Here is a 71,355-nt window from a genome sequence, read left to right on the forward strand (position 1 = left end):
CAGAAGTGGCTGACTGGGCTGAAAAAGAACTGTGAATATGAAAAATTCTTACTAACATGTAAAGTGATGGATTCATGTTGAGACTAGAGAAGGAGGTAGTCATAGGAGTGTTTCCTTGAGCTTTGGGGACTGACAGATCCAGGACAAAACCGACTGGGTCCTCAGGTGAGTAGTTTAACCTCTCTGAACCTCGATATATATAATACCTACATATTTATATATATAATACTCATATTTCAGAATGATTTGTTCAGTTATTAATTGCTTCCTTGAGGGGACACCTGGGTGGCTCAGTGGGTTAAGCATCTGCCTTCGGCTCAGGTCATGACCCCGGGTTCCTAGGATTGAGCCCCATGTCGGGCTCCCTACTGGGTAGAGTCTGCTTCTCCCTCTGCCTATCCCCCTGCTTGTGCTCTCTCTCTCTCTGTTTCTATCTCTTGCTCTCTCAAATAAATAAATAAAATCTTAAAAATAAAAAAAACCTTTTTTTTAATTGCTTCCTTGAGGCATAGTTGACCCTTGCAGCCATGCAGGTTTTGAAGATGTGCAGCGGAAAAGACAAATGGTAATTGAAATCTGACCTGAACTCTAATTACCCAGCCTTACCTTTGGCATAGAGCTACAACAGGCCAGAGGAAGGGTCACTTTTTTTTTTCTGATATGCACAAAGGAACCAAGGCAGCACAAAGCAGCAGCCCTGCCTTCAAGAAGAAGACCCTAAGCTGAGTGCAGTGAAACTGGGGCTGAAGCAGGTACAAATTCCATAAAGAGGAGCCTGTAGTCTGAAGCTATAATTGCTAAATAAGATGATAGCATATGGAGGGTGCTCAATGAATGGTACATACAGTCAGGACAACAGATACTGCAAAAAACAATGATACCCCAAGAGTTGCTCACAGAAGGGCTTCTGCAGAAGGGGTTTTTTTAAACTGGACCTTGAAGTGTGGAGAGGATTGGGATAGGCACAATGGGGGGAACTACATGAGCAAAGACTTGGGAGAGGAGGTTCTTTTCTTAGGTCAGACTGGTTAAATCAAAAGCCTCCTCTAGGAAAGAAGAGGCAGGTATAGTTGGAGAGTTAGGGAGAGTTCAGATTTTAGTGGTAAAACTGGAATCACTGGGGCCATTTCAACAGCTCAGGACAAGCCTTCAGAAAAATCTCTGTTGATGAGTGTGTGGTGGAAAATAATCAAGTGCAGGAAAAAAAAGAGAAAGAATTGCACAATCTGTCTCAAAACTCAAAAGAAAAAAATTTTGACATTATACTAGAGATCCTAGACAATGTAATAAAACAAGAAAAAAACTAAAAGGCATAAACTGGAAAGGAAAAGTAAAACATTATGTTGTCTGTGAATAAATTACACTTTTATGTGAACATAAAAAATCTTATGGTAGTCTACAAAAAAGCTACCAGAACTAATAAGTGAATTTAATAAGTTCTCAGAATACAAGGTGAATACACAAAAATAAATTGTATTTCTACATACTAGCAACAAACAATTGGACAATCACATTAAAAATGTCATTCACAATAGTATCAAAAACAGAGAAAAGGGACAAGTTTTACAAAATATGTACAAGACTTGTACATAAGAGTACAAACCATTGCTGAAAGAAATTATAGAAGAACTAAATAAATGAAGAGATATACCATGTGTATGGATGGGAAAACTAAATATTAAGATGTTAATTCTCGGGCGCCTGGGTGGCTCAGTTGGTTAAGCAACTGCCTTCGGCTCAGGTCATGATCCTGGAGTCCCGGGATCGAGTCCCGCATCGGGCTCCCTGCTCGGCAGGGAGTCTGCTTCTCCCCCTGACCCCCCTCCCTCTCATGCTCTCTGTCTCTCATTCTCTCTCTCGCAAATAAATAAAATCTTTAAAAAAAAAAAAAAAAAGAACCCAGCAAGCACAATCTTAACAGAAAAAAAGTGATAAATTGGACTATTAAAATTTTTAATTTCTGCTTTTTTAAAAAAAGATTTATTGATTTATTTGAGAGAGAGAGAGTGCACGAGCACGAGGGGGAGAGGGAGAGGGAGAGAGAAATTCTGAAGCAGACTCCGTGCTAAGTGTGGAGCCCTATGGGGTCAAACTCACCCTGAGATCAGACCCGAGCCGAAAACAAGAGTTGGAATTTTAACCGACTGGGCCACCCAGGCACCCCTAATTTCTGCTTTGGGAAACCACCTTTAAGAAAATGAGAAGGCAGAGGTGTGTGGCTGGCTCCATCCATCTAGCATGTGACTCTTGGTTTCCAGGTTGTGAGTTCAAGCCCCACCTGGGTGTAGAGATTACTTTAAAAAAAATAAAATTTTTAAAAATAAAATAGGAAGGCAAATCACAGACTGAAAAAATATATAGCAATATATTTGATAAAAGGTTTTGTGTCTAGGATATATAAGAACTGTTACAATTCAATATGAATATAATGCAATTTAAAAATAGGCATAACAGACATTTTGCCAAAGAGGTTATCTGAATGATTAATGAGCACATTAAAAGATGTTCATCATTAGCCATTAGGAAAAAGCAAATTAAAGCCACAGTGAGATACTACTTCGTATCTATAAGAATGGTCAAAATAAAAAATACTGACAAAACCAAGTGCTGGGGTGGATGTGGAACCCTGCCTCTTTTTTTTTTTTTTAAGATTTTATTTATTTGAGAAAGAGAGAGAGCCTGGGTGAGCAGGGACAAGAACAGAGCAGGAGGGAGAGAGATGAGCAGACTCTACACTGAGCACGGAGCCCAGTGTGGGACTGAATCCCAGGATCATGACCTGAGCTGAAACCAAGAGTCAGATGCTTAATTGACATAGCCACCCAGGTGCCCCTGGAGCCCTGCCTCTTATACATTGTTGGTGAGGATACAAAATGGTACAGCCACTCTGAAAAACAGTTTGGTAACTTCTTATAAAGTTAAACATACGTCTACCCCATTACCCAGAAATTCCACTCCTAAGTATTCACCCAAGAGAAATGTAAATATATGCATACACATGGGTGCACACACACACACACACACAAAAGCATACATGTAAAAATGTGTATAGCAACTTTATTCATAATAGTCCCAAACTGGAAACAATCCAAATGCCTATTAATGTTGAGTGGATCAACAAATTGTAGTATTTCCATATAATGAGTATATTTCCACGTATTCAGCAATAAAAAGGAAGAACTATCTGTACACACAACAATCTCTGAGTATCTCAAAGGCAGTATGGTGAGGAAAAGAAGTCAGACACAAAAGACTTACTATCCAATTCCATTAGCAAAGTTCAAGAACAGGCAGAACTTATCTACAGGGACAGAGAGCAGAGCAGTGGTGTCTAAGGCAAAGCTGGGGGTGCAAAGGGGCACAAGGGATGGCAATGGGAGATGGAAATGTGTCGTATGTCAACTGTGGTGGGGGTAAAATGAATGTATATATTTGTCAAACTCACCAAGCTATACACTTAAAATGGGTATGTTTTATTGTTTATAAAATATACCTCAATAAAATTGATTTTAAAAAAAGGAAAAAAACCTCAAGAGAAGCATCACTGTATAGCAATAAAAGAAACTGAAAGGAACCTAAATGGAAAACTACAAGGCAGCAAACATGGATGAATGAGATTGAGCATACACATCAGTACAGACAAAGCTCACTAACATAAGATTGAGTGAAAAAAAAATAGGTTCCAGAAGAATACATGCAGTATAATGATTTCTATTTAAAATTTTATCACATGTAGGGGTGTCTGGGTGGCTCCACTGGTTGAGCTTCAGACTCTTGATTTTGGCTCAGGTCATGATATCAGGGTCCTGGGTTCAGCCCCTCCTCAGGCTCTGCTCTCAGCGAGGGGTCTGTTTGAGGATTCTCTCCCTCTCCCTCTGCCCCTCCCCCTGTGTGTGCTCTCTCTCTCAAATAAATAAATAAATCTTTTTAAAAAAGCAGGGAGAGGGGCGCCTGGGTGGCTCAGTTGGTTAAGCGACTGCCTTCGGCTCAGGTCATGATCCTGGAGTCCCGGGATTGAGTCCCGCATCGGGCTCCCTGCTCGGCAGGGAGTCTGCTTCGTCCTCTGACCCTATCCCCTCTCATGTGTTCTCTCTCTCTCATATAAATAAATAAAATCTTTAAAAAAAAAAAAAAAAGCAGGGAGAGTAATACTGCACAGGGTTGTAGTGGGTTTTAAAAAGAGTGGATGAAAAGCACAGAACACAATCTTGAGATTACAGTGTTATCCATAAATGTGAGTTCTCCCTGCTCACCCCTCCCTCCTATAGTTTCTTTCCCTTGTGGTATTGGAGACTCTGGTCCCCGGACCTCAGTTGGGGAGGAAGGAGTTGGTGGTACAGGACTCTGATCAGTTACTGGCTGTGTGGGTTTGGGTAAATCACTTAACCTACCTGAGTCTCAGTTACTTTGCAAGATGGGAAGAATAACACCTATCTCAAAGTAAGTTTTCAAGGACTATGACATACAAGATGGGAAACTACCAGGTATTTAGTAGGGTTACAATAAGTGCCTGCAAGAAGAACAAGCATTAGAGTAGGATTTAGGCCAAAAGAGCTAGAGGATTTTAGCATAGGCTCCACAGAGCTCAAGGGCTCCACGGTTAGAGTTCAGGGGGGTGGTCCATAAACTTGTAATGGGTAAAAATTACATCCTGTTTTCACTAACCTGTAATTGGAATTTAGTATTTCTTTGTCATGCAGGTAAGCAACAAATCACAGTACTATTCAGCAGTACCTGTGACTCTGTCACCAATAGAAATCATAGTTTCGTATTATATTACAATAGCAATATCTTGAAGATACTGTTTACACTCATTCACCACCTCAAAATTACAATAGCTAATAGACCAATCTCTAGATCTTGCTATTTAATGTTTAAGAAACAACATTCATAAAATAAATATACTTTTAAAGATTTTATTTATTTATTTGACAGAGAGAGCACACAAGCAGGGTGAGCAGCAGAGGGAGAGGGAGACACAGGCTCTCCGCTGAGCAAGGAGCCCAATGTGGGGCTCGATCCCAGGACCCTGGGATCACGACCTGAGCTGAAGGCAGACACTTAACCGACTGAGTCACCCAGGCGTCCCATAAAATAAGTATTTTTTAAAAAATATTTTGAGGGGTGCCTGGGTGGCTCAGTCGGTTAAATGCCTGACTTCAGCTCAGGTCATAATTTTGGGGTCCTGGGATCAAGCCCCACATCAGGCTGCGTGCTCAGCAAGGAGTCTGATTGCCCTCTCTCTGCCTCTGCCCCTCCCTCTGCTTGTGCTCTCTCTCCCTCTCTCTCTCAAATAAATAAATAAAATCTTTTAAAATATTTTGATAATGATTCTATATAACTGGTATTCTTGTTATCCTAAGTAATTTACTTTTTGTGGTTAAAAGTACTCTTCTGAATAGGGGTCCATAAGTCTTCATCAGACCGCCAAGGAACCCTTGGCTATACAGACCTGGGTGCTTCCTGCCTGGGCCATCGACTGTTGTGTGACACTGGGTTTGTTATTTTTCAGGGGCACAATCATCCCTGCTTGGCTCACCCCACAGGGTTGTTGGGAGGAACAAATTAATTCTTGGCTGGGAAAGGGTTCTGGAAACTGCTGGCAGCTTCACAATTTTCCCAAAAGTCAGAGCGGAGTGCTTTCTACCTCCCAGCTAAACCCTGTCTCCAGGAGACCTCTCTCCTTTCCACAGGATTTCCACTCCGCCCCCTTTACTTTCCATCTGGTAAAGAGGCCAAAGTGCACCTTCATTAGGGTATGCCATCCAGCCTCCAGGTGCACAGCTCAGTAGAAAGGTTTTCTGGGGGACAGTAACAATTCCCTCCAATTTTCATATTTGACCTTATAGTGACCCTTGAGGACACTACCCCCTCAAAATTCTTCCTCTCTCCTTCAGACAGTGACCACTCTGCAGCCATCGTCCCCACATTTCCCCTTTCACTGCCCTGTCCTATGATCATCTGTGTGACTCCTCCACCATACTGTGTGTTTCTCAAGGGCAGACCCAGATCTGACCCCTCTCAGGGACTCCAGTGCTCAGCTAAAAGCATGGCACACATTAGCATCTTAGAAGCTGGCCAAATGATGAAAGGTAACCTGAAACAGAGAGAAAAATCGGGGAAGGGGGAGAGCTAGGGTTTGAGCCCAGATTGCCTGATGCCCATGTTTATGCCACACACACCCAAAGCAAAGAATGGAGAAACTGGGGAGTCCCAAGGCATCACAATAACTATTTCCTACTCTACCTACTCCTGTGAAAAATTAGAAGAGCTAAAGATCTTGTCATCCTAAGCTAGCCCCTGCCCATCTGTCCAATGAGAAATTCAGTGGCTTTCAAACCTTTTTGACCTGACTCAAAAGAAATGCACTTTACATTGTGATCTGGTCCATAGTACATACATACATATGTAACTGAAATAAGCATTTTATGAAAGAATACTTAGCTTTACTATCCTCAGTGCACTTTTTCTGTTCCATTTAATTATTCTTATTTATTTATTTATTTATTTAAAGTAGGCTCCACGCCCATCATGGAGCCCAACACGGGGCTTGAACTCACCACCCTGAGATCAAAACCTGAGCTGAGATCAAGAGTCTGACAACGGACTGAGACACCCTGGCATTCCTAATTACTATTTTTTAGAGCTAGCTGTGACTGATTAATTGGTTACATGTCCCACAGGTCTTTTTCAGTCCCAATACCCTGTGACTAGCTGAATGGGATATAAAATGGGACAACTAGGGGCACCTGGGTGGCTCAGATGGTTATGCATCTGCCTTCAGCTCAGGTCATGATCTCTGGTTCCTGGGATGGAGCCCCACCTTGGATTAGCAGGGAGTCTGCTTCTACCTTTGCCTCTCCCCCTGCTCACACACTCTCTCTCTCACAAATGAATAAATAAAATCTTTAAAAATTTTTTTTAAAAATGGGATAACTAAAGCTCAGGAGTCTCTAGTCCTGGATCAGTGCAATTGCGGAAAGCTGTGTACCTCTCAAAGCCTCAGTTTCCCCACTGTACCCTGAGAGGACAGGCAATTTCTAAGGGCCACATATGGCCCCTTCAGACTGTGATCCCCTAACCCTAGTGAGAACACTGCTCTTGTGATCTGAAAATAATTTCTGAGAGTGGAAAGGTGTGCCGGCTTTGCTTCCTGGGGGGTGGGGTTCCATTTGGGACATCATGTAGCCCCCTTGTCCTAGGCCAGGGTGGCAGGGAGTCTGAACAAAAGAGTGTGAATATGTCAGTACGAGTTAGCTGCTCAGGGAAGGAAGAGACAGACAGGCCAGGAAGCCAAAGGTTTAAAACTCCACTGGAGGGATGCCTGGCTGGCTCAGTTGGTGGAGGGAACGACTCTTGATCTCAGGGTTGTGGGTTGGAGGTTACTTAAAAATAAAATCTTAGGACGCCTGGGTGGCTCAGTCGGTTCAGCACCTGCCTCCCTCTCAGGTCATGATCCCAGTGTCCTGGGGTCCAGCCCTTCCTCCCGTCTGCTTCTCCCCCCCCCCCCCCCCCCCCACACAACGGTGAGGCTCCTCTCCCCCCTGCCCCCCTTCCCCCCCTCCCCCCCCCGGCTCGTGTGTGTGCGCGCGCACGCCGCGCGCTCTCTCTCTCAAATAAATAAAATCTTAAAAAAAAAAAAAAGTCCACTGGAAAAGAGGCACAGTGAGAACCCCAGAAAGAACAAGGGCTTGGGGACTAGACAGACCCAGGTTAAAATCCCACGGACTTGAGGACTGGGGGAAATGACCTCTCTGGCACTTAGCTCTCATTTATAAAATGGGTTTGAAAATCCCTGGCCCTCTGGGTTGGTGTGAAGGCTAAGTGAAGTAGTGTACTAATCATCCCATACCTGACCCTGCGGTGTGGTCGCCGGCTGGCCGCTTGTGTCCGCACTAGCCTGGGCCGGCCCTGAGACTGCCGGCGTCGAGCACAGCGCCGAGCACCAGGAGGGTGCTCAAGGGCAGCTGTGGAATCCGCGGCTGTGGCTTCGATTCCCGCCCTGCCACCTCGGACATGTCTTGTAGTCTCTCTGCGCACTCAGCACCCTAGTGCATAAACTGGGAACGCGGTGAGACGGGTGAGGGAAGCGCAGGACAGACTAGCGCCCAGGAGGCTCTGCCGGGTAGCTCCCTCCTTTCGGCTCCGCGGGTCGCCCTCCCATCCGGTCCCCCCCCCCCGCGCCCGCGCTCCGGCGCCCCCCCCCCCCCCCGCCTTCCCGCCACTCTCCACTCCCACCGCTCCTCCGCTCTCCTCCTCCTCTCTTTCCTCATCCTCCTCCACATGCCCTCCCGCCGCGCCCGGTCCGCGTACCTGGTCGCCTTTCCCGGTCCTCAGGGACTCTAGGTCTCTAACTGCTGCGTCTCCGCGCCTCTCGCCGCGTCCCTCTGTCGCGCTGCTTCTCTCTGCTTTTTCTCTCCCTCAGTCCCTGTCTTTCTCCGGCTTAGTTCTGTCTCCGTCCGTTCCTCGCTCGCCCGGCCGTCTGGTGGCCCGAGGTGGCGGCGGGCCCGGCGCGGGGCGCGATGAGCGACGCTTGCACGAGCTACGTGAGCGCAGAGCAGGAGGTGGTGCGTGGCTTCAGCTGCCCGCGGCCCGGGGGCGAGGCGGCCGCCGTCTTCTGCTGCGGCTTCCGCGACCACAAGTACTGCTGCGACGACCCGCACAGCTTCTTCCCCTACGAGCACAGCTACATGTGGTGGCTCAGGTACCGGCCGTGGCGCTAACCCTAGCTAGAACCCCACTCCAGTCTTAGCCCCTCACCGCACCCTCAGTCCAGCGCGTACTAAACCCTCAGTCCTCACCCACGTGCCCACCCCAGCATCAGCATCGACCCGCACCCGCCCTTTAGCCCTTCAGGCCCAATACTGACCTTTGCTCTCACCAAGCCAACTCCCTCTGTAACCCCTTCCCCCATCCTGACCTGAACCATTATTCAGATCCAAACTTGAACCTCACCCCCAACTCCACTGGAGAAACTTCAGTCCATCCCTACTCCCAGTGCCATCCTCTGCCACCCTGAACCCAGCCCCACATTACACACCAACCCTCTCCCTGACACAATACTCCCATCTCCCACATTACAGGAAACCCAAACTCTACCCTAATCCAAGAGCTCACCAGGGTCCCCATCCTAATATTAGCCTGACCTCATCCCTGACTTTACTCACTCCCCAGTCAATATCGATCACCAGCCCCAACCTTCCCGAGTCCTCAAGGCGACCCACCTTGACTCCAAACATGGTCTATCCCTACACCCAGACCTCAGCCCCAGGTCTTACTCCTCACCTCATGCTACACCCCAAGTCAATCCCAGCCTAGCTGAGGCTCAACCCTTTCTTCCTCCTCATATTTAGTCATTCTTTCAGCTACCCCTTACTGAGCACTTAGCTGTGCCAGGCTGGGGGTGGGTACTGGGGATCTACTCTACTCCCGAGCTAAAGCAGAGGACCAAGGAATCAGAGCTGCATGCAATGTCATAATGCCACAGCAGAAGCCAGCTCAGTATAGATTAATAGAAGTGTAATTTGGGTGAATCCCCACCCAAAGGACCTCAGTTTCCCTGCCTGTTCAAGAAAGGGGGTGGACAGGCCAGTGTTGACATTCCTGGAACCAAGAATGGTGCTGAGAGGGCAGTGCGTCTCAGTTCCTAGCCGTCTCCAAAGGCCTCACCCAGAAAATAGGACCCGAGCCTGTGCCTGCTCTGGGAAATAGGTATCGGCAAAAATGGAGTGGGCCATCTCAGTAGACAGTGATTTTCCTGTTCCTGGAGGTATATGACCAGAGGCTGCATACCCTCTGGGTGGGAAAGGACATTCTGCCAAAGAAACCTCTCTGAGCCTGTCTTTATAACTGTCAAATGAAGAGGATGATAAATGATTGCCCTGATTTCTGACTAGGACCAAAGAGATAAAGAGGTGAAATCAACTTGACATATGCCACTGACAATTATAATCACTTTTTCTAGACTGCTCAACCTGTAATTCTTTTTTTTTTTTTTTTTAATTTACTTATTTGACAGAGAGAAACACGGCGAGAGAGGGAACCACAAGCAGGGGGAGTGGGAGAGGGAGAAGCAGGCTTCCCGCTGAGCAGGGAGCCTGATCCGGGCGCTCGATCCCAGGACCCCAGGACCATGACCTGAGCCTAAGGCAGACGCTTAACGACTGAGCCACCCAGGCGCCCCTCAACCTGTAATTCTAAAACTATTTTCAGATGGCCAGGTTTTCCAGTCCTGCACATTCGGCTGCTATCTGTAACTGAGGATTTAATTTATTCTCTATTCAACCATATATTCATTCATTCCTTATAGCCTTTGCTTTGTGCCAGGTGCTATGCTCAGCAATAGGGAGACAAAAATTAATTATTCCCTGTCCCTGAGGAGCTCATCATCCATTCAGAGAGATATGACATGTACCTAGAGTATAACAATGGAGTATTTGCTGAAGACTCACTGTGTACTTAACACTGAGCTAGGTGCTGAAATATGGTAGCACTGACCTCCCTTAGAGGTATAGAGACAGTGTAGAACTTTGGGGCTGATTAGAACCCAGTCAGTCCAAACCGTGGCTCTGTCACTTAATAGCTATGTGAATTCGGCCAAATTATCTCCAAGGCTCTTTTCTCATCTTCAAAATGGCAATCGTACTACCTGTCTCGTGGAATTGTTGTGAGGATTAAGTGAAATAATGCATGTGAAAGTGACTAGTACATACTATATGTCCTCAGTAGAAGGGAGTTTCTTTCCCTGCTTCACAGGTGGGAAAGTGAATCTGGCAGTACAAAAGTGAATTGTCCAAGATCTTCTAGCGATGCCTTTATAGACTGAGATTTAAAGAACATCACCTTGGACGAACCAAGAGTTAGATGTATTCACACGTTCACAACCCTGGCATGTCTTCTGTCCATTTTACAGATGAGAAACCTTGAAAGCAGTTAAGTTAATCTCTGGTAAGTCCCTGCTGAGAGCAAGTGGCAGAGCTGGGATGAAAACTCAGGCCTGTCTGGCCAAAGTCCGGGCTTGTCCTGTGGCACAACTGTCTAAATCTAGCCTGGCTCTCTCATAACCCCCTCCACTCAGATCATTTGAAAAGACACTCATTGACCCTCTACTATCTTCTGGGCACTGTGCTGGCCCTTGGAGACACACACCCCCTCAGCACCTAGCCAAGATCCCCTCCCTCTTCTAACATCTCCTTCCCTCTAACACCCCTGTGGTCCCTCCTGTTGCCTTCGCCCCTCGTGATATGTGGAATGCTTTAGTGGCTCAGACAATGAGGTGGAGGGTTGGATGGGGTGACCTCTGAGGTCACATCACATGTCAGTGTGCTCCTGTTCTGTGACCTCAAGGGCAGTTGAAAGGTTTAGCCCGCAGGGCTGACTTTTCTTAGGCTTGGACATAACATGGTTCATAAACATCACAGACAGTTACAAAGTGGAGGAGAGGACCGGAGGGTCCCCCAGGACATCTAGGTAATCAATGTACCTTAAACCCTAAAACAACCTTTCTGGAGTGCTCCACTGCAGGGTGGAGACCTTGTTTTGCTCTCAACTCCATTTGGCCTTTTTCATGAAAGTTGGTCCTTAAAAATATAAGATCTCCAGGTAAACAACTGTTTCCTTGGGTAGTGCTCAAGGAGAACTGCTGTCTTTAAAAGTGTGTCTCAGGAAGTGAAGACTCCCTGTGGAGAAGCAGCTGGTGCTATCACATGTCTGGTCCACTTTCCGAACACCCTCTATTAGCAGCTCTGTTTTTTACCAGGATGTGAGCCAAAAGGCAGCAGCCTTGCTGCAGGGCAGAATCGGTTGTCAGGCACTGTGTGTACACCACCTCATTTAATCTTTAGGGACACCTGGTGAGATAGGAACCTTTACAAATGAAGAAAATGAAGATCAAGAGATGAAGGATTTTTCAGTTTATATATGACAGAACCCAGATTTGAACTTAGAACAGCCTAACTCAAAAGCCCTAACAGAGAAATGTTGGACCGCCTCTCCAATTCTCTCCCAGGGGTCACAGTGTGTTATCTCTCTGAGAGTTATGGATCTGTGAACTCCTAGAAGGCTAGCAGCTCTTCAGTTTCCCACCCAGGGCAGGAAACTCTAACTTCACTGAAAAGTGTACTCATCCCGGTATTCTTTTTTTTTTTTTTTAAGATTTTTTATTCATTGATTTGACAGAGAGAGACACAGCGAGAGAGGAAACACAAGCAGGGGGAGTGGGAGAGGGAGAAGCAGGCTTCCCGCTGAGGAGGGAGCCCAATGCGGGGCTCGATCCCAGGCCCCTGGGATCATGACCTGAGCTGAAGGCAGACGCTTAACGACTGAGCCGCCCAGGCACCCCTCATCCCGGTATTTTTTACAAACCCGTGCAATAATAGAAAACTTACCACCTCTCAAGGCAGTCCATTCACCTGGGGACAACTCTAATCATTTAAAGTTCATCTTCGGCCAAGCACAGATGTTTCCCCTTGGAGCTGCCTCGGTTGTTCCCAGCTCTGTCCTTGGGCCCTGATTCCTCTGTCCCCAGACAGACCATCAGAGACAGCGCCCGCTCCCTGTCTGACTGCTAATCTGGGATATCTCCTGCCAGCTCTCTCACCCATTCCTCAAAGGACCTTCTTTTTAGAGGGCCCTTTCCATCCAGGAGGCCAGAGAGGTACCATGTAAAGTGTGGGGGCCCAACTGGAGCCCAAGTCTTCCAGATAATAGCCTTATAAACAGCATATCTCAAAAGGGGAAATAATGTTTGATTAAAGTACTTATAAGAACTAAAAGGTACTGCATGCTCAATATGGAAAATGTGGAAAGGACAGAGGAATCATGGGAGATCCAGTGTCTTAGCTTGGATTCCCCAAAAGACTTAGAAACAAGGATTTGAGGCAAGTGGTTTTTATGGAAAGCCATCCTAGAAAACATGGGTTGAGCGTGGCAAAGTGAGGCAGGGAAGGGTAAGAGCAAATGATAGTGGGTCACCACTGAGGGTCACTGCAACTTATGCCCGCTGAGCTCTGCCAGCCCATGTAGAAATTACACCTCAGAGTCATCCCACCTGAGGGCCAGGAAACTGGGTATTCACATACAATCTGTGTCAATCATTGGTTCTGTGTCAATGGGAGAAGGGAGGCATTAATTTTCCTGCACTTCTCACCTGCTCAATGTACAGATGGAGACTGTTCTGGGCCCAGAGAAAACCCTCAGGCCAAGGGATATAGATGCTGGCATTTGAAACTCTGGCCAGAATATTCTACAATTACAAGACCCCATGGGACACGGACAGGACATCCACAGCCTGCACTACAACCAGAGACAGCCTGTTAGCATTTTGGTGTATTTCTATCCAACCTTACATATGTATAATTATGTATATGTTTATTTAAATTGGAATTATGTTATATATTTAGTATCATGTCCTACTCTTTTCACTTAGCATTATCTCATCAGAACTTATCCTTGATCTTTTTTTATTTTATTTTTTAAATATTTTTATTTATTTGAGAGAGAGAGCATGCACAAGCAGGGGGAGAAGCAGGAAGAGGGAGAGGCAGACTCCCTGCTGAGCAAGGAGCCCGATGTGGGACTCGATCCCAGGGCCCTGGGATCATGACCTGAGCCAAAGGCAGACGCTTAACCAACTGAGCCACTCAGGCGTCCCTATCCTTGATCTTAAATATTATTTGAAAACATGTTTTTAATGGCTCTAAACTATTCCATTGCAGGGGTGTTCAATAATTTATTTAGCCATGGGAAGACAGATTTTCCAAAGCTCTAAGGTGATTCTGCTTAGTGGAACTTAGCTATCAACTAACTACCTGGGAAATAAGTCACCAGCTAGCTGGGAGCAAAATCTGGCAGAAGTGGCAAGGGCAAGAGTCTGGGGGTGGGGTCAGGGGGAGGAGTGGGCAGAAAAGCTGGTGAAGAAGTCATAGACAGGAAGGGCACACAAACAAAGCCTGCTGCTTTACCTATCCGCTACTGTTGGGAGAATATCTTACAGTGCCTGACACATAGTAGGTACTCAGTAATATTTACTAAATGCTTACTATGTGCCAGGGCTTCTGCAAGGGGAGGACAAAGCTGATTATTTATGGTCTGATTCTGCCTTCAAGAAACACATGAGGAATATGTTGAACACCTACTATGTGTCAAGAATATTACATATATTAGTCATCCTTACTACCTCCTGTGAAGTACTGTGTTTGGGGTTTTTTTTTAAGAGTTTATTTACTTAACAGAGAGAGCGCACACAAGCAGCAGGGAGCAGCAGAGGGAGAGGGAGAAGGGGACTCCCCGCTGAGCAGGGACTCTGGGATCATGACCTGAGCCAAAGGCAGACGCTTAACTGATAGAGCCACCCAGGTGCCTCTGTGAAATACTGTGTTTTGATCATTTTCACTTTTCAGACAAAGAAGCTGAGGCTCAAAATGTATAATAACTTCATCAAGATCTCAGAGTGAGTTGTTACATATCTGGGTCCTAACCCAGGTAGGTTTGGTTCCAAAGCCCTTTGCTCTTTCCTGCCACATTGGGCTGCCTGACTCAGAGGGAAGTGCTAAAGGCCCTGAGGGAAGTGTCCTGGGTGGATTAGCCTGGCATGGGTGGGCAAAGGAGAGAGAAAGATGGCCAAGGAAAGCATTATTGAGGTCAGGAGACATTTGAGATGGGCCTTCAAGGACAGGTAAAACTCTAATGTGGGGAGATGATAGGGAGGAATCATATGAAGCAGGAAAGACAGTGACTCCCAAATGAGCCAGGAGGTAGTCGTCTGGAGACCAGGTGACCAGGGCCTGACTTGGGGCAGAGGTGGCAAGGTTGGAGGGTGAGGGAACAGCAGTGGGGAGGTCTTCTAAACATGGAGTCCACACTGGCGTGATGACCCAGTGGAGGGTGAGTCGGAAACTACCTGGAAGGAGGTTGGAAGGACAGCTGGTTTTTAGCTAAGGCCTACTATATGTCTTGATTTTTAAGAAACAGCATCATGGGGAGGGCTCTTTAAGACCATCTCCAGCTCCCTGGGGTGGGAATGTGGGGGGGTGGGATGCAGGTTGAAGAAAGTAGGGAGGGAAGGAGAAAACAGGAAGGGGAACACAAATTGATTCCCAATTATGTGGTGGCACTGACGCAAGTCGTGTTACATATGTGGTGAGTCCTGGGCACACAGCTAATGCTCTGTCTCATGCTTAGGCCCAAACGGCCTAAGGCAAGTAGAGACAGAACAAAAGTTGAAGCCAGCCTATGCCTATAACACCGACAACACTTCACGTCTAACGGATTGCCTCCAAAGTCCCCTCCCGACACTCAGCTCCCTCTGGTCTTCTCTCCCCAGCATTGGCGCCCTTGTGGGCCTGTCCATAGCAGCAGTGGTTCTCCTGGCCTTCATCGTCACCGCCTGCGTGCTTTGTTACCTGTTCATCAGCTCTAAGCCCCACACGAAGTTGGACCCAGGCTTAAGCCTCCAGCCTCCAGGTAAGAAACAGACCTCATGATTTCCTTGTAGTAAACAGGCTAGCACCTTTACAGAGGGGGGGGATATTTCAATGATGTTTGGAACATTTGCCTCATGAGAGTTCCTAGAATATTCCGAAGCAGCAGCACATTTTTTTAGGAGGTTCATGATCTGAACATTTTCATCCCAAACTCTTCATGTGCTCAGTGTTTATCAAAATAACTTGACATAGTCAGCATTCTATTTGTCACACAAAGATTAATCCATCTTGTGGATTTTCTCAGTGTTTTCAAATTCTAGCCTTAGGGAATGAAAACTGATTTTAATATTATCCCAAACAAAATAGAATTAATAAGCAAAATTTGCTGCTCTCCAGCAATTTGTTCAGAAATTAAGTACAGTTATTTTTCGACAATCTGAATTGCTGGACTACCCCCTCCTTCATTATTAATAAGCATAGGCCCTCTAGAGCCTCAAAAGGCCCCCCTGCCAAAAGGGTTGCTTTTTCATAAGTCTTTATTGCACACATTTTTACAAACTCTGCAAGGTACTGTGAAAGATACAAGTGTCTACTGGCAAGTGATCTTTCTCTGTAGTTTGGTAGACAACACTCAAAATGAGTATTATTATCTCCATTTTACAGATGAGAAAAATCAAGGCTAAGACAGATTAGATGACTTACTCAAAGTGTCACAGCTAATAAATTGTAAGGCTAAAATTCAGCCTCTGTTTTTCTACCTTGAATCATGTTCTTTCTTCTGCCTACCACACTGGGTCTGTGCAGATATATAATTAAGTACAAAATTGTTTAATACCAAATGTAAGGAGAATTTCAAAAAGGAGAGTAGATTTGAATGAGTGCTGAATTAGCAAAGGAGTTTGTTGAGTAAAAGGAGAAAAGGCATTCCAGGATAGGATAAATAATGGGTAAAAGTGTGTGGGCAGTTCTGAGTAAGACCTATGCAGTGACTGGGTCATTCACCCTGGGGCACCATAGGAAATAAGGCCAGGCAGGAATTTAAGCTAGGCAGAAGAAGCAGGGTGGCAATTAGAGCAGTAGAAAGGTGGGTAGTAGCTAAATTTCAGAGAAAGACAGAGAGGGCTTTTTTAGTTGTAAAACATTAGTTTTCCAACTTGACATCAACTTGTGCAACAAACAACAGCACAAGGACCCTTCTCAGATCCTGGTGACAATAAATAACCCTGCTGTTGCTGAGCATTGAAAAGCAGGAGGGATGGCTTTTGAGGGTAGAAGGATTCTTCTGGCTCGCCTTGTAGTCAGGAACCTGGGAAGCAGTGGCTAGGGCACAGGAAGAAAGCCTGAGCATAGATCCAGACAGCCCAGGGAGACCAGACACAGCCCAGGCTTCAACTTTTATAGAGAAAAATCACAGAAGTTAATGAAAGGCATAAAAGAACCTATCTCATGAGATATGGCATGTATGTGGATAGAAGGCTCAATATCATAGACATACCAGTTCTCCCCAAATTAATTTATAAATAAAATTCCCAATAAAACATTTCATGGAGGGCGCCTGGGTGGCTCAGTTGGTTAAGCGACTGCCTTCAGCTCAGGTCATGATCCTGGAGTCCCTGGATCGAGTCCCGCATCGGGCTCCCTGCTCGGCGGGGAGCCTGCTTCTCCCTCTGACCCTCCCCCCTCTCATGAGCTCTCTCTCTTTCTCATTCTGTCTCAAATAAATAAATAAAATCTTTAAAAAAAAAAATTTCATGGAATTTGTCAAATTAATTCTAAAATTAATCTAGAAGAGTGAAAGTGCAAAACAATTTTGGAAAAGAAAGAGGAGGGACTTGCCCTATCAGATAACAGACATTTTTAAAAGATTTAAGAATTGTCCGCTTGATATTGGCACAGCAATTGACAGATAGAATTGGGCAATGCAGTGGTCCTCAGTGGGGTGTACATTTGCTCCCCGCCCCCGGCCCCGACGCAGGGACATTTGGCAATGTCTGGAGACATTTTTGGTTGTCGCAACTGGGGAACGTATCTCTTGGTAGAGGCCAGGGATGCTGTTAAACATCCTACAATACAGAAGACAACGCTCCACAGCAAAGAATTATCCAACCCAAAATGTAAATAGTGCCAATGTTGAAAAACCCTAGAACAAAAAGAGAGTCTAGGGGCGCCTGGGTGGCTCAGTCGTTAAGCGTCTACCTTCGGCTCAGGTCACGATCCCAGGGTCCTGGGATTGAGCCCCGTGTCGGGCTCCCCGCTCAGCGGAAAGCCTGCTTCTCTCTCTCCCTCTGCTGCTTCCCCTTGCTTGTGTGCTCACTCTTGTGCTCTCTCTCTCTCTGTCAAGTAAATAAATAAAATCTTTAAAAAAAAAGAGAGTCTAGAAACAGATTAATTAAAATACAGGAATTTGAATAAAACATCTAATTTTTTTAAATAAGGGGAAAAATTGGCAAATTTGCCTTCATCAAATGCAAATAGTCATGAAATAAAAATAAAACAGGGGTGCCTGGGTAGCTCAGTCAGTTAAGTGTCCAACTCTTGATTTCAGTTCAGGTCATGATCTCAGGGTCATGGGATGAAGCCTGAGTGGGCCTCAGTGCTCAGTGGGGAGCCTGCTTAATATTCTTTCTCTCCCTCTGTCCCTCCCCACCCCCCTCCCTCTCTCTCTCCCTCTCTCTCTCTCTCAAAAAAAAAAAAAAAAAAGACATCATACATAATGTTATAAAACAAGTGATGGACTGCAAGGATATTATAAATGTAAAGATAAATACACACATGTAAACAATCCTCATTATTCACAGAGTTGATATTTGCAAGTTTGTCTGCTTGCTAAAATTTATCTGTAACCTCAAAATCAATACTTGCAGTGCTTTTGAGGTCATTTGTGGATGTGGACATGTGAAGAGCAGCAAAAAATTTGAGTTGCCCTATCACACACATTCCCAGCTGAGGTTAAACAAGTCTACACTCTGCCTTCTTGTTTTCAGCTCTCATACTGTAAACAAGTGTCTATTTAGTGCCATGTTTTTTGCATTTTTGTGATTCTTGTTAACTTCACTGTTTAAAGTGGCCCCCAGGGGTGCCTGGGTGGCTCAGTTGTTTAGGCGACTGCCTTCGGCTCAGGTCATGATCCTGGAGTCCCTGAATCGAGTCCCGCATCGGGCTCCCTGCTCGGCAGGGAGTCTGCTTCTCCCTCTGACCCTCCCCCCTCTCATGTGCTCTCTCTCATTCTCTCTCTCTCAAATAAATAAATAAAATCTTTAAAATAAAAAAATAAAGTGGCCCCCAAATGTAGTGCTGAAGTATTCTCTCCTGTTCCTAAGCCTAAGAAGGCTGTGATGTACCCTGTGGAGAAAATACATGTGGTAGATAAACTTTGTTCAGGCAGGAGTTATAGTGCTGTTGGTCATGAGTTCAATGTTAATGAGTCAATAATATATACTAAACAATGTGTCTTCAAACAAAACACACAAACAACAAATTTATGTATTGGTCAGTTGACAAAACTGTTGTGACCAGAGGCTCACAGGCACCTAACCTTGTATTTTCCCTAGGAGCAATGATTCAGCATTCATTAATTCAGTGTTTGTGGTAACTTTATAGAATATAACTACTGTGAATAATGAGAATCAACTATATATAAAATAGAGATGAGGCTGATATCCAGAATATATAGGCACATCTTTAAACAAATGAGGAAAACGTAATTTACAAAAAAAGAAATACAAATGCTCAACACATATGAAAAAATGCTGCTCAACCCTACTAATGAGAAGAATGCGGGGCATCTGGGTGGCTCAGCTGGTTAAGTGTCCAACTCTTGAGTTCTGCTCAGGTCATGATCTCAGGGTTGTGAGATTGAGCCTTGTGTTGGGCTCTGCACCAGGTGTGGAGCCTGCTTAAGAGTCTCTCTCTCCATCTCCCTCTGCCCTGACCCCCAATAAAGAAAGAAAGAAGAATCCAATTTAAGGATGATGTAACTTTTTAATTTTTTTTAAAGATTTATTTATTGGGGCGCCTGGGTGGCTCAGTTGGTTGGGCGACTGCCTTCGGCTCGGGTCATGATCCTGGAGTCCCGGGATCGAGTCCCGCATCGGGCTCCCTGCTCGGCGGGGAGTCTGCTTCTCCCTCTGACCCTCCCCCCTCTCATGTGCTCTCTCTCTCTCATTCTCTCTGTCTCAAATAAATTAAAAAAATAAAATTAAATTAAAAAAATAAAGATTTATTTATTTTAGAGAGAGAGAGAGGAAGATGTATTTATTTGGGAGAGACTGAGAGAGAAAGAGAGTATGTGCACAAGTGGGGAGGGGAAAGGGAGGGGAAGAGAGTGAATCTTCTAGAAGACTCCCTGCTGAGTGCTGAGGGTCACTCAGTGGGCTCGATCTCACAACCCTGAGACCATTACCTGAACCGAAATCAAGAGTTGGACACTTAACCCACTGAGCCACCCAGGCGCCCCAATTATATAACTTTTTAAAACAATTACATTGGCGGGGTGCCTGGCTGGCTCAGTCAGAGGAGCATGCAACTCTTAATCTTGGGGTCATGAGTTCAAGTCCCACATTGGGGGTAGTGATTACTAAAAAAAAATAAACTTAAAAAAAAATCAATTACATTGGCAGAAGTCCCAAAATGGATCATATTAATAGTGAGAAATTTGGGTGTGAGGAATTGATACTGTCATATGCTACTGGTAAGAGTATAAATTGGCACAACCACTTTGTGGACCAATTTGGCAATATCTATTTAAACTAACAATATCTATACCCTATACCCCATAATTCCACTTCTAATTATCTGCCTTAGAGAAATAGTTGCACTAGGAGAAGACTTGTACAGAAAGATCCATGATAGCTTGTCATATTTAAAACAAACTAAATGTCCATCAGTAGAGGAATAATGAAATATGATATCACAGTTAAAAAGAATGAACTAATTCTAAATAGACCACCTCATTTGCTCTTCACAGTAACTGGGCAGAGTATAGATCTTATTACTATGCATTTTACAGGTGAGGATTTTGCAGACGGGGACCCAAAGTCACCCAGTGAGTGAGTGACAGAGCCAAGTCAGCCTTACCTGCTCCTTTGTCTCCTTATCCCTGTGCTGTGACAGGGAAGTCCTCACTGTGTACCAGACGCTGAAACTTGACATGCACGATCTCATCTCATTTTCCCAACTATCCCAGTGCGGTAGATATTATTGCCCCCCGTCTTACAGATGCAAAAGGCAGGTGTCAGGGAGGTTAGATGATTTGCCCAAGGGTTTACAGCTTATAAATCGTGGAACTGGAATTCAAACACGTGTTTCTTTTTGTGTCCCCAAAGTCCCATTCTTTCTGTGTCACCAGGCCCAGTCTGTGGGGTGCTCCTGCTTGTGTCCTGCTCCCCTCCCCTCTCCCCACTTTATCCCCCCAAACCTTTCTGACTCAAACGAAATATAGTTCATGCCTTGGCCCTGTGAATGAAAACCACCCTCCTACTTTTCACTGCTCAGCCACCAGCTGGATTATTCAGTCTCTAGGGCTTGAGACAGCTTGTGTTCTTGCTTTTTGCTTCTTATTTTTAAGATGGAAAATGCATTTCCTGACCTTTTACTAAGTGATAGATTTCAGCTCTCTCTGCCTTTTGCCCAAACTCAGCTCTTAGTTCCTCCCCTTCATTAAGTGCCACGCTCTCCTTCCTCTGAACTCACAGCATCTACCAGGAGCCTCCTGTCCCTCCTGCATCTGAGACAGTTTACAGGCCCACTGTCTTACATTCATCAGAGCTTTACCTTTACAAAAATGTTTCATTTCTGTCTCCCTCTCTAGTAGGACATGTGCAGAGATCATTAGCCCCATTGTATAGCAGAGGAAACCAAGGGTTAGCCAAGGGAAGTGAATTAGCCAAGTCCACACAGCCAGTGAGCTTGTGTTGCTGAGGAGTCAACCCCGATCCCAGATTCTAAAGCCTACAATCATTGCACTGTATCTTGGGGCCATGATATCTGACTAGGGGGATAAGAGCAGAGTGGAAATGGACCAGAGTTTCTGAAAATAGATTCCTCCTGCTGCCCAGGCATTCTGTACTATCCCATCACTCCCACCCCAACCCCATCCCCCAAACTCAGGATGCAACAAAGACCGTAAGTTTCTTACTCTGGTACTCTGTGAGGAACTAGCTTGGTCAGAAGGGTGACTGAGTTCCTACTGTTATGCTAGGTGCTATGCTTTAAACACCTTATCCCATTTAACCTGCTCAACTACTCTGCCAAGTGGCTATTATCAGCTCTATTTTGCAGATGAGGTGAATGAGGTAAATGTAGAGGTGATATTCCAACCTAGACACATTTAATAAGAGACAAAAAAAACAGGGGGAAAATGATAGGCAAGAGTTCAGTTCTCTCTCTAAAAGGTGTTGGTGGGAGATCCCTAATCAGCCATTCTCACCATCCATCAGCTTGGTGTTTTCATAAAGTTAAGCATATACTTACTCTATGTATTAGCTTCCTACAGCTGCTGTAACAAATTTCCACAAGCTTAACATAACAGAAATGCATTATCTCACATTTCCGGGGCCCAGAAATCCAAAATCAGTCTCACTGGGGTGAAATTAAAGGCTCCAAGGGAGAATCTGTTCCTCGCCTTGTCCAGTTCCCTTTGCTTGTAGCTGTATCACTGCAATCTCTACATGTCTCTTTACATCACTCTGTGTGTGTCCATCTCCCTCTGCCTTTCTCTTATAAAGGCAGTGGTGATGGCATTTAGGACCCACCCAGATAATTCAGGATAAGCTCCTTATCTCAAAATCCTTAATTTGGGGCACCTGGGTGGTTCAGTTGGTTAAGCATGTGCCTTCGGCTCAGGTCATGATCCCAGGGTCCTGGGATCGAGCCCTGAGTCGGGCTCCCTGCTCAGTGGGGAGCCTGCTTCTCCCTCTCTCTCTCTCTGCAGCTCCCCCTGCTTGTGCTCTCCCCCACACACCCTCTGTCAAATAGTAAATAAAATCGTTAGAAAAAAAAAACACCTTAATTTAATCACATCTGCAAAATTTTACCATATAAGGTAACATTCATAGGTTCCAGAGATTAGGACCTAATATCTGGGGGCTACCATTCAGCCCACTGTACCATGCAAATCAGCAATTACACTCCTACATATTTATCCTAGAGACATGAAAATGTATGTCTGCACAAAACTATACATGAATGTTCATAGCAGCTTTATTTGTAATTGACAAAAACTGGAAACAACCCAAAAGTCCTGCAATGAACAGATGGTACAACCACCCAATGGAATATATGCAGCCATAAAAAGGAATGCACTATTGATACACACAACAACTTAAATGGATTTCAAGGGTGTTATATAGAGCGAAAAAAGCCAATCTTAAAAGGTTGTATACTATATAGTTCCATTTATATCACACTTCTGCTATGACAAAATTATAGTAATGGAGAACGGGTTAGTGGTTACCAGGAGTTAGGTTTAGGAGGAAGGACCGAGTATAAAGAGGAAGCATGAAAAAGTTTCTTTGTGGTGATGGAAGAGTTCTTTATCCTGACTGTGGCAGTGATTATATAAATCTATATATGTGATAAACTTTGACAGTACCATACACCAAAAAAAAAATAAAATAAAAAAAAATAAAAACTGATAGAAATTGAATAGGATTTGTAGTTTAGTTAATCATTGTATCAATGTCAGTCTCCTAGTTTTGAAGTTATTCTATGGTTATTTAAGATGTTATCATTGGGGAAAGCTACCTTAGGTGAAGGATAAGTGTACTATTTTTGTAACTTCTTTTTTTTTTTTTTAAAGATTTTATTACTTATTTGAGAGAAAGAGAGAGAGAGAGAGCTCAGAGGGAGAAGCAGACTCCCTGCTGAGCAGGGAGCCTGATGCGGGACTCAATCCAGGGACTCCAGGATCATGACCTGAGCCGAAGGCAGTCGCTTAACCAACTGAGCCACCCAGGCGCCCTATTTTTGTAACTTCTTATGAGTCTTCAATTATTTAAAAATAGAAAGTTCAAAACAAAACAAACAACAAAAAAGGAACTTTATTGGCTCTGTGGGTGAGAAGTCTAAAAGTCAGGTAGGCTTTATGCATGGCTTGAATAGAAGTTCACTATGTCGGGGCACCTGGGTGGCTCAGTCGTTAAGCGTCTGCCTTCGGCTCAGGTCATGATCCCAGGGTCCTGGGATCGAGCCCCGCATCGGGCTCCCTGCTCGGCGGGAAGCCTGCTTCTCCCTCTCCCACTCCCCCTGCTTGTGTTCCCTCTCTCGCTGTGTCTCTCTCTGTCAAATAAATAAATAAAATCTTTAAAAAAAAAAAAAGTTCACTATGTCGTCAGGCTTGTGGCTCTATCCTCTAAGATTCTTTCAACTCTACCCTCTATTTTGAGTTGGCTTACTCCTCAGGCTGACTTTTCTTATGGTAGAAAGTTGGCTACCAATAGTCCCTGGGGCCACCAGCTTTTAATGTTTCCCTCTAGCCAGGAGAAGAAAGAGGGAACTAGCTCTTCCTTCAAAGTGAGTGGGGGGAGCTGAGCTCTACTCTGATTGGACCATTCAGGTCATGTGTCCACCCCTAAACCAATCATTGTCCCCAGGGAAATGTTATGCACCCATTACCAATCCATGTGGCAAAGGAATGGGATTATCTGATTGGCTCAGATCAACCCTACTCCTAGAGCTGGGATGGGACCAATACCACCCAAATATAATTGCTATTACCAGATGGGAAGAGGTGGAATGAATGTTAAGTAGTCAACTCCAATGTCCAATATAACTTCCTTCTTAAAATTCACTCTTCCCCTAGTTTCAGAGGCATCATTCTTCCTGGGTATCCCCAATCAATGGAGTTTTCTAGACAGAGAAGGTATAAAATGTCATTCCAGGCAGAAGAAACAGCACAAGCAAAAAATCAGAGATGTAAAGGAATGGCACTACTTAGGGCACAATAAAAACCTTGGTGTCGCAAACATTGAGTTCTTAAGGGAAGAGTGATAGTAATGAAGCCAAAGAGAAGGGAAGGGACAGTATGTGAAGAGCCTTGAATGCCACCCCAAGGATGACAGGTAATGGGAAGACATTGAAGGCTTTTGAGAAAGAACAGTACATGGACTCACTTGACTTTAGAAAGCTCTCCCTGGCTACAAACTGGAGGGTAGACTGAAGGAGATCCAACTAGAGGCTGTTCCAGTGGTCTGGGAGGAAGAAGATGAAAGCCTGACTGAGGGTGGTGGCCCTGAAGATGTAGAGAAATGGGTGAATATGGAAGATGGTAATTAGTGGAATCAGAGGGACTTGGTGACTCACATTTCCGGCTTGAACAGTTGATATGCTATTTTTTTTTTTTTAAGATCTTATTTTAAAGTAATCTCTATACCCAACATGGGGCTTGAACCCACAACCCTGAGATCAAGAGTCTCATGCTCCACCAACTGAGCCAGCCAGGTACCCCTGAACGCTTGATACACATTTTATCCAAAAAGGCAGGAATGCTCAATTGTGTCAAATGCTCCTAATAAGTCAAGGGAGGTAAGGATTTGTAAGTGACTGTGGGGTTTAGTGACAAAATGTTTTGAGGTATGTTGGGAGCAGAAACCAAGTAGATTTTGGCAGAGTAAGTCATGAACGAGAAGTGGGGAATACTAATGCCAAGTGAGCCTCCTTTCAAGCTCATATACAAGAGGAGGAGAGGATAAATCAGTAGTGTGTCATGGAATCTATTCTTAAAGAAGAGAATAATGTATGTTTTAAATTTTTCCAGCACTTCTCTGCATGCTAGCTTAGTCAGCCTGTATCCTCATCTATAAAATGAGTTTTTAATAGTACCTACCTCATGGGTTTATGGTCAAGGTCAAGTCTTCATTTTTTCCTAACAATTATTTATTGTTTGTCTCCTGCACTAGACTTTAAGTTCATTAGAAGCACTGACAGCTCCTAGTGAATGATGTAGTATGTTGTTAATAAATATTTGTTAAGCGAATGATGCATTTAAGACTGAGTGAGTCCAGGGCACCTGGGTGGCTCGGTTAAGCGACTGCCTTCTGCTCAGGTCATGATCCCGGAGTCTCGGGATCGAGTCCCACATTGGGCTCCCCGCTTAGTGGGGAGTCTGCTTCTCCCTCTGACCCTCCCCCCTCTCCTGTGCTCTCTCTCATTCTCGCTCTCTCAAGTAAATAAATAAATAAATAATCTTAAAAAAAAAAAAAAAAGACTGAGTGAGTCCTACCCAAGGTAAGCACTCAGGAAAGTTAGCCAGGGTGCATGTGACTGTCAGGGAGGAAAGTCTGTAAGAGGAATGCCTTCCGCTTGCTGTTTTCCAGACCCCAAAGAGGAGGCGCCCCCTGACTGCCAAGGTGGAAATGCAGGCAATTCGATGGAGGTGCCAGGAGTGCGCATTCTTGGGCAGAATCACCCCTTCCTGAACCCATGGCTAGACTGCAATGAGGAGCAGGCTGTGGACCCCAAACTTCTGCTCCAGCACTGCTTCATGGCCACAATGACTGCCAGTGACATCCCAGGCAGCCCTCAGGAGTCCCTTGTCCCAAATCTAGACCCATGTGGACCAACCCCAAACATCCAATAAATGCCTCTACACCATCCTTTTCTGGAACCTCTTTTCCATGAAAGGTGGGGGTGGGGATGAGCAAAGGGACTTTGGAGACTGGTGGGATAAATGAGGGCTTTTCCCAGCAAACCCACCCAGGCCCTGCTTTGGACCCAGTTATACTGCTCTGCCTGGCCTATTGTGGGTCAAAGAGAGTTTAGACATGAATCCCAGGGAAATGGTCAGTAACAACTCCAGGCAATCAGGGGGGAGTCTGGGGCCAATGGAGGCTCAGAGGAGCCCCTCACCTAACTTAGGGAGTCAGAGAACTCTGACTTGGTCTCCTGTCACAGAGCAGGTATACTCAGGATCCCCCAGGAAGATGGCTGGGACCCAGAGGCAGGTGACTCCTACTTCTGCAGCTCTGCCACGAGGAACAGAATGAAAAGGAGTGTGGAGTTTGGTGGGGGGATTAAATTACTTAGTCCACACAAGGTACTTGAACAGTGTTGGCTCATGGAAATCACTATGTGTTAGCTATCATCATCATCATTATTATTGTTATTGTTATTATTTCATTGTTAAGGAATCTTAGGGTAGGATGGCTGACTGCCACCCCTCTCCTGGCTGTTCTCTTCATCTTAACTTTGGCAGTAGCTTTAGGCTTTGCCTTGGAAGTGCAAGGCAAGGACTGAGGAGACTCAGTGGCCACTGAAAGCAGTTCTCAACATTTCTGACAGTGATATGACCTGCTGCTAGATTTGGCAACAGTAAAATGGCTACTCTTATTTGTGCATGGGAACTGAGCCAGCCAAGGGCACACGGTGGGGTGGCAAGGCAGGGTGAATCACCTGCAGAAGTGGCCTAGGCCAGAAGTCGAGAGACCTTGGTTTTGGTCTTCATTTGTTGTCTTCTGTGTGTATAAGTGTGTGTGTGTGTGTGTGCATATGTGTATGTGTGCATATATGTCTCTTTTATGTGCGTGTGTGTGTGTGTATGTGTGTTTTATTTTCAGTGCTCTGAACCCAGCACCTTCGTCCACTTATCGTACATCCAGCAGTGTCTATTCTATGCTAGGACTTGCATGGATTACCAGAAACAACAGTGAATCAGCCAGAGCTGCTGCCCTCAAGGGGATCCCGTGGAGGGCAAGGAGAGCACACAAAAGGGAAGTGGGCCCAATGGTGGCCCCTTATGCAGTCTGAGCAAGGAATAAGTGATGTCTGAGCTGAATCATCAAAGATGAGTCAAAATTTCCAGGTGAGACAAGGTCAGAAGACATTATGTTCAGAATACAACTTGTTCCAAATCACAGCGAGCCTAACCCAGCTCAGGAACGGCAAGTTATCTTTTGGAGAGAGAGCTTAGGGTACTTGTGTGTGTGTGTGTATGTGTGTGGCACGAGTGGGTGACAGACGGGAGGTTTAGTCACTAATGTTCTTCATGACCTTTCACAGGACAGATCCTGTCTCTCTTCTTAGTATCCCCATCAGTAAATTTCAGTTTTCCTCCAAACTTCCTGTGCTGAGCCTTCCAGGAAGATTCAAAGAAGAATCCAATACTGCCCAGTAATCCCCAATACTTTAGGCTGCTCATGGTCTGATGGGGGGACGTAATCTATAAATTGTAAAAACTCAGTTGGTCATCAGAGGCCTAAAGCAGTGGTTCTCACACTTCAGACTGCATCAGAATCAGATGGAGGACTTGTTAAAACACGGATTGCTGGGCCCACCTCTCTCCCACCTTGCAGTGTCTGAATCTGTAGGTCTGGAGTAAGTCCTCACAATTTTAACTAGTTCCAGGTGAGGATGCTGCTGCTGGTCTGGGCCAGCGTTTTGAGCATGAACAAAGAGGACGAAGCTAGAGAGATTAAGAGGAAACCTCACACTGAGCAGGTTCCCTAAAGGTCCAGTAGCACTTCCCAGCAGGAGCCTGTGTAGATGAGGTGGGAATAGGTAGAAAACAGACTGTGGGGCACCTGGGTGCCTCAGATGGTTAAGCGTCTGCCTTCGGCTCAGGTCATGATCCCAGGGTCCTGGGATCGAGCCCCATATCGGGCTCCTGGCTCAGCAGGGAGCCTGCTTCTCCCTCTCCCTCTGCCTCTCCCCTGTTCATGCTCTCTCTCTCTCTCTATCTCGGTGTCTCAAATGAATAAATAAAAAAATCTTCAAAAGAAAAGAAAAGAAAACAGACTGTGTGTTACCTTTGCTGACCTATACATCCCAGACCCCATAAAGCTCTTCCCATCCCCCATGTTTCAGGTTCTCCCATTTGAATTCAATCAGTCCTCAGAGCTGGCTCTCACTGGGGTTGGCTTGTCTGCGTCTGGGGTCAGAAGCCAACTGCCCTCCCTGTGAAGTGGGAGCCCCCTTCCTCAGGGCCGTGGAGGAGGAAGGAAGCTGGGTGGGCTGACGCACAGACAGAAATAGTCTGTGCTCACCGCTGCTCCCAAGCACACATCGACCAGCAATTATCTCTTGTAAATTGCTTTCCCGGTTCTGTTCAGAACATGTGTGTGTGCCTGCCTGTCTGCCTGAGAACAAACACTCGGAAGGCACAGGGTGGAGGTGGCTAGCTGGGGAGTGGGCTCCAGATGGAGGGAAGCCCAAGTCTGAATCTTCAGCCAAGAATTAGGGAACTGTTGAATCTTAGACCTCAGAAATACTAGAACCTTGCACTCGCCCTTATAACACTCCTGCTAGTTGGTTTTCCAGCCTCTCAAACACTCTCATTTGTTTATTCCTTCAACATTGACTGCCAGGGATTCTCTGCCAGAATCTGGGCTAAATGAAGTCCCAGTCCCTATCCTGAAGGAGCTCATGGCTATGGCATCTACAGGAGATCCCTAACACAGCTAAGGGCTTCAGGGAAGCTTCTTGGAGGAAGTGATGTCTGAATTAAGTCTTGAAGAACCCACTGACAGGTGAAAAGGGGTTTGTGATGCAAGATGGGGAACAGCATTTAAGGCACAGGGAATAGTATACACAAAGGCCTGAGCTAGGAGAGAGCAGATGGTGATTCAAGGGACAATAAATAGTTCAGTTTGGGTGGACACTGGAGTCAAGGTGGGATGGTGAGAGATGAAGCTGGAGGGGTATGTGGGCCAAGTCCTGAAGACTTTGCCATAGTAAGGGTCTTAGGCTTTATCCTGAGGGCAACAGAAGTGACTGGAAAGGGTTTAGCATGGGAAGGAACTCAGAACCTTATGTGATAGCTTGCTTTCATGTTCTTCATGACACTGAAGTAAAATGTGTTACCCAGGAGCTCTGCTTTGGGGGCCTATTGAACACCTGCTCCTTTAGTTCCTGAGACTTCAGAAGTCTGAAGGGCAGTGATGGCTCACGTGTCCACAAGAAATGACTCAGGCCCTGGACTCTTATTAGGGGGAGGAGACCATTCCACTGTCATTAATGGTTTATGCCCAGTTAGCTCAGGGGCCAGAGCCTGGTACAACAAAGGCCCAGGCCATAGACCAGAGCCCAGAAGAGTGCTGTGCCTCACTCTGTCCCAGAGACCCAGGAGGCTCTCATGTGCATGGCACTGACAAGGGTACGAATGGCTCCTTGCATACCTTCTCCACACCTCACAGGATTAAGACCACCCAGAGTGGATGATCCACTCAGGGAGTGTTGACATCCTGTGGTCCCAGCACTGTGACAAGCCCTTTAGGAGAGAAGATACAGCTCTCTAAGTCTTGGAGACTTACCACTAGGGATGAACCCCTAGGGAGCAGTCAGAGAATTCAAAAGCAAATGTCAAGCTGTGGGTTAAGAGCCATTAGAGTTGCAGAGAGTTTATAACAGAAGAAAAGAAATAGCCTTGGAAGCCTTTATGGAGGAAATGGGGGTTGAATTTGATCTTGATGGATGATGGCAATATTTGAAGGGCCTCAATGAGGTAGAGAAAGTGTTCTATAATGTCAACTTTATATTTAAAGAGACTACTACTTGTGGCTCTAGGGCTTTGGACAAGTAGATCATTCATTCACCAGCCCTACCCCAGCCATAGTCATTCAACAAACACACACTTAATATCTTTTGTGTGCCAGACCTTGCTCTGAGCACAAGGAACGAAGTAATGAGTCAGTCAAAGTTCCTGTCCTTGGGGAGTTCTCAGGCTACTGGGGAAGCCTGCTAACTTAAAGAGACAGTTACAATACAGTGCAGAAAGTGCTTTGTTCATTCACTGATTGAAAGATGGTTATGCTAACTTTGTACATGGTGTTACATTAGTGCAATGTAACTTTGCCACCCCTCAGTCAAGGGATGCAATGTATTTTCCCATCCTTTCTTTCTATGCTGACTTTGTGATTTGCTTTAAAAAATAGCAAGTGGCAGAAGTGACACTGTGCCACTTTTGAATCTAGGCTTTAAAGAGACTTTGCAGCTTCCTCTCTCAACTTCTTGGAATGCAGTGTCACTATGCAAGGAGCCTGGGCTAGCCCACTGGAAGACAAGACCACGCAGAAGCTACATGAGCTCTCCACTGAGGCCCTCTAGACCAACCAGCTCCCAGTTGAGTGACCAGAAGAGTGAAACTACATGAGTGACTCCAGGTGAGATCAACAGAAGAACCACCAGCTAAGCCCAAAGTGCCAATCCACAGAATCATGAGCAAATAAATGGCTATTATTTTAAGCCATATGTTTGGGGTAGTTTGTTACATAGCAAGAGATTGGCGAGGCAGTTCTTTTCACATATTTTGTTAAAACTGTGAATGGGTGTACATGTCTTCTCCATTTGTCTGTGAGCTCTTCCTTAGAGGAAAGAAACTGTGCTAAATATCTTCTGTTTGCCACTCCAGATCCACTCTCTTCCCTTCTCCACCTCGCTCTGTACCTTGAGAGGGTTACACAAAGAGGCTACCTTGCCCTCTGCAATCTGGTAGGGTCTGGCTAACTGGAGTCCCGGCAGACATATCCTCCTAGCTTCCTCCCTGAAAGTTCACCACAGGTGCATCTCTGGACCAAGGGATAGGATTCCTGTCACATAGCCCTTACAACAGCTCTCTTTGTCCAGATTCTAGTGATTGCTCCCTCCCCTGCTCCTTTACGCCTAAGGGTAGTAACTAGTGCTCTAACATGATTACTAACAAATTACCCAGTTTGAGAATGCCACCTATTTCCTTCTGACATCCTGAATGATAATTTCTTATTCCTTATTCTATCCTCAGCTGCCACCTAGCTCACAGTATATGCTCAATAATGCCATTTGGTGGAGGAATGAAGATTCCAAGGAATCTGCTGTTCAAGTTACACTTTGATCAGAAAGACTGGAGTTTGGATCCTGACCCTGTAGTTTCCTAGCTATATGGCCTTAGGCAAATTTCTTCACTTCTCCAGAAGAGTCTCAGTTTCCTTATGTGTTAAATTTGGATAACAAATACCAACGCTCCAGGATTGTTGCTCAGATTATAGATAATGTTTGTAAAATGTCTGGTTCACAGTAAATGATAAATATGACTTTGGTGAGGAGGTAGGAAGGATTTCACAGCCATTTTCCCATTTCATTCTTATTACATCACTATGAAGATCCCTATCTATCCATCTATCTCTCTTAGCAAACTAGGACCAGGAAAGGAAAACAGCCTGTGGAAGGCCACACACTGAGCTGGAAATAGTCAGAATTTGAATCCAGGTTTCTGATTCTTGGTTCAGCGTTCATTTTTGCCACACCAGGTGAGAGGTGGGGAGAGGCATGGTCTTGACACACCTCTCCAATAAGCCAACGGGGAAAGAAAAATAAATAAAGTGGGACCTCCTAGGAGAAGCCAGCAGGGGCCACCTGCCCCACCCTCTTCTTCAACAGAACTTTTTGGATTTTTCCAAGAAAAGGTCTTAGCTCGGCTGCCTACCTCATTGCCCAGCAGGAACCTTGAGAATGAAATCATCCTTCTGGAGACAGGATGAGGAAAAGTCATATTTGTCTGGAAAGCCCCAGGACATGAAAGCAGTGCGTTTAGTTGGGCAGCTCAAGGCACTGAAGTCTTCTCCCTCATCTCTGCCCTCTTGAGCACCCCTTTTCCTTGCGCCACACTTCCTTCTCCAACAAAGCTTCCGGAACACTCCAGTCCTCGGTGACTGAGCCTTTCTCTGAGCTATCACAATGCCTGCCACATAGTAGGTGCTCTTTAAACCTTGTGGAACCAAAGAATGAATGTGTCCCTCCACATAAATATTCGTTCCCCAAATACCAATGTCCACTCTGTGCCTCCCCATTTGTTGGGGTGGGGGATCCAGAGACAAATCAGACAATGCCCACCCCTCACATGATCCTCATCTTAGCATTCGCCATCTCCAGTGTGTTTGCTAACAGTTTCATCGAACACTGTCAGAACTCAAAGAGCCCTCAGAGACCTATTCCTTTCAACTGTCTCATTATACAACTGGGGAAACCAGGGTTCAGAGAAACAGCATTCTGGTACAGAGAGGGGCACTGATTAGGGGTCAGGACAGCGGGGCTCAGATGCCGGCCCTGCCAGTGACTTGCTGCCAACGTGGGTCCTCCGGCTGGGCCGCGTTCTCCCCGTGGGCAACAGGGGGCAGGAATCACCGCCCGGCAGGCAGTGCTAGCGCGGAGAGAGGGATCTCGGACGACGCCTTTCTCCCAGGAGGAGGGAGCTTCCTTTGTGAAACCTTCATTTTCAAAACCTCCAGCCCAGGGTTCCCAAACCCCGCCTTCTCTCCCGGCTGCCGTGTGTTACCATGGAGACCGTAAGCCCCTCGCGGCTCCCTGCTGTTCGGAACCCTTCCCCCTCCTCCATCTCTCCCAGCTCTTTCTCCCGCAGCTGCAGATTCCCCAGGGCTGATAAGCTCCCGAACTTCCCGAGGACAGGAATTATCCCGGTATGAAATCGGGGAAAACGGAGACCCAGAGAAGGGGAGGGGCCTGCCCCAGGCTGCACAAGGCGCCCGTCGCGCTCACCACAACCACCCTCCTGTGTGGCGGCGCGCTCCTACCCAAGGAGGCTTATTGTTCCTTTTTTTCTTCTTTCCGCAGTTTTGGTAGTTTAGCTTTTTGTTCTAAGGAATTCAGAACAGGTTCTGACTAAATGCGGAGTGACTTGAGGTTCTGTCTTTACATTAGTGACTTCAAATCTATTCTTGGATAAGTTAAGTCCTTTGTGAACTGAAATAGTGCTGGATTGTAAAACCTGCCAAAAAGCTATTGCAGAATGTGCCCGCCCTGATTATGCTGATGCAACAAAGATAATCACATCTTAGAGCATTGCAATTTTCCAGAATGCATTAAGAAAAACAGTATAGGACCATGCAGAGTTTACACAACAAACGTCTGAGAATTTGGACACATTATGTATGCCAAGTAGTTGAAAGTGTTTCTATAACTCTAAAGGACAAGGGTATCAAAACCTTGGCATATGGAAAATAGAATTTATCCTGCAAAGCTGGATTCCAGTCCCAACCTGCTCATTTGGATCATCTTCTGCACATTACTCAACCTGAAAGTGGAATACCACCCCCTTCTGTGTGATGGCTGTGCAGATGTGAAAGTACTTTGGAAGTTGTGATAAGCTCAACACATGTTATTTATTGTTATTAAATGAAGGCTGGAGAAAGATCTCCTAAATTTTTTCCCAAGGGCCTCCTATTGTCAGATTGTTAGATTCCGAAGTTTTCTATGATTAACATGTGTGATGCTAAAGGTCTAGATTCTAGAATCCTAAACCTGATTCTAATCCCAGAACCCTGTGAGTCTGACATTCTCTGATTCCATGCAAGTGTGAAGGCAAGGTCTGAAGGCCAGGGAGGGTGAAGACCCAGGTCAGCATTCTAGGCCCCCAGGGAGGAGCAGCTGTCCCTGCTGCCTGTCTGGGCTCACCCATGGAACCACAGCCTAATTCCCATCAGACCTGTCTTCAGCTCCTACCCTTCCTCCAACCAGCTTTCCTTGGGGCCTCATCACCTGTATTATCCATATTCATCACACATAGTCTCACATTAGGCCCAATTAAATCACTTTGCCAACACTGCAGGAATCAAAACCTCCCTTAATTATTAGGCCCAACAGAGGAGGCCCCCATTTAGGATGACTCCACCTGTCACCCCCCTTATCCCATACTCCAAGCACCATCCCCCAATCCCCCCACACCCATTAGCATAGCAGCTACAGGAGCATTCCTTTCTGCAGGTTCTGGTACATGGTGTTCCTCCCCAGTGGCCTCACAGGCAGCTGCTGACTCACCCCAGGTCGCTAATGCAGCAGGTATCCACGTATTTAGATGGGGCCGCTTCACTAGCTGCAGCAGCGTGGGTACATGTGAGCTTATACGTGTGGACAACACCAGGACACTAGCCCTGGGCTGTAGGCTTCAGACCTGGCTCCCAAGCCATGACTGTTAACAGGGTTACATTGAGCTAATACCTTTTTCTCTGTCTAAAGAGAATATTCTGGCCCTGTGAGCCTCACAGGGTGTTCTGAAGCTTCTGAACCAATGTGTCAACAGTAAATTGGTAAATTGTTAAAAAATGATGTGTTGTGATGAAAGTGATACCTAAATACAATATACCACTACAACGTTCATGGCCAAACGTTCATGGTCAGCCCCATACCAGCACCACCACCTAGCTATGTGACCTCAGGCAGGTCATTTTACTTTTCTGAACCTGTTTCTGCATGCATGCATGCGTGTGTGTGGTTTTTTGAGTGCTTAGTATATGCTGGGCACTGTGTCTGGCATGTTACATGGTTTACTCTATACCAGTCAGGATTCTCAGCTGCAAACAACTGAAACCATCTCTGGCAAAACTAAGTAAAAAGGAACTTTACTGGAAGGCTGCTGGATGGCTCACTGAAATGATGAGGAGACTAGAGAGCCAGACAGAAATCAGGAGTAGCTGGGCACAGCCAAAGTCCTCCGCAGGATCTGTCTGTTTAGGACAGACTCCACTTCATGCTACGCTGCCACGTGCTACTCACCACTGCCCTGCTGGTCTCTTGTCCCCACTGCAGCCTCTTGACATAATCTCTGTCCTCACCTCTCTGCCTAACTCCCACTGGACTCAAAGCCCTGGGGGGTGGGGGGGATAGACGCGGCCCAGGCCAGACCCACGTGGGTCAGGGGTAGAGTTGCTGCCCCCCTCAGCTTCCATATAGCTTGGAATTCCTCCAAATAGGCAAAGTATCTGGATGCTGGACAGCCACACGTGGTCAATGTCCACCAAAGGCTTCAGCAATCTTGAGTCAGGGAATGTTGCATTTTACAGAAGAGACTGTCTCTGAAGGGTTTGCTTACTGGTCACCCAGCAGGTAAGTGGGTACACTAACACTCACCTCACAGGAATGGAAGGAACAAATGGATGTAGGTAGTCAGCAAATATTAATTCCCTTTTCCCCCTGAGTAATAGCTCTTGCTGGGAATGTTTGCTCAGCCATGGGGAAGGCTTTCAAAGACTTGTTCACATTCCCTCTGACTCTGGAGCTGGCCCCTAACTTCCTGGCAATACCCACAATTGTAGTTTATACCAAGGGATTGATTCCTATGCAGACAGATCATCATCACCATCATCATCATATTGCCTTTGGCTCACTGGAGCCTCACAAAACCCGAGTTAGGTATTACTTGAGTTTACCATATGAGAACACAGGGGCTCAGAGAGGTTAAGTGACTGTTTCAGGCTCACAAAGCAAGTCAGAGCCCAAATCATATCCAGGTCTCCTGTTTCCAGGGTCTGCTCTATTACATGGCCTCTGTTTCAAAGAAGCAGGCTGAAAGCAGGACATTCAGGATTCAATATAGACACAGAATGCCATGGCAGGAAGAGGCCTCAGAGTCTTTGCATTCTTTCTCCCTTTTTACTGATGGGAAAGCTGAGGCCTAGAGAGAAGAAGTGCCCTGCCCAACTTCACACAGCACCGTCTGTGAAGCCTCTGTACAAGAGCCAGGGTCTGAATACAGCTCTCTTGCCTCTCAGTTTAGTGAGAATCGCCCACACGGCTAAGGAAGCTCGTTTGAAACTTGATGTAACTAAGATGGACAAAAGGGGGAGTACATGGCCCACCTAGCTGTTGGGATGAGGGCCTGGCTTAGGTGTGGGTCCAGAAGGAAGGACATAGCAGCAGGATGGCTGAGAAGTAGGAGGCTTTGAACCTCCAGAAAATCCTGTTCTCTCATAATCAGGAAATATCTCCAAACGTTAAGAGCCAATTATCTCATCCTGGTTGGAACGGACTGATACAGACTTAAATTTGTGGGTTATTAGAATAGTTGGGAGGAGGGATCTGAAGGCAATTAGATTAGACCTGGACAGATCAAACTCATGTGGCCCAAAGAACTGGACAGTCTGTGATCATTAGTACCTTCATCTGAGGCCCACACCCAGACACTGGGAATTTCCATCTGCCTTGGCCCTTGAGGCAGCGTTCCTACCACACAGGGGGCCCCTCCTCCCCTCCTGACTCCTTCCAGAGTCAGCTCAGATTGCATTCCTCTAGGAAAATTTTTTGATTCTTATGCTGGGTTGGGACCTACCCTGGTCTCCCACAGCCCCTACAGCTTTCCTATGTATGTCACATCCGTGACCATACTGGGTTGTCACTGTCTATGCGCCTGTCTCCTCCATTACAGACTGTTAACTCCAGGGTATGGAAGTCTGCTGCAGAGAGGCCTCAGCAAATGTTAGCTAATTGAGGAAGTGGATGGAGAAAAAGGGAAGAGAACACCCAGGAACACAGTCCTTACCTCAATTCCTCCTCTATTCCCACTCTAAACTCCAAGCTAAGAGACATCAGTCTCTGTCCCATCCTAATTCCTGGATTTAGTCTCTGGATCCAGTTTCTTTGATAATGAAGCCTCAACTCTCTCCCAACTAACTCTGACCTGGCTTCCCCTGCTCCTGACCAGCTACGAGGACCCTGAGTTGCCTTCAGTCTAATGTCCCCAGAAAGTGAACTCTAATCCTGAGAGCCCCATCTGTAGGTAGCTTTCTGGTCAGCAGCTTTGCCAAGCTACCCTAGAAGAAAGGACATACAGGAGCCACAGACTGGCATGCCCTCTGGGCAGGCCCCGACACAGGCATTGAGGACACAGAATTGAACAAGGTAGTCTACTGGGGTCTTGAATATGCAAGGTATTTGAGACATATCTCAAAGGAAAGTGGACAAATGCAGAAAGGAAAAGGCATCTCAGTGTGAAGTTGACAAAAACCCATGAGCCAGCCAGGTGCCCATAAATGAGAAGCTCTAGCAGCCAACTCGGTCTTTACTGGGCCCTTATAGGGCACTAAGCTAGGGTATATGGGAGTTAGAGTCTGAATCAGAGGCCCAACATTGAGGTAAAACTAAGCAAGGAAGATGCCAGAACATGTAGAAGGAGGTGTTTTAGGGAACCGGTTCCATCAACATTCCTGAACATACTAATATTCTAACACACTCATGTTCCAGCACACTGCATTCTGTCACCTCGCCATTTCATTATGGGTGACATTCCACCCCTGCAACATTCCTCTCTGCCATTCCAATGTTCTGCCCCACCAACATTCCTCCATACCACCACGCCAACATTCTCAAATACCAGCACAATAGGAACTTCCAACCTTCCAACTTCCTTCTACTAAAAGCACTTATTTGTTTCTTGGTTCACTTATACCAATGGCTCTTAATATTTGGGAGAACACAAACTCTTTTAAGAAATTATTAAAATCTCTGTCTCCTTCTTGCCCAGGAAAAAAATATATATATATACATAAATTTTGCATATCATTTCAGATTTCCAGTGACCCTCAGCAGGGTCCATGAACTCTAAGGTAAGAACTTTAATTTTACCCTGCCTTAATCCAGAAAGACATTTAAAATAAAACAAGATCTAAGTTTAAGATGGGATAAGATAGAAAAAAAAAAAACATGGTAGGGACAAAGTGGAGCCTGGAATGATGCAAAAAATGCAGAACATAGTGACCTACACAGTAAATTTGTATCCCACATATTTAGCTCTAAGACTTCCAGCAGCCAAGGTAAAAAGGGAAACCTGTTCACTTGCACAGTTCACAGTGTTCGTAAGATAAAAACAAACCACTTACTCTTTAGGGGACATACAACTATTCTTGGTATAAAGACCAGACAAGAATTTCTCCTGAGATCCTCATAAAGAATGATGTAATGGACCACGGCCTCAACAGGGCTCCCTCACAATAGACTCAGAGATGTGTTCTGTAGTACAGTGACCAATTCGTGTCAATTGGCCTGACACTTTCTCAGTTGGGTTTTTTTTTTTTTTTTAAGATTTATTTATTTTAGGGCACCTGGATGGCTCAGTCGGTTAAGCGTCTGCATTTAGCTCAGGTCATGACCCCGGGGTCCTGGGATTGAGCCCTGCATTGGGCTCCCTGACCAGCCAGGAGCCTGCTTCTACCTCTTCCTCTGCCCCTCTCCCTGCTTGTGCTTTCTTGTGCTCTCTCTCTCAAATAAGTAATCTTAAAAAAATTTTTTTAAACCCCAAAACCAAAAGATTTATTTACTTTATTTTTTGAAAGATTTTATTTATTTATTTGACACAGAGAGAGAGAGAGGCAGACAGAGGGAGAGGGAGAAGCAGGCTCCCCGCTGAGCAGGGAACCCAATGTGGGGCTCGATCCTAGAACCGGGATCATGACCTGAGCTGAAGGCAGACGCTTCACCAACTGAGCCACCCAGGTGCCCCAAGATTTATTTACTTTAGAAAGAGAGAGTGAGTGTGTGTGTGTGTAAGAGAGCAGGGGGAAGGGCAGAAGGAGAGGGAGAGAGAGAATCTCAAGCAGACTCCCTGTGGAGCGTGGAGCCCAAAATGGGGTTCAATCCCAGGACCCCGAGAGCATGACCTGAGCCGAAATCAAGAGTTGATGCTCAACCAACTGAGCCCCCCAGGCCCCCCAACATTTTCTCAGTTTTAACACTGAAAGTCTTGTGTCCCATGAGTCCCTTTGGTCCCAGGCAAACTGAGATGGTTGACCACCTCATTTGTTATAGTTCAGTCAAAGCTTACCTAGGGTAAGATTCCAAGGTATCATGTATAATGAAAATATCCTTGGAAATCCCTTCAATCATTCAACAAGTAAAGTACAGAACCATCACTCAATAGCACAGCCAATTTTTCCTCTAGTAATAGAACAGACTGCTGTTTCTTTGATGGTATATCTGAAGAGACTGGCTTGCCTTAAATACTAGAATCATACTCAGTGTGGCAAAATGTGCACAAACTGAGGATTTTATGAGGCATGGAGGAACTGACACCAATGGAAGGAACAGCGGATTTACCTTTCCCGTAACACACCATTCTGGGGAATATGCTAAATGAGTGAAATAATACTTAATATATTATTGGTCTTTCTCCTCCCATCTGTCTCTTTTTATTCACAGCAAGTAAAATTGAATTTCTGTAAGTTAAAAAAAAAAAAAACAGGACCTATCTCATAGAGTTTTTGTGAGAATTAAGAGTTAATATTTATAAAGTACTTGAAAGAATACCTGGCACAGAGTGTTTGCTCTCATTGTTGTTAAATATGGATATGTTGGCGGGGCACCTGGGTGGCTCAGTCGTTAAGCATCTGCCTTCGGCTCAGGTCATGATCCCAGGGTCCTGGGATGGAGCCCTGCATCGGGCTCCCTGCTCCGCGGGAAGCCTGCTTCTCCCTCTCCTTCTCCCCCTGCTTGTGTTCCCCCTTGCGCTGTGTCTCTGTCAAATAAATAAATAAATCTTAAAAAAAAAATATGGATATGCTGGCACTCCACTGTATGTCCTACAGCAATCCTGGGTATTAAGTTGATGGCAATTTGGGAAAGATACTCTGTGGCAGGGATGAGAATTAGGACCCCAGCCCTTGGTAGTTCCAACTTCATGGAGGGTATAACACTTCCTAAACTTCTAGAGTTGTTAAGGGACTGCCTGCCTTCAGACAGTTCTCCCTAGGCACTGGGGAGAGGTCTTAGGTGTGAGTGGCCAGAAGACATCCTGGTGAGGGTTTTGCCCCTCTTAGTCCACTCCTTGACTTGGAAGATCCCCAAACACCAGCGAGAGGATAATAGCTCACCAAGCTCCCTCAGAGTCCAGATCACACACTCCTCCCATGCGGTCTGTGCTGGTCTTGGCGGGGAGCCCAAGCTAGCTGGGGTCTGTTCAGAGGCCTGGCATGAGGACTGAGCTGTCTGCCACACAGACCAATGAACTACCAAATGGGAAAACAGTTTGTACACTGTGAAGTGCTGTTCAGGTAAGAGACCAGGATTAGTATACAGTGGTGCTGAGTTCAGAGTCCAGAGAGATGCTGAGACTGGAGCTTGGGCAGTGACCACAGGATGAAAGGAGGGAGCAAACAGGTAATTATTTCAGAAGGCCTGGAGTGAGACACACTTAATACTTAATTATGCCAAGGTCAACAAAAGGCAAGAAATCCCAAGCAGCCGGGTTCCTGAATCCTTCTCCAGGCAGAGCGCACATTTCCCTGAGAATCTCAGAGAGGAAAGAAATAATAATTACTTGATTAGTTTACCAAAAATTCACCAGATGCCTACTCTGGTCTATGCACTGTGCATAATGGACATGATGTCTGACCTAACTCCTAAGGTGGGATCTCCTTGAAACTTCCTTGACTGTTGGCCACATTCCAGCTCCATCACTTACCAACTCTGTGATCAGCAAGTCACTTACCTCTTCTAAGCCTCAGTTTAAATATCTATTAAATGAAAATAATGCTAAATAATACCCACATCATAGGATTGTCCTGATGATTAAACAAAACAATAACTAACAAACACATACAGTGCTTAGCATGTCTGACACTAAGTGTTTTTCGTATGTAAACTTATTCAATAAAAATAACCCCAAGAGGTAGGTACCATTCTCATCTTTTCCAGTTGATGAAAAGGAAGCACACAGAGGTCAAGTAATTTGCCCTAGATCATATAGTTAATCAGTGGTGGAGCCAGGACTGAACCCAGGCAGTATGGTTCCAGAGCCTGTGTTCTTGACCACTCTACCAGCCTTCATCTCTTTTTTTCTTTTTTTCAATAAGATCTATGCCCAGTGTGGGGCTTGAACTCATGACTCCAAGATCAAGAGTCACATGCTCTACTGACTGAGCCAGCCAAGAGCCACTATCCTTCATGTTTTCAATGAAGTGCTTAGCATAATTCCTTGCACACAGTAAGCACCCAGCTGATATTAACTGCCATTATTATGACTATATTTTTAACAGCTTTACTGAGGTATATTTTACACATTATGATTATGTTTTGACTATTAGGAAACACTTTCTCACACTGAGCTGAAATATGCCTCAGATCATCCCCCTCCTCTGTGGGTTCCAGTTCTACCCCCAGAATCTCCTGAAAGCCCGTCTTCTCCCTTGCCCCATTCCAGTCTGTTACAGATTTTCAGTCACAGGCCAGACCTGCAATCTGGCCTCTTTCCTGTCTGTTGGTGACTCAGCCTTGGTCCATAGGGATTGACAAGCCTCTGACACGTCCCAGGATCACTGTAGGTCAGGGACTGCGGCCTCCTACCTCAGAGCATAGAACCTACATCAAGAAACCACATAACCTGTAGGCCCAGTGAAATGAAAATGAAAATGCAAGGTTCCTTGTTAAGAAATTATTAAGAATTTTAAGGCTGTAACAGCGGAGCATTAAACCAAGCGTGGAGCTCTATAAAAATGAATGAAACCAGCCTGAGTAGCATCCTGTCTCTCTGGCTCTTCACCACCCACCCCACCTTCAGTCCACCCAGCCACGCTCCTGAGAAGCTGAGCCTGGAAAGCTCCTGGCATACCTGAGGAACACAGGAAGCATTTGGCACCAGAAGAGTTAAAGCCCACTTGGAAAATCTTTAAAAAAAAAAAAAAAATGGGACGCCTGGATGGCTCAGTCTCTTAAGCGGCTGCCTTCAGCACGGGTCATGATCCCAGGGTCCTGGGATCGAGTCCCACATCGGGCTCCCTGCTCAGCAGGGAGCCTGCTTCTCCCTCTCTCTCCCTCTGCTTGTGCTCTGTCAAATAAATAAAATCTTTAAAAAAAAAAAAAAAGCCCACTTGGGCTCTGGAGTCCATCAATTAGCCTAAGTCTACCTTGAACCTCCCTGGCTGTAAGAGTTAGTCTGCCCACTTCCCCCCTGGCTCCCTTTGTTGGAGGCAGCCCTATGGGTTTAGTGGATGGTAATACAAATACCAGATTAGGATCTGGAGACCTATCATTGCCTTGCTGGGCAACTGGAGGAATTTCATGTCCTCTCCGATCTCAGTTTTCCTGTCTATTAAAGTGAAATGGTTGAATTCAATATCAAATTAAATATTCTTTCACTGAGCACTGCCCAGGCATGTTCACATCATAATGATCCTATCATTAAATTGAGCACTTATTATTCACCAGACACCATTACATTACCAGACACATTATACCATTGTACATTCCTTGGTTTGATCCTCATGACAATCTAATGAGATATTTTTCAGAACTCTAGAATTTAAACTTGACAGGAGTAGTGATGTTTGTCTTTTTTTTTTTTTTTCATGATGTATCCCCAACTGCTAGAATAATGCCTGGCACATAGTAGGTGTTCAAAAGCCATTTGTGGAACAAATGAATGAGGAAACAGTCCAGAGAGGCAGTGATGTGATTTGTCCAGGGTGTTAGAAAATCCACAGCCAGGGTGCCTGGGTGGCTCAGTCGTTAAGCGTCTGCCTTCGGCTCAGGTCATGATCCCAGGGTCCTGGGATCGAGTCCCGCATCGGGCTCCCTGCTCGGCGGGAAGCCTGCTTCTCCCTCTCCCACTCCCCCTGCTTGTGTTCCTGCTCTCGCTATGTCTCTCTCTGTCAAATAAATAAATAAAATCTTAAAAAAAAAAAAAAAAAAAGAAAATCCACAGCCAGGATTCTAATCCACACCTACCTGGCTCCAAAGTCTATGCTTATGCTTTTCCACCCGCCATATGGGTGTGATTCTCATTTTATAGATGAGGAAACAGGCTCAAGCAAATGGAGCTCCTCTCCATCATCTCTACTGCCTCTCTGATCTTGCGGTTCTAAGCGCCTGGGCCCCACCCTGCTGGAGTAATATCACTTTGAAAGCTAATGCAGTTTGTCACCTCTGCCGAAGATTCTTCTCAGGCCTCAAAAATAATATTCTTCTCTTTTCACAAAAGCAGGGTCACTGGCATAGGCAGCTCAGGTTCGAATCCTGCTCTGCTACATATTGTTGTGATCTTGGGCAATTTCTCCATATCTCTGAGCCCCCAATTTCCTCATCTGTAAAATGGGTTCCATACTTCCTAGACATCTCTGGATGTCTCCTCCTCCAGAAGGTGCTCTGCACACAGTAGGCCCTTAGTGAATGTAGCTGTAATTACTCTAGCCCAGAGCAGCTTCACAGTCAAAGTCTGCTGCCACTGATGACTGCTGGGGCCACCTAGGAACTGACTGGAGGCCACGGGCTCAGGGAGAGTAGGGCCAGCTGCTATTCTTGGAGCTGATGGAATTCAGCTGGTTTCAAGTTCCCTCAGAAAGCCCTGGCCCAGGCAGCTTGGCTGGTTATGTGAGCACTGAGATGTGACCTCAGCATGTTCTCCTGGGCTCTCTACATGGCCCAGACTGGAGAGAACCTTGGGGCACAGAGCACGCTGCAGGGAGACCACGTCCTCCTAAAGCTGACATCGGCCTTTTAACTCTTGTTCATCAGCATCTCTTTGGTGCCCAGAAGAACCCTGGATGCTGTTTTGGGATCTCCCAGAGATTGTAGAAAGTTTTCAACCTCTGGAAGACAGGCAGCCTCAGGAAGTGGGAAAAGGGGTCAGGAGACACGCAGGACTCATTTAATCCCAGCTGCACTCCTCTCTGGGTCTGTGTCTTTTTACATGTCACTTTGTCTATCTGAGCCTCAGTTTCTTTGCCTGAGAGCTCCTCAGAGGGCTGCTGAGAGGATTAGAACATCTGGCACATAGTAGACGTGAGCTCCTAAATGACAGAGAACTTGTTACATTCAACTCATTCTCAGTGTTCGTTGAATGGGTAATGAATTATGGAGGGCACTGAATGGAAATGCCTTATTGGGTTCCCATCTTTCACCAGACTCATCCCTGACCACAATCCTCATGTAGAATCAGTTTCCCCTGCATCAGCCCTGACAGGTGGGCATCTCCTATTGGCTTGCATATCCTTGTGATAGGAAACTCACCTCTTCCTAAGGCTTCCATCCATCGTTTCTAGTCTGAGGTCTGTCTCCTTGCAGCTTCCATCCATCGGGCCTAGGTTTGCTCTCTGGAGCTATACAGAACAAGCCTGGCTCCGCTTCCAGAAGACAGTCCTCCAGTGATTTATTACACAATTACAATGTGCCAGGCATTAAACTAGGCATCTCCCTTAATCTCATTTAACCCTTCAACCTTCACATTAGTCCTGAAAAGTAAACATTATCCCTACTTCAGTGATAAGGAAAATGAGGCTAAGAGGTAGCAGAACACATTTGTATGTGGCAGAGAAATGATTTAAATACAGATCCTTCTCCAAAATGCTACCTTTTCAATGTTCAATTGATCCACTGGAAGACAGAATTTGTGCCCCAGAGTCCCTTCCCTTTCCTTTAGTAAAGATTTTTTATGTACCTTACCTGTACCAGATCCTGAACTAGGCACTGGGAAGAGAGATGAGTCAGACATAACCCATACCCTTGAGGCACTTACAGCCTGTCCCAAACCTACTGAAAAAAGCCAAGAAGTACAAGCATGGTCAGAGCACCACAGACCCTGGGGATCAAGGAGGGTTTCCTGGAGAAGGTAACATTTGGGCTGAGTACTGAAGGACTATTAGGAATTGGCTAGGCTTGTGTCAAGGAGGGTAAGAAAGCAGACGCTTTGGTGGAACTGCTGTATAAAAAGCTGAAGCTGTGGAGCCCAGTCTGCAGAGGGTCGTGGTGCCAAACCAAGGAGCTACGACTACAAACCGCGTGAGTGGATCATCTGCTTTAGTATGTGTAAGAATCTCCTGGGGTTTGCTTATTTAAAATCCAGATTTTTGGGGCGCCTGGGTGGCTCAGTCGATTGAGTGTCTGACTCCTGATTTCCGCCTAGGTCGTGATCTTGGGGTTGTGGGATGGAGCCCCGTTTTGGGCTCCACACTCAGCAAGGAGTCTGCTTGGGATTCTCCCTCCCTCTGCCTCTCCCGCTTGTGCTCTCTCTAAAATATTTAAATAATTTTTAAAAAAGATTTTATTTATTTGACAGAGAGAGACACAGCGAGAGAGGGAACACAAGCAGGGGGAGTGGGAAAGGGAGAAGCAGGCTTACCGCTGAGCAGGGAGCCCCACATTTGGCCCCCTGCTCAGTGGGGAGTCTGCTTCTCCCTCTCTCTCTTCCTTTCCCTCTGTGTGCTTGCTTTCTCTCTAATAAATTAATAACTAAATCCTTAAAAATAAAATAAAATAAAGACACTGTCCTGAACACAGCCCGAAAAAGTACTGATCCATCATGTGTCAGCTCCAGCTTAGACAGGACCTTTTCTTGATGAGCAGCTTCAAAAACAGTACACCCCTGTGGCTTACAGTTCCTAGATATGAAGATGAGCTTGGACCCGATTTGTCTTGGGGTGGTTGGAGGCTGCTAAGGTGCCACACTGTGCTGTTCATCTCAGCAAGCAGCCACTGATGGTCTAGCATGTGCCCAGCCTCATTCTGGGCACTGAGGATAGAGATGAAGCCAATCAAGTCCCTATTCTCCAGGAACTCACAGTCTTGTGGAAAGTGGAGGCCTCAATACACAGATGATAATAGTGTGATCAGCGCTGTGATGGATGAAATTCAGGGCAGAGAAAGTCTCTAACCAGCCTAGGTGATAAAGGGAATGCTTCCAGAGTGTTAAAAGATGAAGAGTATTCTACTTAAAACGTAGAAGGGGCAGGGCCCTCGTTCTCTGGCCCCAGTGTTGGGGAGAGAGTCAGGGATGGGGATCGGGACTTGGGAGGGGTGATAAATAAAAATAAAAAATGAGGGGCGCCTGGGTGGCTCAGTTGGTTAGGAGACTGCCCTCAGTTCAGGTCATGATTCCAGGGTCCTGGGATCGAGCCGTACATCGGGCTCCTTGCTCAGCAGGAATCCTGCTTCTCCCTCTCCCACTGCCCCCTGCTTGTGTTCCCTCTCTCCCTGTCTCTCTGTCAACTAAATAAATAAATAAAATCTTTAAAAAAAATAAAAAATAAAAAAATAAAAAATAAAAAAATAAAAAATGAAAGGTAAAAGGGCATTCCAGAGAGAGCAACCAGCATCATAAATGGTTGGCAGTAAGAAACAGCCTGGGTGTTTTCTTTTCTTCTTTTTTTCTTTCTTTTTCTTTCTTTTCTTTCTTTCTCTCTCTTTTTTTGGCAGTGGTGCAGAGACTACAGGCAGCTCCCAAGTTAGGAAGAAGATGGAGCTAAATATGGAGGCTGGGAACATATCATGGGGGTGGAGAGACTTATACGTTAGGCAAAGAATTTTGGCCTTTCCCCTTTAGACAGTGGGGAGGCCTGATTTATAAACTGTAATACAATCACCATTCCTTAAGCCTGGGAAGGGGCACCAGCTGGGAATAGTTTCCACTCCAGGCCCAGGCAGGTGCAAGTCTTCTCAGTGACTCTCTCCCCACTGGGGCAGCGGTGCGGGGAGGGAGGAGGCGGGCCCCACCCCTTCTCTGGGCCTGTCTCCAGCAGCTGTTTTATGCCCTGAATACCTCTAGAGAGCCTCACCATCAGCTCCCTGGATATTAAAAGAATGGCAGCAAAGTCAGACTGTCTTAAAAGCTAGACTCCCTCACAATTAACACCACCATGTGGAAAGAAAACAATTATCTAATCATAAAATATGGTCCCATAAAAATCTTTTAAAAGAAACATTAATCATTCTCTGATAAGAGCTCCTATTTAATTCTCCTAACAATCCTAGAAGGCATCGTCATCCCCATGTGATAGGTGACAAAACCAAGACCCAGAGGTCAGATAAACTTGTGCAAGGTCACTCAGCCAATAAAAGGCAAAACCCAGATCAGAATCCAGATTAAGACCTTTAGATCTAAGAACTGGAAAAAGCCTGGTACCCCCCCATCCACCAACCCTAATATAGAATTTAAAATGAGAAATCTAAACTGTAACATCAATGTCAGGAAGCCAAAAATGTTTTCACTTTTCCCCCCAATGTGATTACTTGATGCTTTTTAAAAATACAAAATAATTTTATTAATTTATATTTTCTCATTCTTTGTTAGGTGCCCTAATCACTCATGCTTAGTACGCCTTTGACTAATCCAGAGTTGCCCACATCTGTAGGATCTGAAATCTAAGCATTTTCCCTCTGCCATGTTGCCTCTCAATTTTTTTTTTTTTTTTTGAGAGGGAGAGAGAAAGGTGGGGAGGGGCAGAGGGAGAGAATCTTTTTTTTTTTTTTTTTTTTTTTTTAAGATTTATTATTTTAAGAGCACCTGGGGGTCTCAGTTGGTTAAGTATCTGTCTTTGGCTCAGGTCATGATTCTGGAGTCCTGGGATTGAGCTCCATGTCCTCACTGGGCACCATGCTCAGCAGGGAGTCTACTTCTCCCTCTCCCTCTGCTCCCTACCCCCTTATGCTCCTGCACTCTCTTTCAAATAAATACATAAAATCTTTATAAATTTTTTTTAAGGGCGCCTGGGTGGCTCAGTTGGTTAAGCGACTGCCTTCGGCTCAGGTCATGATCCTGGAGTCCCTGGATCGAGTCCCGCATCGGGCTCCCTGCTTGGCAGGGAGCCTGCTTCTCCCTCTGACCCTCCCGACCCCCATCCATGCTCTCTCTCTCTCAGTCTCTCTCTCTCAAATAAATAAAATCTTTAAAAAATAAAATTTTTTTTTAAAAAGACTTACTTATTTTAGAACGAGAGAGCACAGGGAGAGGGAAAGAGAGAATCTCAAGCAGACTCCCCACTGAGCACAGAGACCGAAGTGAGGCTCAATCTCATGACCCTGAGATCATGACCTGAGCCCAAATCGAGTCAGACACTTAACCAACTGAGCCACCCAGGCGCCCCTACCTCTCAAAATGTTTTCAAGCAATTTCATAAAACTTCAACAAATTGGGGCGCCTGGGTGGCTCAGTTGGTTAAGCGACTGCCTTCGGCTCAGGTCATGATCCTGGAGTCCCGGGATCGAGTCCCACATCGGGCTCCCTGCTCAGCGGGGGGTCTGCTTCTCCCTCTGACCCGCTTCCCTCTCGTGCTCTCTGTCTCTCATTCTCTCTCTCAAATAAATAAATAAAATCTTTTAAAAAATAAATAAATAAATAAAAAATAAAAAAAACTTCAACAAATTAAAATGCAATTTATTTCTAATTTTTTAAAAAAATGTACCAAACAGTTCAAAAAAGTTTTTTGTCCCCATCCCCATTCACAGGCTCCAAATCAATATGAATGGCACCCCCTGTCCACCCAAGTGCCCAGGCTGGAAATTTGGGTTCTTTTTAAATCCCAAGCTGTTTCCACCATCCTCCCACCCCCACATTATTCTCCCATCCATTTTCTACACTAGGGTGATCTAATTTCCTGCTCAAAACCCTTCAGTGACTCTGCATGACCAACAGGATAAAATCCAAATCACTAGACCCTCCAGCCTTCCCCTCCCTCCCTCTCTGAAACTCTTGCTTCCCTTTCTCACAACACTGAGCACTGCACTGTGAAATTTTAGTGAGAACACTAATGAGAACACAAACCACTAGTCAATTACGAAATTTCGTCTTCATTAGACCATCCAGCCCAAGCCTGGCACAGAGAAAAAACATTAGAAATAGTTGCTAATGATGATTCAAACGCCTGCTAGTCAGAAGACACAATAATGAGTAGCTTGCTGTGACCAGAATCTGAAAACCCGCTTTCAAGCCTTGCCTCAAAGGTTGCACAAAAGTGAGAAACTCAACCATGCTGGCTCTCATCAACCCATTCCTTCCCAGAGCAACCTGGGCATGAAACGGCCTTGGACCTTTCTGGACCTTTCCAGACGGTAAATTATTGCTCTTTACATTTTAATACCTTTTGTGAAATGTTACATTTTGAAACTGTTAATGCTTACTCCATGTTTCCAACCCCATCTCAATATATGATCCAAAGTAGGCAGGCACCTTGGGTCCCAGGCAGGAACTGGTCCATAAAAAAAATAACCCAGCACATCTGCCACCAGAAATCAAATTAACTCTTCAAAATTACAAAACCAATGATTTAATTGGAAAGATGCGATTCTTTAAAAAGTAATTAAGCAACAACACTATTGGGCCAAAGAATACTAGTAGGCTGTAAAGGACAGCGAGGGGTAATTGTTTCCTCTGCCATGTTCCAAACTGCATTTCATGTAAACATACTGCTTTTATAAACAAAAACTTCAAACCTTGCATTAAAAAAAATTCAATGTTTACATTTTTAAAAAACTGTGGTAAAATACACATAAAATTTACCATCTTAACCATTTTTTTTTAAAGATTTTATTTTTATTTATTTGAGAGAGAGAGAAAGCATGAGGTGGGGAGGGTCAGAGGGAGAAGCAGACTCCTCGCTGAGCAAGGAGCCCGATGCGGGACTCGATCCCGGTACTCCAGGATCATGACCTGAGCCGAAGGCAGTCGCTTAACCAACTGAGCCACCCAGGCGCCCTTAACCATTTTTTTTTTTTAAGATTTTATTTATTTGAGAGGGAGAGGGAGCAGCAGACTCCCTGCCAAGCAGATAGCCCAATATGGGGCTTGATCCCAGGACCCCGAGATCACGACCTGAGCCAAAGGCAGACGCTTAACCAACTGAGCCACCCAGGCGCCCCCATCTTAATCATTTTTAAAGGCACAGTTCAATAAAGAACTTTCACATTTTTGTGCAAGTAATATCCAGAACTTCTTCATCTTGCAAAATTCAAACTCTGTACCCATTAAACATAAACCCCCTTTTTCCCTTTCCCTAGCCTGTGGCAACCACCATTCTGCTTTGAGTTTAGACACCTCACATAATTGAAATCACACAGTATGTCTTTTTGTGATGTCTGTTTCACTTAACGTGTCTTTTAGGTTCATCCATGTTGTAGCATGTGTCAGATTTTCCTTCCTTTTAAGGCTGAGTGATATTCCATTGTATGTATACACATTTTGTTTATCCACTCACCTAGACATTTGGGTTGCTTCTGCCTTTTGGCAATTGTGAATGCTGCTATGAACATAGGTATACTCAGAAATGGAACTGCTAGATCCTACGGTCATTCTAGGTTTAATTTTTTGAGGAACTGCTATATTGTTTTCTGTAGTGGCTAAACCATTTTACATTCCCGCCAACAATGTATAGGGTAATTCTAATTTCTCCACATCCTTGCCAATGCTTGGACTGGCAGCCAATGCTTGGATAAAACAGCCACCCTGACAGGTGTGAGATAATTATCTCATGTTTTTGATTTGCATTTCCCTAATTATTAGTGATGCTGAGCATCTTTTCTTTTTTTTTTTTAATTTTTAAAAAATATTTTATTTATTTGACAGAGAGAGACACAGCGAGAGAGGGAACACAAGCAGGGGGAGTGGGAGAGGGAGAAGCAGGCTCTCCGTGGAGCAGGGAGCCCGATGTGGGGCTCGATCCCAGGACCCTGGGATCATGACCTGAGCCGAAGGCAGACGCTCCACGACTGAGCCACCCAGGCGCCCCCTGAGCATCTTTTCATATGCTTGTTGGCCTACAGAGTTTATATTAAACAAAACAAAAGCTACTTCACATTTAAAAAATAAACTCACTTTTTAAAACTTCTTGTCCGCTTCTGGGAAAGTCCCTCTCCTCTATCAATTTGAGAAGCTGGCAGGCTGTGCTTACAAACCTTCATCCACACAGCAAGCCTTCCTTCTAGGACAGCTGCAAAACTGGAAGCCCAGAAACAGTAGGTGGTGACAGATCAGACCTGTTATTGCAGGAAAACGACAAGCTCGCCCCCTAGTGACAAGTTAGAAAGATAATAAAAAGAGCAAATGTTTATTTAAAAAAAAAAGCACAACCACCATGTAGAACATAATGTCTACCTTACCCAGAATCTGGAGAGAAACTAATAACACAAACTACTAATCGATCAAAATAGTTTATTCACAGGGACAGTTAAAAAGGTTCAGTTCCAAGGGACAAAATGTGTCACAATATCCTTGCTTACAAATCCCTAGCTGAAGTTGCCTTGGGAATAATCTGCTCCTTAAGCATGGTGAGCAATGCCAGGGGAGTGGACTGGGGATGCTAACTGTCAACTGCGAATGCCTCCACTAAAGGCAGGCTTACATTTCATCATCTTTGCCAACCCTTACATATAACGACCTTTAATTTTATGTTGTACATCCCTCCTAATCTCTGTGAATTTATTGAAGATCTGACTCTAAAGGCAAAAAGGAAACCCACACCAATGATTACATAAGTCAGAGGGTGGCAGTTGTGACTATTTGACTTGTTCTTAGCTCCTTAAGCCCTCTATTATGTAAATCAAGATACTTTCTGATTTTCAAGCCCTCCCAACTAAAATAATAATAATAACAACATCTGATTCCTTCAGGCACTATGGCTGCTGATTTTTCCAACTTCCTGCTCTGTCTCCCCTCCGTACCCCCCCAATCTCTATGGCTCCCTAGTTTGCTGTTTTTCACTGAGCTATAAGACTTTGAGAACAAAAATCCCGTATGTGCGTGCCTTCACAGAACACAACAGATAAAAAGAACACTGACTGAAATAACATTTTAGGCTACAACCCAGTAGGTGACACTCTGGGTCAATGGGTCTATGTAACCAGAGCTACTGACATTAAGTCCCAAGTCTTCCTGCCCCAGCAGGTTGACCTTTAAGGGCTACATAAGACATAGGAGGTGCCAGCCTCAAGCTGTTTGTTGCTTAGGAATATGGACCACACTACCCAAATGTCAAAGGCTGGACATTTTTCTGCTGTTCTTTGTGCAGCTGCCGGGCCCGATTTTTTAGTACCTCGGCCTTCGCCTCGTCTTTATCTACGCCATCCCCCAGCCTGTACATGCGGCTGGCATTGGCACAGGCCCAGATGTGGCCCAAATCACAGGCTTTCATTGAATATTTACATGCCAGGCCCATGTCCTTGGGAAAGCCAGGGGCACCCTGCAGGAACATGGCACTGAGATTGAAGCAGCTGGAGGCATAGCTGCCTTCGCAGGCCCTTGTGTAGTAGTCTCTAGCCTTCTCCAGGTCAGGCTGGCCGTCCTCATTGACCTGTCCATCATGTGCCAGGAGACCAACGTTGTGACACGCCTCCACAGACTTCTTTCCGGGCCTCTCACACGCCATCAGAAAGCAGCTGGAGGCAGCCTTCAGGTCCTGGGTCAGTCCACCTGGGAGGAGGGAAAGGGAAGAAAAAAATAAACCCAAGCCAGGGCAGAACCTGAATATCTCAGGCCAATGTTAGAGAATAATTCCTGAATAAAGTTCATATATTTTGATCTAAGGCAGCACAAAAGGAAGGTGGCCTGGTATGATACACAAACCTTCCAGCTTTTTTAGCCTTGGAATCTTTTGTTCAAGTGATATCTTGTGAGATAGGCCACCCCTAAAGGAGCTGAAAAGTGGGGATTATAATAATAGCTACCTCATGGGGTTACAACAAGAACTTGTGATCTTATCAGCACTTCGTTCAATGTTCATTAATTTAAATGTATAATGAATACATATTATTTGCCAACCACTGTGCTAGGTTCTGGACAATAAAGAGACACTGTCCCTAACCTTGTGGATCTTAAGTCTAATGAAACAAATATTTAACAACCACACAACTAAATGTATGATTTTAAGTGTGACAAACATGTGGAAGAAAAGTAGAGGATGTTATGAGACTGTATCAGGACTCTGACCTAGACCTGGGGATAAGGTCAAGAAAAGCCTCCCTGAAGAAGTGACATTTGAGCTATAATATAATGGAAAAAAAGGAAAAAAATACGGGGTGAGGGTTGTTTAGGCAGCAGGAATAGGATACAAAGAGAAAAGGAGCTCATACGGCTAGAACCCAGAAATCACTAGGGAAAACAGGCTGTAGAGACAGGCAGGGGTCAGATCATGCAGGATCCTGTACTTATCCTAGGAGCAATGGGAAGCTGCTAAGAGGTGATTGTAAACAAAGGTGGTGACAGGGCTTAATCCCCATGTATGATTGATGTGAAATGTTGGGGCTCAGGAGCAAACGGTCAAGAAAGAATTTTTGAGGCATCTTCAGTGCAAAAAGGGTGGTTTTATTAAAGCACAGGGACAGGACCCGTGGGCAGAAAGACCTGCACTGGGGTTGTGAGGAGTGACTGATTATATACTTTCAAGTTGGGAGGGGGTTAGGGATGGTGTGAGTCTCTAAGGAATTTGGAAGCAAGGTTTCCAAGACCTTGAGGACTAGCTGTTGTTAGAAAGTGTCATTTACTATCTAGTAAAACCTTAGTCATGAGACCCTTCAGATGTATATCAATGGGCCATATGCTTGGAGGATGATCTCTAACATGCATCTTGGGGAGTGGGGTAGAGATAAAGGATTGCTAACATATATCTTGGGGGGTGGGGTAGAGATAAAGGATTGCTAACAATTCAATTACTTCAACTTAGGAAGACAGCACAGCACAGTGGTTAACAGAAGCCTGGGCCCTGTAGCCAGAAAACCTAGGCTCCAGTCCTGGCTCCATTTCTTGTTGGCTGTGTGACCTTAGGCAAGTTACTTAACTTGTACACGCTGTTTTCCTCATCTGTAAAATAAGGATAACAGTATCTACACTTCGTATGTCAGAAGCTTAAATGTGTTTTTACAAAGAACCTGGCACATAGTAAGTGCTCAGGAAATATTATGGTTTTTTTTAATGCCCTAAAAGTTTACATTATTTACATTCTATTTGGTATCCCTAATTAGCCCAATAGTCATTCTATTGAAAATGAATTTATTTCATCTTCATTTTTAAAGATATTTTTGCTAAAGTCAAATTCAAGCAGTTCAAGGGCTGACAGTTTTTTCTTTCAGCCCTTAAAAGATGTTGTTCTTTTTCTTCTGGCTTATGTTGCTTCCGACGAGAAGTCATGGGTTGTTCTCACCACTGTTCCTTTCAGTGTCTTTCTCAGATTGCTTTTAAGATGTTCTCTTTACCTTTAGTTTTCACCAAATTGGTAATGATGTCTCTAGGTGTAATTTTCATTGATTATTCTGCTTGAGGTCACTGAGCTTCATGGATCTGTAGATTGATACTTTTCATCAAATTTAGAAATTTTTCTGCTGTTATTTCTTCAAATATTTCCCCCCCCCCCAGTCTCTTCTCTTTCTGGGACTCCAATACACATATGTTAGAATGATGAATACTGAACCCCACAGGTTGAGGCTCTGTTCTTTTTTTTCCTTAGCACTTTATTTTAGATAATATCTATAATCCTATTTTCAAGTTCACCAATCTTTCAAATTTACTTTCTGAAATATCTATTTTGCTGTTAAGCCTGCCCAGTAAATTTCAATTTCAAATATTATGTTTCTCAATTACAGGATTTTTAAAAAAATTGTATTTGTTTTGTTTTGAAGATTTTATTTATTTGCGAGACAGAGAATGAGAGACAGAGAGCATGAGAGGGAGGAGGATCAGAGGGAGAAGCAGACTTCCTGCTGAGCAGGGAGCCCGATGTGGGACTCGATCCCGGGACTCCAGGATCATGACCTGAGCCAAAGGCAGTCGCTTAACCAACTGAGCCAACCAGGCACCCATAAATTGTATTTGACAGAGAGTGTGCACTCACACGCATAAGCAGGGGGAATGACAGAGGGAGAGGGAGAAGCAGACTCCCTTAGCACTCCCTGGGGCTCGATCCCAACACCCTGGGATCATGACCTGAGCCGAAGGCAGACACTTAACTGACTGAGCCACCCAGGCGCCCCTCATTTATAGGATTTCATTTGGTTCTTTTTAAGTGTCAATTTCACTAATGTGATTTCCCATCTGTTCACTTATTATGCCCATCTTTTATTTAAACCCTTAAAAATATTTATTATACCTGTTTTAACAGGTTTTTAAAAAAATATTTATTTATTTATTTATCTATCTATCTATTTATTTATTTATTTGAGAGAGAGAGAGTGGGCACATGCCTGTGCATACACATAGGGTGAGGAGTGGAAAGAGAGGGGCAAACAGAATTCACACTGAGTGTGGAGCCCGACGCAAGGCTCAATCCCATGACCCTGAGATCACGACCTGAGCCAAAACCAAGAGTTGGCTCAACCAACTGAGCCACCCAGATGCCCCTTATTATACCTGTTTTAAAATATTTAACTGTTAATTCCAACATCTCTGTCATATCTAGGACTGCTTTTGTTGTTGTTGTTTAGCAATTTCTTACTTTATGCGAAACACTGTAAATGATACTTTGTTCAGTCTGAATTTTGTTGTATTCCTTTGAAAATTGTTGAATTTTGTTCTGGCAGGTAGCTAACTCACTGGTGAATCAAGCCAAAATGTCTTTGGGACTTGTTTTTTTTTTTTTTCTTTTTTTAAAAGAGAGAGATAGCAAGAGAGGGAGAGGAGAGGGAGAAGCAGGCTCCCTGCTCAGCAGTGAGCCCCATGTGGGGCTCAATCCCAGGACTCTGAGATCATGACCTGAGCCAAAGGCAGACGCTTAACCAACTGAACCACCCAGGCGCCCCTGGGACTTGTTTTTAAGTTTTGTTAGAGCAAATCTAGAATAATCTTACTACTAAGGCATGGCCTTTTTGGAGTCTTAGTTGAACGTCTGTGAAATTCGATGTCTCTCCACTCTGGCTGATTGGAATTCAAACCACTCCAATCACTGTGACACATATGGAATCTCTTCTCAGTTCACAGCTCCCCAGTAGCTTTCCACTACAAGGTCTCTCAGTCTCCCTCTATGCATGTGCAGCTTAACTTTAGGCCAAAGACAAGAGCATCCCTATATGGATTTCTGGAGCACCTCCCTCTCCATCTGCCTTGCCCCCCACCCAGCTCATGTTCGCTCTCTCTCTCTCTCAAATAAAATCTGGAAGGAAGGAAGGAGCTACACAGAGAAGGTGCTTAACCAACTGAGCCATCCCTAAGTTTCTCAGTTTCACCTAGTTTCTCAGTAGCCTGAAAGATATCTGAAAAGATGTTCAGAATAACCACAGTATCTTCCACAGTTAAGAGGTTTATCAGTGGTTATATTATACCACAATGAACAGGGTTTATAATCTATTCAACCGGTCCACCAGTTGTATAGTTGGTCACAGCCCATACAGCTTCCTTTTGTGTCTTTTTTTTTTTTTAAAGATTTTATTTATTTATTTTATTTTAGAGAGAGAGAGCGAGTAAGTGGAGGGGGAGAGGAAGAGAATCCCAAGCGGACTCCAGGCTAAGCGTGGAGCCCCACGTGGGGCTCAATCTCATGACCCTGATCTCACGACCTGAGCCAAAATCAAGAGTCAGATGCTTGGGCGCCTGGGTGGCTCAGTTGTTAAGCGTCTGCCTTCGGCTCAGGTCATGATCCCAGAGTCCTGGGACCGAGTCCCGCATCGGGCTCCCTGCTCCGCGGGAAGTCTGCTTCTCTCTCTCCCACTCCCCCTGCTTGTGTTCCCTCTCTCGCTGTGTCTCTCTCTGTCAGATAAATAAATAAAATCTTAAAAAAAAAAAAGAGTCAGATGCTTAACCGACTGAGCCACCTGGGCGCCCCTTCCTTTTGTGTCTTAAAGTCCTCCTTAGAATGCCAATGAGGAATGGGACTAATCCTTGATTCACAACTTACCACGTCTGATCCTGGCAGTCAGATGTCATGTTTTACATTTTCCACGTTGCTTCCTTCTGAGTATTAGTTTTGGGGCTCATTGCAGGCTGGGAAAGATGGCAAGTGCTCCCACATCTATTACAACATGAGTCTGTTCATCTGTCCCAGTGACAATACTTCCTATGGCTCTTAGCACAGAAGTCACAATGAGCAATTCAGGAGCTCTTCGAAGCTTCACCAGTTGGGGCACAACTCCTCTTTTCACAACCATTTCAATCTGTTCATTTGGACAATCAGTATGGTAAGAAATGGTCCAGCAGGTATCTGCTAATACTTCTGGATCACTGCAATAAAGGAGATGAACTAAAGTGGGAAGAATTTGCTCAACAGCATCTACAGGAGCGTAGGATCCTTGTTGGAACAAAAATCTGAAGGTGTCCAGATAAGTTTATCTAAGTAACCACATGCTAAAGATGACATACCAGGAACTGCAAGAAGGACCAACAGTGGATCAAATGCACCATATTTGATAACCAAGTCTCAGAAAACTGAACTATTTCGTGTAATGTTTCCTAGAGCTCATACAGCTTATTCACTGATGTGAGCATGGGAAGTTGTCAATGGAGAAATGAATGCTGGGACAGCACCTCTATCTACCACAGCCTTGGTCTGTTCTGATATCCCAGAAGCTATGTTAGTGAGGGCTCAAGCAGATTCAATTGAATGGGACTATGAACATTTCTGTCCAAAAAGGACACAAATTTTGGAATCAAACCAGCCCATATTATGTTGTCTATGTGGGCTGCTTTTCCACAGAAAGCAGTTTCTTAGCAGCTTGAGTAGCCTGGAGATGGCTTTCCAAATTGTTGCTATTTATGCCTTTGACAATGTTATCAACAGACCAACTTACACTGCCCTGGTTGTTGTGGTTTTCCTGCAGTGGAGAAGTAGCATTATCAAGAAATGAGCTTACATTTCTCCTTTCAGCATCTAGTCTTCCTCCTTAGCTTTCCTCAGGTTTCACATTAACTTCTACTTGGCACCACCTCATTTTTATACCGTCTTTCCCCTTGTTCTTGAATCTGTTAAGATGAGCAGTGGGTGAATTGCACTGTCGTTGGCAGACTTGGTTACAACACAAAGGGAGAAAGGCCAGCTTAGGCTTCCACAGAAAGTATAGGCTGTGGGTCGGCCGCCCTCAAACACATCCCCAAGACAGTGTCCATGGTTTATATTCTTTTTAAAAAAATTTTTAAAGATTTTATTTATTTATTTGACAGACAGAGAGAGAGATATCACAAGTAGGCAGAGAGGCAGGCAGAGGGAGAGGGAGAAGCAGGCTCGCTGCTGAGCAGGGAGCCCGATGCAGGGCTCGATCCCAGGACGCTGAGATCATGACCTGAGCCGAAGGCAGACACTCAACTAACTGAGCCACCCAGGTGCCCCTTTGGTTTATATTCTTAAAAGTTCATTTAGTTGCCTTATGGAAAGAGATTTAGGGACTTGCATTAATCTCCTAACTGTAATCCAAGTAGGAGAGGAGGGTGGCTTGGGTAAGAATGGTAGGAGGAAAGGGAGAGACAGGACAGATTTGAGACATTTTGGAGATAAAATGGCCATGAGTTACTAGTAGAGAGAGGTACCACTTGCTAAGGGTATCTCTTGGAAGGTAACAGGGGCATAATAAACTGGGGGGAGAAAAAAACAATTAAGAATTCCATATTTGGGGGCGCCTGGGTGGCTAAGTTGGTTAAGCGACTGCCTTCGGCTCAGGTCATGATCCTGGAGTCCCAGGATCGAGTCCCGCATCAGGCTCCCTGCTCGGCGGGGAGTCTCCTTCTCCCTCTGACCCTCTCCACTCTCCTGCTCTCTCTCTCTCTCATTCTCTCTCTCAAATAAATAAATAAAATCTTAAAAAAAAAAAAAAAAGAGCAATCCACTCATTTAAAAAAAAAGAATTCCATATTTGGTTTGTTAAATTTGAGATGCCTATGAGAACTCCAAGTAGGAATGTCTAATAAACAATCAGCTACATGCGGTCTGAAGTATACAAGAATGGTCTAGATTAAAGATTATCTGCATTATCATTAACTTATCTGAGCCTTCATCTCTGCCTCTAAATTCCACTTTTTAGAAGAGCAAATTGAGGACTCTTTTTTTTTTCTTTGAGAGAGAGAGAGAGAGAATGAGCGTGCGCAGCGGGGAGAGGTACAGAGGGAGAGAGAGAATTCCAAGCAGGCCCCATGCCCAGCACGGAGCCCGACACGAGGCTTGATCCCACAACCCCAAGATCATGATCTGAGCCGAAACCAAGAGTCAGATACACAATCAACTGAGCCACCAGACGCCCCCAAATTGAGGACTCTTAAACAGAAGGGGAACAAAAATCATTCATTGTTACCACCACCTAGAGACCATCACTACTTCATTTTTGGTGTATTTCCTCTTAGCACTATGTAGTTTGGTCTTGCTTTTCTGTTTTAAGTAATCTCTACACACAACATGGGGCTCAAACTCACGACCCCAAGATCAAGCATCCCATGCTCTACTGACTGAGCTAGCCAGGTGCCCCAATTTGGTCTTGTTTTCACATGTCACGAGCCTCCTTCACTCCCCATTAGAAACCCTTCTTAATATCTGTTTTACTGGCTGCATAATATTTCCTCAAAGAGATGTGTTAAGAGTTAATTTCTAGGGGCACCTGGGTGGCTCAGTCGATTAAGCTGCTGCCTTTGGCTCGGGTCATGATCCCAGGGTCCTGGGATCGAGCCCCGCGTCGGGCTCCCTGCTCGGCAGGGAGCCTGCTTCTCCCTCTCCCTCTGCCCACTTGTGCGCTCTCTCTCTCTCTGTCAAATAAATAAATAAAATCTTAAAAAAAAAAAAAGTTAACTTCTACTTCTTTTCATACGACATTTAGATTGCTTCACAAAATAGTTGAGAGCTAAATTCATATATGAAAACATGTGGCCAAAGCATTCCTTGGGTGTGCACACTCTAAGTATATAATCCAAAGTAGGTTCTGCAGCAACCAGTACGGTCACACCTGTTCACATTGATAGAATGTTTTACAATTTTTAAAAATATTTTATTTATTTATTTATTTTTTTTGAGAGAGAGGGAGAGAACACAACCATGGGGGAGGAGCAAAGGGAGAGGAAGAAGCAAACTCCTCGCTGAGCACAGAGCCCGACCCTGAGCATGACTTTAGCCAAAGTCAGATGCTTAACCGACTGAGCCACCCAGGTGCCCCAGAACATTTTACAATTTAAGAAAGCAGTCACATCTGGGGCGCCCGGGTGGCTTAGTTGGTTAAGCGACTGCCTTGGGCTCAGGTCATGATCCCGGAGTCCCAGGATCGAGTCCCACATTGGGCTCCCTGCTCAGCGGGGAGTCTGCTTCTCCCTCTGATCCTATCCCCTCTTGTGCTCTCTCTCTCACTCTCTCTCTCAAATAAATAAAATAAAATCTTCAAAAAAAAGAAAAAAAAAAGAAAGCAGTCACATCTGTTCTCATTTCATGTTCAGAAAAATCCTATGAAGAAAGTATGAGCGGGCCGTATTACTCTAATTTTGTCAACACAGAATTTGTGGCTCAGGAAAGGAAAATGTCTTGCTTGATGCTGCACTGTCTAAAAGTGGGTTCTTTGGCCTCCTATGCTTTCCCTTGCCCCAAGCGATCCTTGGTAAAGGAGAGTTATTAACCAGTCTGTGTCAAGAAAGGACACTGGGTATTTTTTTTTTTTAGGAAAAAAGGGCAAAAAGACTGGAAAATTCTTTGGCTCAGAACTAGACAAGGGGAAGTCAACAGTTTTGGCATTTATTTACTTACTTATTTACTTATAAAAGATTTTTAAATCCCACAACCCCGAGATCATCACCTAAGCCAAAACCAAGAGTTGGACACCTAACCGACTGAGCCACCAGGTGGTAAAGAGAAACCTAAGCAGACTCCACGATGAGCATGACGCCTGACATGGGGCTTGATCCTGCTACCCAGGAGATCATGACCTGAAACCAAGAGTCAGAACCTTAACTAAATGCACCACACAGGTGCCCCTTATTTTTTTAAAGATGTATTTTTTTATTTGAGTGAGAGAATGCATGTGAGTGGGGGTGAGGGGCAGAGGGAGAAGGAGAGAGAATCTCAAGCAGACTCACCACTGAGCATGGAGCCTGATGCGGGGCTCGATCTCATGACCCTGAGATCATGATTTGGCCAAAATCAAGAGTCAGAGGCTTAACCGACTGAGCCACCCAGGTGCCCCAACAGTTTTGGCTTTTAGACATGGCAGGGTCCAAGGTCTGCTAAACAGCAATACAAAAGGGCTTGAGTAGCAAAGATCAGCTAACAGGATCTTCTTTGACGACTTTGGTTTGAACACCAAGAGAAATTTATTTAAGAATGTCAGTTTAACAGGTGTGCACACTCCTGTATTGATTTCTAAACACTCTGTGTTCTTTCACCCTCAAATACCTTCTCTCTGCCTGAGGCAACTCTATTCCACCTCCACCAAACAAACTCCACTCTGTCCTTCAAGTCCCAGTTTCAATGCTGCCTCCTCTGTGCAGCACCCTCTGCATCAGCACTGAACCCCCACAGTACTTTACATGTCTCTCTGAAGATGCTTATCAAGCTCTCCCAGGTGTAACAGGTATTAGTGTCCTTCTTCTCTGCTTTGGTCCATATCTAATTCATTGTTTCACTGAAGACAGCAGAAGTGTGCTCAATAAAGGAACATTTAAGAGGGGGAAAAAAAGTCTCAATGTACAATCGTTAATCACATAGATTTGTCAAATAAGAGAAAATAATTTCAGAGCCACTTTTGTTTTCCCTATTTCAATAAGGAACTCAAAGTTCTTGTGAAAACTATAGTAAAATATGGTATAAACATTACTTTAAAACAGATGGGGTGGGGGCCTGGCTGGTTCAGTCAATAGAGCATGCGACTTGATCTCAGGGTTGTGAGTTTGAGCCCCAAACTGGTGTGGGGATTACTTTAAAAAAAAAAAAAGGTATAAAAACAAAAAGAACCCAAAACTTTACCAAGACACAAATCCAGAGACTAAATAGCTAGGAACATTTTTGGTTTTGCATGCTGTATCATATAGGTGAGTTCACACCATATACAAATCTGTATTTGGCTTTCTTCACTGAAGAAATATATATATTTCATATGTTTTTCATCACATCAACAAGATGCTCTAGGAACGTTATTTTTTTCATGGGCTAAATAACATTCCATACAATGGAGGTAACATTATTTAACTTAGCTGCTACTGTTGGCACACAGGTTTTGGGTTTTTTTTAAATCATTAATATAATGCAGTTATATATTACTTGTAAATTGTAAGTTAATGAAAATAAAATTTTGCTAGATAAATAATACCGGGGTATCTTTTCACATTAAGTTTTTTTTTTTTTTTAAGATTTTATTTATTTATTTGAGAGAGAGAGAGCACACGGGAGCGGGCAGAGGGAGAGGGAGGAGCAGACTCCCTGCTGAGCAGGGAGCCCAACAGAGGGCGACCCCAGGACCCTGGGATCATAACCTGAGCCATAAGGCAGACACTTACCCGACTGATCCACCCAGGCGCCCCTTTGTGGTGTTTTTAAAATATGCCCATAAAAAATAATAATAATAAAATAAAATAATAAAATATGCCCATAAATTCTTTGATAGTCCTTCCTTCAAGAAGTAGGATGTTAGTTCTCTATTAGTGTGGGCTGGACTGACTGACTCACTTCTTTTTTTTTTTTTTTTTTAAAGATTTTATTTATTTATTTGAGAGAGAGAATGAGATAGAGAGAGCATGAGAGGGGGGAGGGTCAGAGGGAGAAGCAGACTCCCTGCTGAGCAGGGAGCCCGATGCAGGACTTGATCCCGGGACTCCAGGATCATGACCTGAGCCGAAGGCAGTCGCTTAACCAACTGAGCCACCCAGGCGCCCATGACTGACTCACTTCTAATGAACAGAATGTGATGGAAATGAAAAACTTGTGACTTCCAGGGGTAGGTCATAAAGGACACTGTGGATTCCATCATGCTCTCTCTTTTGGATAACTCACTATGGAGGAAACCAGATGCCATGCCATAATGACACACAAGCAGCCCATGGAGAGATCCCTGTCACCAGGAACTGAGGTCTCCTGATAACAGCTGGAAAGGCCTTTCCTAACAAGCCAACAATCTTAGAATTGGAACCTCCAGCTCCAGTCAAGCCTTCAAATGACTACAGCCCTAGCTCCCTGGTTAATGTCTTAACTGCAACCTCATTAGAGACCCTGAGGCATACAGCTAAGCCAATCCCAAATTCCTGACCTATAGCAACTATGTGAAATAATAAGTTTGTTGGAATAATTTATTTAGCAATAGATAAACACGACTCACTACTCCAGTGATAATTGCAATTAGGGCATGAGGCGAAAAGATAAGATGGTAGAGAATTAATTATTGGTCCCTTGCTCTGTGCCAGGCACATGCTGATGCCTTTACCTGCATTATCTTATTTAATCCTCACACCAACCCTATGAAGCAAGTACTATTTTTCTCCATTTACAGGTGATATTACTAAGGCAGAGTTAAAGTGACTGGCTCAAGATCCCACTACTTGCTAAAAGCATTCCCCAAGGTCTGCCAGACTTGAAAGGCTATGTTCTTCCCCCACCCACCCTGCTGAACTCTCTCCAAATCTTCCTACCATGTGCTTCCCCAAGGTCTGTGAGGACCCTTCTGTGAAGAGGGCACAGCATGAGGCTCAGGATGTGAGGCCAGCATGACTATCAATAAGAATGACCAAAGAAAGCAGAGGCCTCCTTACCTTTCCCAGTCACATAATAGGCCCCCAGTTTGTAGCAGCTATCGCTGTGTTTGTTCTCTTCACAGTTGAACTTCAACACCTTGGCAGCCTCCTCAAAATTCTTCTGGATCCCTTCCAAATAGTCCACCAGCCGATAGCATCCTGTGAGGAAAAGGCAAGAGCTGTTCTTCATGTTTGGGGCTGCTGCACAGCAGTGGGGAAGGCTGAGGTGGAGCGGGCCAAAATGTCTTTTATTTAGGACCAGCTTCTGTCCTCCTGAGGGGTGGCAAGGTGACCTCACCACAAAGAATGCAGGTGGTGTTCAGCCATTCCTACAAATGGCATCGTCTGCCCTTATCCAGGGACTGAGCAATATACAGGCTGGAGAGACCAAGGCCGCTGTACTGGCTCCACCACTCACCAGCCATCCTGGTGGAGCCCTTCTGCTCCCTGTCACCCAGGGCCAAAGACTCACTGACTTCCACGATTGAAACTTTGCTACCTTTGGAACTTCCCAGGAAGTTCAGCAATAAAACACTGGAAACCAAAAGGGTCTATGGGCTAGTCTTTGTAGTAGCAAGAAAGGGGTGCCTCCACGACTATACACCTCAGCCAGGCTGGGAATGAGAAGTCCAATGACAGAGTAGAAATAGTAGCTACTAAAGGAGTTGGAAATAAGACTCTCTCTTTGGCAGTCTCTAGTCCCAGTGAGCCTCTTCTTAACATCTCTCCCCTCTGTCTTTGTCCCTTCTTCTTCATCCCAAATGACACTCATCTCATTCATTTTCATTCAACAAATATTTGCACATTTATGTGTAACCATGTACCAAACACTGTTCTAGATGCTGGGAATATAGTCACTTGCCCTCCTAAAAATTACATTCTAGAGGAGGGGGAAAAAAATAAGTAAATAGGTGAGCAAGATGCATTTATTTTTTTAAGATGCATTTAAACAGTAATAAATTGTTATATGATTGAAATAAAACAGGATAGGATAGTTTGTTATGCACGTTGGGGGAATAGTTACCATAAACCGGGCAGGGAGGGCCTAGTAAGGACTGTGATGTCCAAGCTGAAATGTGAATAACAAGAATGAACTAGCTATTTTTTTTTAAAGATTTTATTTATTTATTTGACAGAGAGAGACACAGAGAGAGAGAGAACACAAGCAGGGGGGAGTGGGTGAAGGAGAAGCAGGCTTCCCAAGGAGCAGGGAGCCCAATGCGGGGCTCGATCCCAGGACGCTGGGATCATGACGTGAGCCGAAGGCAGACGCTTCACGACTGAGCCACCCAGGCGTCCCTGAACTAGCTATTTAAAGACAATGAAATGGAATGGGGTAGAAAGTCCCAGGTACAAGAAACAATAGACAAAAATACCCAAAAGAGGGAATAAGCTTGGTACAAATAAGGTATAACGTAGCTGGATCGAGGAGAAAATGGGTAGGAAATGAGGAGAGAATGGCAGGGGCCAGATCACAGGGCACTGTGGAACACAGGAAGGACTTAGGATTTTATTCCACGTCAATGGCAAACCACTGGAGGGTTTTAAGAAGGGCAGTGATATGATTCAATTTGCATTTTTATTTATTTATTTTTAAAAGATTTTATTTATTTATTTATTTATTTATTTATTTATTTATTTATTTGACAGAGAGAGAGAGCGCGCGCTCGAGAGAGCAGAAGCAAGGGGGAGTGGCAGAGGGAGAGGGAGAAGCAGCCTCCCCGCGGAGCAGGGAGGCGGATGCAGCGCAGGGCTCCATCCCGGGACCCTGGGATCATGAGCTCTGCGGAAGGCAGACACTTAACCAACTGAGCCACCCAGGCGCCCCCAATTTGCATTTTTAAAAGATTACTCCAGTGTATATGTTTGTACATGCCTGGATGGATACGGAAGAACAAAATACATGAAGGGGTACACTCTAGCATTGATAACAACAAACGTGTTGTTTTGTTATTTAAAAATCTAATAGGATAGCATTTAATAGAACAAAATGAAAATTTAATTACCAGTTTGAGGGTAGAGAACAGATTTTAAGGGAGTGAGCATGCAGAGTCAGGTTAGGCGGCTATTTCAGTAATCCTGGTGAAAGATCATGATGACTTCAAAGGACAGTAGCTATAGTAACGATACTCTCCTTCTGAAGTGCTGCAGCCAGTCCTTTTACGCCCACCCTCCCCCACTCCACTGCTCCGTATACTACTGTCCCGCGTACATTACCATGAACTCTCTCCTCAAAAACATGTATGGCTCTCCACTGCCTACAGAATAAAGTCTAAATGCCTTACCCTGGCATTCAAGGCCTGACACACCGTGGCCCAGACTCCCTCTTCAATCGTATTTCTAACTATAGCCTCACTTCAATCTTCCACAAGACAGCATTCTCTTCTCCCACACTGTCCTCCATTTAATCAACACTTGCCTGCTCCTCCTGACCTCCCCCACAAGTCTTCCCCAACTATCCTGCTCCTCGGTGACTCCAACTCTTCTTAGGACACCGGCGAGCCCTCAGAGAACCACCCTGGGTTCTTGTTAAGCCATTATACAGCAGAGCAACTCTGGCTAGTTGGTTAGCTTCAAGAAATAGCTTTATCATATTCTGGAAACCAGACTGCAAGCTATAAGACTGGGCCAGTGTCATTTTTTTTCCCTTTATAAAAATAAAGTAGGAAGGGGGCACCTGAGTGGCTCAGTTGGTTAAGCGACTGCCTTCAGCTCAGGTCATGATCCTGGAGTCCCGGGATCAAGTCCCACATCGGGCTCCCTGCTCGGCGGGGGGTCTGCTTCTCCCTCTGATCCTCTTCCCTCTCCTGCTCTCTGTCTCTCATTCTCTCTCTCAAATAAATAAATAAAATCCTTAAAAAAATAAAAAAATAAAAAATAAAAATAAAGTAGGAAGAAGAAAACCACCCAAAGGTACTGGCTGCTCTGGGTGACCACTGACACACTCAAGTCAACTCAACGTTCCCAGAACACAAGGGGCACATTCATGCCTCAGAGCCTTTTCACTAGCTGTTACCTCTGCCTAGCATAGATCTCCCCTACCTTCCTCAAGGCTTTGTTCAAATGCCACTTTCTCAATGACTCCCTCTGACCACTTAATTTAAAACTGCCCTCAACTCCCCATACCTGTCAGTCCTTTTTCCCATTGCACTGACTTTCTAACATACGATTTCATTTATTTCCTTACGTTTATTGTCCAACTCCCTCCACGAGAAGGTAAGCTCCAGAAGAACAGGGAATGGTATCTGTTCACTGATGTATCCCCACCCCTCTCTCCCAACACCCAAGCACATCTCCTCGTACCCGCCCCGGCCTCCAGGCTCGGTCCCGCCTAGGATCCCCCCGCTGCGAGGCCCGCAAGTCCTGGAGGAACCCAACCCGTTCCCCCCCAAAACACACAAGGTCGTCAGTGTCCCACCGCGTCCCCACGAGTCCCCGGCCGGAGACCCCTTCCAGACCTCCTTCAGCGGTCGCTCGTGACCCGTGCGGCCCCCACCCTTCCCCCATGCGTCCCCACGTGTCCCCAGGCTGCGCTGGCAGCGCTCACCGTCCGGGTCCTTCTCGCGGTAGCACTGGTAGTTGCACTCCACCTCCATGTTCTCCAGAAAGGACTTCACTTGCTCCTCGTCCTGGAAATCCACCACACCCGCCATGGCCCCTGCTCGCCCAGCCGAGGTTAGCCTCGCGGCTCAGCGCACCCGCCCTGCGGTCACGTGAGCCAGCGGAGGGGCGGGGCCCCGGAGGGGCGTGCCGCCGAGGGAGGCGCGCTCACCCGGTATTCCGGAAGCGGGAGCACCGCGAACCTAAATCCTGGAGCTGTCGAAGCTTCAAGCTGTTAAAAACCTTGCTACGCTCATTCGTTTCCTAAAACCGGTGACAGTCTTTCTGCAGCACTTTTTCTGTGCCAGCTTTGTGCCCTTCATGATTTTCTGCCTGCAGTTATTTAGTTCTTCATTCGTTCGTTTGTTCAGTGATCTCTAAGTGCCTACTGTGTGCCTCACCAAGTGCTTGGTTCCAGTAATACAATTGGGAAATATGGTCCCTGCCTTTAAAGAGCTTGCAGTTTAGTAGGAAGACATTTGTTTATTCATTCAGCAAGCATTCTGAGCATCTACTATGTCAGGTATAGCTGCACAAACCAATATTCCTAAGTCTATTCTAGTGCAATGAGAAGTCTGGTTCATCTGTATGTTCCTCCCAGACCTATTTCCCCATCCCCCCGCCCCCAACCTGAATGACCTAAGAAATGAATGGCTGTGGGGGATGATGACTGGAACACAGGAGCTACAGAGGTTGTAGTAATAATTCTGTTGTAATAGTGAATGCTTAAACAGTGTTGAAAACTTTGTTCCAGATTCCATTCTAAGAGATTTATTCTAGAGTCCTCAGTGGTACTCAGTCCATGGTTTACCTTCACCTATAGCAATGCTTCCCCAATGACTCCACTATTAACCTATCCTTAAAGGCATCGGAGAGTCGACCACTTCCAACCCTTCCTTATAGGGGGGCAGCTTACTGCAACTTTGAAGTCCCAATTTTACTTTAAAAATTCATGTGATTTCACATTCAGTTCCATAGTAATATATCTTTCATAGGAAAACACAAGACTGCTTTCTCCCCAAGCCTTTTGGTAAAATTGACATTTCAAGAGCTATGCCACATTTTCGTGTGGTTTCTCATACCCCTGATCACCTTGGAAGACCCCTCCGTACACATACCCCTGGAAGGAAGCCCTGACCTTTGATTTTGAGCCCACCTGCCTTAGCCTGGCCTTCAAGGCCCTGTACAATCTGATTCTAACTTCATATCATGCCTCTCTTCCCCCATACCCCACCCAACCTTCTGATCTCTGAATAGGTCACGGGTTTGTGTCCCTGTTTACTGCTGCTCTTAAGGCCTGAACCCCCCTTCTATGCCCAAATCAGAGATTCTCTCCTCTGTAGAGTCTTCCCAGGTGCAACAACCACACACCTCCAAAGTAGATTTAAATGTTCCCACTTCAGGGGTCCCTGGGTGGCTCAGTCAGTTAAGCATCCGACTCTTGATTTAGGTTCAGGTCATGATCTCTCAGGGTCATGAGATGGAGCAGCAGGTGGGGTTCCATGCTCAGCCTGAGTCTGCTTGAGATTCTCTCTCTCCCTCCGCCCCTCCCCCCTCCCTCCCTGAAATGAATAAATAAATCTTTAAATGCTCCCACTTCAGTGTTCCACACTACTTGGTTTATTCTGGTATAATATAGTAGGAAAGGACTGGCTTTGGAGTACAGACAGATCTTAATCAGAATCCATGTCCTTCCCATGTTTACTAAATTGTGAACTTGAACCAATCACATTTATGAGCTTGATTCCTCTTCTGTAAATGAAAATCCCTTGTGGCTGTCAGTAGGACTAAAAGTTCATGTATGCAGTGTGCTTAGTGGAGTCTGGCTCAGAGTCATTCCTGTTCCAGAAATGTTTCTCGTCATGCCCATAATGGCATGAAAGTCTGTGTCCCCCATGACACTGTGAGCTCTATGTTCCTTTTGCCAGTCACAGGGTCAAGAATAGAGCAAAGCTTGGTGAAGGTGATGTAGATAGCTAAGGTCAGGGACAGGCCACAAATTATACTTTTCCCATAATCATTTTTGCTGAGTTGAACTACATTAAAATGAGCCCACCTGAGCAGTAGGGGGTGATAGAGAGTTAGGGAAAAGATGGAAGATAGGCTGAGCCAAGTATGAAATCACATACTTAAAAGGAAATTTAATGTCATCAAAAAAGCAGCCAGCTTCTTTTTTTAGTCCTGTCCTTATCTCTGTAGGTTTATTCCCCCTTATTCTTTTTTTTTTTTAAGATTTTATTTATTTATTTGGGACAGAGAGAATGAGAGAGAGAGAGCACATGAGGGGGGGGAGGGTTAGAGGGAGAAGCAGGCTCGATGCGGGACTCGATTCAGGGACTCCAGGATCATGACCTGAGCCGAAGGCAGTTGCTTAACCAACTGAGCCACCCAGGTGCCCCCCCCCCTTATTCTTATAAATGTTCACATTTACTTTTTAAACTTATTTAATTATTCAAGTAATACATGAATACATGCTTATTGTGAATTAATCTCATGTTTTTCACCTAATACTCCTTTTCGTTAAGCATGATATGGCTTGTAGACACTGTTTAGACTGTTGCAGAGAAATCAAAGGTCAGAGAAGTTAAATGATTTACTCTAAAACACATAGTGAGAGGAGGCGCCTGGGTGGCTCAGTTGGTTAAGCGACTGCCTCAGCTCAGGTCATGATCCCAGGGTCCTGGGATCAGAGCTCCACATCGGGCTCCCTGCTCAACGGGAAGCCTGCTTCTCCCTCTCACACTCCCCCTGCTTGTGTTCCCTCTCTCGATGTCTCTCTGTCAAATAAATAAACAAAATTCTCTAAAAACAACAACAACACATAGTGAGAGGACCAGGAGGGGAAACCGGCCCCCTTAGAATCCTAGAGTTCACAATAACCATCCCAGATCCTGGAGGGAAGAATTGAAGAACATTATGGCACTCAACTCCTGACTCCAGACTTAGAGTCAACTATTATTAATTGACCACTAATTATGAGTTTAGTACTTTAGGTTCATTATCTCATTTATTCTTCATTCATTCAACAAACATTCCCTGGATGCTTAAAAATGGCTAGGGCTTAAGGGATGCCAAATTGAAAAATGCAAGATTTCAACAAGAACATGCAACTCTTGGAAGAGGAAAAGCACTCGTCAATAAACATATGATGAGATACTCCTCCTAACGATCAAAGGAAGGCAAACTAAAAACAGTGTGATATCATTTTTCATCTCTTAGACCAACAAAGACTGGCATCCTGTGTTTGAAAGAATGCTGAGAAATTGGCTTTCCAATATATTATTGGTGGGAATGTAAATTGATGCCTCCTCTTTGGAGAGCAATTTGGTAATATTTATTAACATTTAAATGTGCTTTTATGTTTTTGGGGGGGGTGGGAGAAAAATTTGCAAACCTATCCCAAAATGGACTTGTATCCTGAACATATAGAGAACTCCTACAACTCAACAATAAGAAGACAATGTTTTAAAAATGGGCAAAATATTTGAGTAGACGTTTCACCAAAGACATATGGATGGGCAACAAGCACACAAAAAGACACCCAGCATGTGGAAATGCAAATAAAAATCCACACTGAGGTATTACTACACAACTACTAGAATGGCTATAATCAACAAGACAAACAATACTGTGTGTTGATGAGAATATTAAAAAACTGGAACCCGGGCGCCTGGGTGGCTCAGTCGTTAAGCGTCTGCCTTCAGCTCAGGTCATGATCCCAGGGTTCTGGGATCGAGTCCCGCATCGGGCTCCCTGCTCAGCGGGAAGCCTGCTTCTCCCTCTCCCACTCCCCCTGCTTGTGTTCCTGCTCTCGCTGTCTCTCTCCCTGTTAAATAAATAAATAAAATCTTTTAAAAATAAATAAATAAATAAAATAAAAAACTGGAACCCTTCTATACATTTCTGATTGGAATTCAAAATGCTATAGCCACTTCATATTTTTATTTGTTTGCTTGCTTGCTTTTTATTTTATTGTGGTAAGCACGCTTAACATGAGAGCCACCTTCTTAACAAATTTTTAAGTGTACAATATATTATTGTCAACTGTAGGTACAATGTATAGTGTTGTACAACAGATTTCTAGAGTTTATTAATCTTGCTTAACTGAAACTATATGCCCTTGATTAGTAATTCCCCATTTCCCCTTATCCCTAGCTCCTGGCAACCAGCATTCCACAATTTGAGTCTAAGAATTTGACTGTTTTAGATAACTCATAGAAGTACTTGTCCATTATGTAGTACTTGTCTTTCTGTGACTGTCTCATTTCACTTAGGATAATGTCCTCAAGTTGT

General features: G+C 45.0%; 2 protein-coding genes and 1 non-coding gene across 4 annotated transcripts; 1 reads left to right on the forward strand and 2 right to left on the reverse strand.

Moving 5' to 3' along the window:
- The first annotated feature begins 8,366 nt into the window (after positions 1-8,366).
- On the forward strand, positions 8,367-26,012 carry SHISAL2A (shisa like 2A). 2 transcript variants are annotated; one of them, XM_021684320.1, is made up of 4 exons: positions 13,111-13,312; positions 14,400-14,449; positions 15,323-15,462; positions 25,736-26,012. In XM_021684320.1, the coding sequence occupies exons 1-4, from the start codon at positions 13,262-13,264 to the stop codon at positions 25,996-25,998; spliced, it is 504 nt and encodes a 167-aa protein (XP_021539995.1). In that variant the 5' UTR covers positions 13,111-13,261; the 3' UTR covers positions 25,999-26,012. The 2 variants fall into 2 exon arrangements, with proteins under 2 accessions (XP_021539994.1, XP_021539995.1); XM_021684319.1 differs by lacking the exons at positions 13,111-13,312; positions 14,400-14,449 and adding an exon at positions 8,367-8,704.
- Positions 24,790-24,862, reverse strand: TRNAK-CUU. Its single transcript has one exon. It is a non-coding gene; the product is annotated as a tRNA-Lys (tRNA).
- A 25,002-nt stretch (positions 26,013-51,014) lies between the features above and the next one.
- LOC110575051 (cytochrome c oxidase assembly factor 7) lies at positions 51,015-67,131 on the reverse strand. The gene is made up of 3 exons (XM_021683905.2): positions 67,010-67,131; positions 63,481-63,621; positions 51,015-52,275 (listed from the first exon to the last, which is right to left on the reverse strand). The coding sequence occupies exons 1-3, from the start codon at positions 67,113-67,115 to the stop codon at positions 51,827-51,829; spliced, it is 696 nt and encodes a 231-aa protein (XP_021539580.1). The 5' UTR covers positions 67,116-67,131; the 3' UTR covers positions 51,015-51,826.
- Between the last annotated feature and the right edge of the window lie 4,224 nt (positions 67,132-71,355).

The sequence above is a fragment of the Neomonachus schauinslandi genome, chromosome 4, assembly GCF_002201575.2.
Source record: "Neomonachus schauinslandi chromosome 4, ASM220157v2, whole genome shotgun sequence".
In the NCBI taxonomy this organism is placed as follows: Eukaryota; Metazoa; Chordata; class Mammalia; order Carnivora; family Phocidae; genus Neomonachus; species Neomonachus schauinslandi.

Coding starts and splice junctions, on each gene's coding strand:
- LOC110575051 (XM_021683905.2), bottom strand. CDS start 67,115: ATGGCGGGTGTGGTGGATTTCCAGGACGAGGAGCAAGTGAAGTCCTTT. Junction 63,622..67,009: donor CCGCGAGAAGGACCCGGACG/GTGAGCGCTGCC, acceptor TTTTCCTCACAG/GATGCTATCGGCTGGTGGAC. Junction 52,276..63,480: donor CTATTATGTGACTGGGAAAG/GTAAGGAGGCCT, acceptor CCCTCCTCCCAG/GTGGACTGACCCAGGACCTG.
- SHISAL2A (XM_021684319.1), top strand. CDS start 8,523: ATGAGCGACGCTTGCACGAGCTACGTGAGCGCAGAGCAGGAGGTGGTG. Junction 8,705..15,322: donor AGCTACATGTGGTGGCTCAG/GTACCGGCCGTG, acceptor TTCTCTCCCCAG/CATTGGCGCCCTTGTGGGCC. Junction 15,463..25,735: donor CTTAAGCCTCCAGCCTCCAG/GTAAGAAACAGA, acceptor GCTGTTTTCCAG/ACCCCAAAGAGGAGGCGCCC.